The sequence below is a fragment of the Chiloscyllium plagiosum genome, chromosome 20 (genome assembly GCF_004010195.1).
Source record: "Chiloscyllium plagiosum isolate BGI_BamShark_2017 chromosome 20, ASM401019v2, whole genome shotgun sequence".
Classification (NCBI taxonomy): Eukaryota; Metazoa; Chordata; class Chondrichthyes; order Orectolobiformes; family Hemiscylliidae; genus Chiloscyllium; species Chiloscyllium plagiosum.
In genome coordinates this window covers 25,795,247-25,867,335 of record NC_057729.1, presented here as the reverse complement: position 1 = coordinate 25,867,335, position 72,089 = coordinate 25,795,247, and the positions used below count along the sequence as shown (strand labels likewise).

At 39.7% G+C, this 72,089-nt stretch overlaps 1 protein-coding gene across 1 annotated transcript; it reads left to right on the top strand.

Moving 5' to 3' along the window:
* Positions 1-38,161: 38,161 nt before the first annotated feature.
* On the top strand, positions 38,162-63,508 carry LOC122560089 (CCN family member 3-like). The gene is made up of 5 exons (XM_043710315.1): positions 38,162-38,620; positions 39,165-39,381; positions 49,004-49,252; positions 55,866-56,080; positions 62,375-63,508. Exons 1-5 carry the CDS (start codon positions 38,561-38,563, stop codon positions 62,624-62,626), a joined length of 993 nt encoding a protein of 330 aa, XP_043566250.1. The 5' UTR covers positions 38,162-38,560; the 3' UTR covers positions 62,627-63,508.
* Positions 63,509-72,089: the final 8,581 nt, after the last annotated feature.

The window sequence follows — 72,089 nt, the reverse complement described above, 5'->3', positions numbered from 1 at the left end:
AATAATCACAGGAGACCTTAAAAGTGTCACCTGCAGACCACAGTTCACAAAGACATTCCAAGATCTCACAGGCTGTACAATGGTACAGGACTCATTTCATTTCACCTGAACTATACATGTTCACCAAATGCTCTTACATATAGGTGCTGGGATTAGGAGAATAAGATTTCAGTAATCTGGCAGCCCTCACATGACTCCATTACTCAAGCCCCTGATTGACACTGAGCATGTATACAATATGGTCCATTGTCAACCACTTCTGACAAGGAATGAATGACAGGTCCCCTGCTGATGAATCCCTGATGCTTGGATTGGTTGATGGGGCATTGCAGCACAATCTATATGCAGTGTGCTGCACAATCCTAGCATGCTGTCCTCTGCACAACTGGAGCAGGCAAAGAGGGGATGTGATGGATGCTGATGATCTGGGAGAGTGGGAGCAGTCATCTGAGGAGGAAGATGAGGACTCTGAGCAGAACGAACATCATCTTCTGCCTGATACAGTGCTGCAGGATTGAGCACAACATGCCAAAGAGGACTTAATTGATATCTGGATCGAATAGATGCATGCAGGGTGTTGTCATCACTCACTGACTGTAACTTTGTTGCTGCTCGAAAGGCAAACGACTCCTGTCTATTTCCAGAAATAAATGCAGCTTTTGCTTGTTTCTCTTTCACTTTTCTTGTTGCTGAAGTGAAGCCTTTCCTGTATATAGGCGAAAATGAGTACTGCAGATTCTGGGGATCAGAGTTAAGATTAGAGTGGTGCTTTTGTCCGAAACGTCGATTTTCTTGCTCCTCAGATGCTGCCTTTCCTGTGTATGATGCTCCCACATTGAACAATGAGAAGACATCAGTCTACACTGAGCACTGAGCAACCCATGTGACTTATTTCTTTAAAAGCAATATATTTAAAACCATGCATGGTATTTAAAATTAACGTGCAGCCATTACACCTTTATGCCCGAGAAGCATTTCTTTTTATCCCCCTCCTATGACGGGCACGGTGGGGGGCAACTCCTGGCTGGCAGGGCTTGACCTGGTGCATATCTAGACTTTAATAAATATACCTTGGCAGGAATCCCAGGAGGTCTTGGCAGTGCTGTATACTTCAGGAGTGACATAGGATCAGGATGACCGTGGATCGATAGAAGTGTAGTGCACAGATAAAGAGGTGAATTGTGATGTATAGTGTAAGATAACTCATTGGGGCTTACAGACAGAACTATGAAACTCATTGACACTAAGATGATGCCTGGTAAAATTCAGCCCATTGTCTTTATAAATGACAGCATAAACCAGAACTCTTCAGGGAAGCAATGGGCTTACTCTCTCAGCTGAAAGGTTGGGAGTGAGGCCACTTCCACTGGTCCAGTTACTTACAGTGACATAAGGCCATTGACTTAAGGCAATACTTGCACCCTGATCTGGGAGGAGCTCCTGCCTCAGAATGTTGCCAGGCAAGAAATGGCCAAGAGCTCTTAAGTCCCAGTATGATGCATAACTGCTGCTGGACCTATAGACTGCTTCCAAGCAGCTATGGAACAGAATTTCATGTTAATCCAGTGTTTCAATCCAGGCCAGCTTGTGTATCCAAACAGGATGGGCCCCATTTCTACAGGCTGCTGAACAGAGTGTGCACATATCTACCACTTGTAAAATGCAGCCATCGTGAGAAGAAGCCTTTGAGTGGCTATTATTGGCCAGTTAATGGCCTCAAGTGGCCCAAGGGTGGATAGACGACCTGATTCATCCTTGGCTGCTGGTAGGATACTAGCAAACATGAGTGGGTGACATGGATAGCTCAACTGCCATGGTGCCCAATTCAACAACCTCTTATCTCCAAATATACAGCTAGAGGAGCATAAAATTTGATCCAAGGAAATAGAACATCGGTGAAAGGAATGGAATAGATATTTGAGAAGAAAAATACAAATTAGTGGAACAATAGTGAATGGCCTCACAGGAAATAGCATCAACACAGGCACCTGGGACTAAATTAAAGACAAAACAAAATGCAGAGGCTGGAATCCAGGGTAGACAGGCAGGATGCTGGAAGAACACAGCAAGCCAGGCAGCATCAGGAGGTGGAAAAGTCAATGTTTCAGGTGTAACCCTTTTCAGGACTGGGGGTGGATATAAGGGGAACTGCAGATAAAGGGGTGGGGGAGGATTTTAGTTGGAGAGAGGGGCAGTGCAGTGAGCTGGGGATAGGTGAGTGCAGGTAGAAGGTATCACCTGGTTGGAGGTATGAATCTGGTTGGAAGGATCAAAAAGTGTGGTGCTGAAAAAGCACAGTAGGTCAGGCAGCATCCAAGGAGCAGGAAAATCTATGTTTTGGGCATTAGCCCTTCATCAGGAAAACACCAATGCAGAGAGGACCACATAGTCTTCCCTACATTGGTAAGACCAAATGTAAACTTAGGGAATGTTTTGCCGAGCATCTCAGTCTGGTCCCTATTCCCTTTCCAGCCCCTCCTCCCCATCCCCATTCTTCTGACCAACCCTTCGTTCCAGCTACCAACCAGAATCAGTCCTCCTATTGACCAACCAGGTCGTACCCTCTACCTGTGTTCACCTATCCTAACTCACTGCTATGCTCCTCTCACCCCCCAAAACCTTCCCTCACACCACCATTTATCTGCAGCTCCCCTTACAACCATCCCCAGTCCTGAAGAAGGGTTACACGCAAAATGTTGACTTCTCCACCTCGTGATGCTGCCTGCCTTGCTGTGTTCTTCCAGTCACCCGCTTGTCTACCTGGGACTAAATGACTTCCTCTTGTGCTTAGTTTCTGTCTTTCCATGAAAAATCTACTGTGTCAAGTTCAGGTCCAGGTGACGGTTTGGAAATGTTGATGCTCAGTGATTAGCCTTGTGAAAAATGATCAATCAATGAACTTGCTGAGCATTGTGCAATCTCTCTGTTTATTTTGTGTGACAGTAATAGTTGTACAATAAAGCAATAGAGTCTATTCTGCAGTTTGATACAGGTTCATTTTCCTCACACTGCTGAACCACTGATCTCAAGTACAACTTGGTGCTGAGGTGTTGAGTGGAAGCATTAACGAATACAAATGGGCAAGAAACTTAGTAGATGCTCTCTCGCAGGTCTGGACATGTAGTTCAATGAGGCATGGGCACAGACCCAAGAACAAGTCATCCATGTTCTCATAAATGTAATTCGTTCATAGACTGAGGAAGCCCCAGGAAAAGGAGGAGAAGTAACAATTGTTTCATACTAATCTTGATGTATCAAATGTTCCAAGATTTGAATCCATGAATGGTTAACTTTGTTGTACATGGGAAGATTTCCCCAAGTGTATCTTCAGTCACTTTTTCCAACAACAGAGTTAACATATTTTATGCATCAAGCCAGGTGATTCTGGATTTTTGGAAATGTTTTGATTTTGAGTTTGTTGCCAAGCTGTGTGTGACTATGGAAAATATGATAAGGTTGTTGAAGTGGAATAGATGGTGCTAGCTTACTAGCATCTGAAATTCCTCTTGCCCATTTACTTTTTCTCAATCACCACTTTCTCCCTCCAAGCAGCAAAAAATTTATTAAAGTAAATAAGAACTTATCCATTCCTCTCTCAATTGTGGAGTATGATAATTGAGTTTCAGAAGGTATGTATTTTCCTGTGTTAGTCATTTACCAAAACAGAGTTCATCACGAGGTTTCTACTTTTTATCATTTTATTCTATAATCCAATCACCAACAGCCATTTTGTAGCATCATGCACAGTTTTCCTCAGTACTAATTTGTTAGCGTAGGTTAATTGTGCAAGTCTCTAAAGAGTTTGAAGCCACCAATTTTTAATTCAGTGGTGAGTTCTACCATTGAAGCATGGCAGATATCCTTAATTTCCTTGATGATAAAGACTAAGAAAAAAGCTATTGCAAACAACATTAATTAAAAATGACTTGACACATATATATTTCAATCTAATTTTACTCTTAAGAATATTTGCCAAAAGACAAAATTTGAATATTACATTAAACTTGGAAATATTTGTACTAAGAGGTAAATAGTACTCTACTTCAAGGGAAAGCAGAGTACATGGTGAAATGAATAAACACTTGGCAGATGGAATGTAATGAAGAATAAGGAAAGGCAATACAAATGAAAGAATACAATTCTAAAGGGGTTGCAGAAGATGGGGGAACCTGGTGGTATATGTGCACAAATCACATGAAATGATAGCACCAGCAAGTGCTTAATAAGGTATGTGGGATCCTAGGCTTCAGCCAATTCGATTGACTACATATGATATTAAGAAATGGCTAAAGGTGCTGGATACTGTAAGAGCTACTGGCCCTAACAAGATTCTGGCAATAGTACTGAAGATCTGTGCTTCAGAACAAGTTGTGGCCCTAGCTAAGATGATCTACCACAGCTACAATATTGATATTCATCTGATAATGTGGAGAATTGTCCAGATATGTCTGATTTGAAAAACTGGCCAATCCAAATGGGCCAGTTACTGCCCCGTCAGTTTGCTATCAGTCGTCAGTGAAGTGATGGAAGGGGTCATCAACCATGCCTTCAAGCAGCACTTGCTCAGTTATAACCTGCTCACTGGCATTCAATTTAGATTCCACCAGGGCCACTCAGCTCCTGACCTCTTTACATCCTTGGTTCAGACATGGGCAAAAGCGCTGAATTCTAAAGTTGAGGTGAGAGAGGGAGAGTGACTGCCTTTGATATCAAGGCCAAATTTGACATTAAGGAACCCTAGCAAAACTGTAGTCTATGGGAATCAGGGGGAAAACTCTCCACTGGTTGAATTCACATCTTGTACAAAGTATAGTTATGGTTCTTAGAGGCCAGCCATCTCAGCTCCAGAAAATTCCTGCAGGAGTTCCTTAGTATAGCACCCTAGGTTTAACCATCTTCAGCTGCTTCACTGATGATCTTCCCTTCATCATAAAATCAAAACTAAGGATATTTACAGATGATTTCACAACAAATGCTCATCCAGCTTGTGTTGTCCCCAGCCTTATTGAATGTTTAAACAAAAAGCTATTGCTGTTGCACTCGGGTGAGTTACTTACAAACATTTTATCTACAAAAAGTTGTTGAGGTTCCGTTCTCACTCCATCCTGCTTCTGACCTCTCTGTTGAATAGCTAGTGGCAATGGGTATCTCCCTCATGAAGACAAGATTGCATAGCATGTGCCTGATTATGATAAATTTGGACTGTTGCTTTGCTGATTACTGCAGGGCTTGTCTAGAATGCTCCAGCAAGTAGAAGCAATCATGGGTGAAATTTTAATTGTGTAGACACCAGGCATTGACCTACATGATTCCATTATTTCTCATTGAGGTTCAGGAACACAGTTGTTTCATAAACAGCATAAGGATATAAATTCACTTGCCATGAGCCTTTCTGTTCCTCTTCCAGCAGTTCATTCAGCTTTGCATGATCTCTGTTCATTCTGCAGTTGATGCTGCTTTTCAAGGGAATTAACTACCAGTGCACATAAATTTGGGAGAAACTGGTTAGCGCAGAAGCCTTGAAGTCAGTGAGGGATCCTTTATCATCTGCCACACCATTCCTTATAGACACTGAGAGCTTTAAACAATGGCAGGAATTGCTAAATATTTGGACACTTGTAGCAACAGCCAGAAGAAATTAACCAGCAATTAACCCATCAACAGTTGACGATCCTATTGAAGAGCATCAGCAGGGAATGGGACAGCCCTTCTTGCCACACATGCTCAGTTGAGTAAAGTGAAAAAGGGGTATTAGCTGGACCATGACCTCCAAAATGGCATGCCTGACATTGAATTAGTGCAGCATATAATCAAACTGCTCTCCCTATTTCTAGCTTCTACTAATTACTATTTACAGTTACATATTAAAGCCCTCACAAATAGAACATCTGACTTGATTTGCCAAAAGTTTTCACCATGCTACACACCATGGATACTATTTCGCTCCCCGATAGGCATTCCATTGCACCCAAACAATGAGGACTCCCAATTAATGCAAAGACCATTTTTTTGTAAATTCTAATTGAAAACCACTGCATTGCCATCTGTTTGCAAGATTTTCCCAACCAGTTTTAGGTTCACCCATGTTCTATTAGTTATCAATGACCACATTCTGATGGTGTGTTCAAACAGTGTCAAGAATTATTTTGTATACTGATGAGAAAAATTGTTTTAAAACTATCAGTCACAATTTGAACTTAATCGGAAGAAGTGAATTTCCAGGAGGAAAATATCAGTGTTATTCAGGAGCAAACCAATATGGCAGAAGTAATTGTCTTATACATTAAAGAGCACCAGATTCCAGAGACTAAATAATACTGTCAGTGGTTCCTTTATCCAAACAGCTCCTGCACAAATACACTAGTTTCAAATCACTTGAAAAATTAAAGCTAGCATTTCCTGGCAATTTTATCCACAGCAAGTTTCTGATTTTCCCTTTGTTCTTGAAAGTCCAGTGGAGATTGGAAATATGTTCTAACACCGTGGCTACTTGTGCGGTGTGCATGAATATTGCACTAGTGGACTTTCTAAAGACTTTAAATAGTTCTTTGCTAGCCTGCAAATTTTAAGTATCATGATGACCATTGCTTGGAAGACTTTGCTGCAAAGCATTTCAGATGCCAAGCACAACTGATCCCTTCTTAACATCTGCTTAACATAGATGATCAACTCTGTTATTTCTTCTCTCTTTAAACTTAGTTCAAAACACAACAGACCTCTTTGTTTGTCCATGACCATGATTGAATAAATTTTCACAAAATAAGTAAATACACCCTTGCACAATTCTAATGTCTGTCAATAGCATAGGACAACGTAAGTAAGTATTTTTGTGAAATGTACAAAACTCAGATTGAAACCAAGGAAACATTTTACAATGTTTACAGCTATATCACATTTACATTGCTGTCCTGATTTACATACCAAAAGCGCTATTAAAATCCTCTGACATCATTTACCTTTAGAAAATTGGTTCTGATTCTTACACATTTGTTTCTGTCTCCTTAAATTTCTCCTAATATGTCCTTGATTTTTTTTTCAGAATTCCAATGCTGATATGAGTTAAATTAGTGACTTCAATTCTATATCTCATTTTTTAATTAAAGGAGATATAGTCCTTGTCTACCTGCCCTTCTCCAACAAACCTTGAAGTATGGTTCTGTAAGCAGAACCTCAGCTTCCTATGAGTTCTGATATGAGTCCAATTTGGTCGACGTATTTGGTTTACTAATATTTTTAGTCACACACCTCACCAATAATTCAATAATGCTGATTTTATTATGCTGCTGAAAAGAGAGCTGCTGACGTTTGTCATCTTGCATTCATCAGGACAAATGCAAGAATGTCATATGTGAAATAATCACAATAATTTGTACTACAAGAGTGTGAGATATTACATTTTAGGTCCCATCACTAACTCACTCACAAGCACTTTATATTTCCTATTCACAAGCGCTTAATGTTTATTCATTCATAACTCCTTTACCAACCCACTCACTGCAAACACTGCATTCCTATTTCATTCATTCATAATTCCCTATTATAAAATGGTTTCATTCATTCATTCACAAAATAGTGGTTCTGTATTATATTTTACGATCATTAGATAGACCAAATTAAAACAACCTTTTCTAATCAAAACAACCTTTTCAAACCCATTACTGCATTTTCATACCTTATCAGCCCTTGCTACAAGCAGTGTTTAGGCTTATATACCTCTGAATAAGTGTAGCGTATTCAGAACAATACCATCCCCACCACCATGTCTCTACAAAAGATTATAGTATTAATTAGCCCTTACCAACTATCTCTCGGACCTGAAACACCAAACAGTTTCCCCAATTAGTATGTGTTTGTTAAATACATTTTAACTGGGTGTTATCCCTTTAAGAAACTGTCAAAACAGCACTTATGTAAAATGCATGAATGAATGAAACTCTCATTGGCAAATAGTAAACAAATCTCACAACCCAGCTGTGGTAATCAGTTAAATATCCTTTATTCTTTTATTAAGTATAGGCAAAATTTCTAACCTATTCAGAGCATATATGCCTAGTATGTTTACTAACATTTACTAACTTAAAAGACAAAAGGACTGTCACTTCTTAATTATGCAAGCAGACCAGACAGACATTCTTAATCACATCAGAAGTAGCAGCCAGCACTTAGCACATGTTTTGACCCATGTTCTGTCACCCAGCACAGAAACCTTTGCATACTATAAATAAAACAATGTAACACCATAGTAATGGAACTTTAATACAGAATCATAGAGATGTACAGCATGGAAACAGACCCTTCGGTCCAACTCATCCATGCCGACTAGATATCCCAACCCAATCTAGCCCCATCTGCCAGCACCTGGCCCATATCCCTCCAAACCCTTCCTATTCATACACCCATCCAGACATCCTTTAAATATTGCAATTGTACCAGCCTCCACCACTTCCTCTGGTAACTCATTCCGTACACGTACCACCCTCTTTGGGAAAAGGTTGCCGCTTAGGTCTCTTTTATATCTTTCCCTTCTTACCCTAAACCTATGTCCTGTAGTTCTCGACACCCCTACCTCAAGGAAAAGACTTTGTCTATTTATCCTATCCATGTCCCTCATGATTTTATAAACCTCTATAAGGTCACCCCTCAGCCTCCTACGCTCCAGGGAAAACAGTCCCAGCCTATTCAACCTCTCTCTCTCTAGCCCAAATTCTCCAACTCTGGCAACATCATTGTATATCTTTTCTGAACCCTTTCAAGTTTCACAACATCCTTCTGATAGGAAGGAGACCATAATTGCATACAATATTCCATAAGTGGCCTAACCAATTTCCCGTCCAGCTGCAACGTGACCTCCCAACTCCTGTACTCAATGCTCTGACCAATAAAGGAAAGCATACCAAATGCCTTATTCACTATCCTATCTACCTGCAACTCTACTTTCAAGGAGCTATGAACCTCCACTCCATAGTCTCTTTGTTCAGCTAACACTTCCTACGACCTTACCATTAAGTGTATAAGTCCTGCTCTGATTTGCTTTTCCAAAATGCAGCACCTCGCATTTACCTGAATTAAACTCCATCTGCCACTCCTTGACCTATTTGCTCATCTGATCAAGATCCCGTTGTAATCCGACATAACCTTCTTCGCTGTCCTTTACACCTTCAATTTTGGTGTCATCTGCAAACTTACTAACTATACCTCTTAAGCTCACATCCAAATCATTTACATAAATAACAAAAAGTAGTGGACCCAGCACCGATCTTTGTGGCACTCCACTGGTCACAGGTCTCCAATCCGAAAAGACAACCTTCCACCACCTCCCACTGTCTTCTATCTTTGAGCCGTATCAAAATGGCTAGTTCTCCCTGTATTTTATGAGATCTAACCTTGCTAACCAGCCTCCCGTGGGGAACCTTGTCGAACGCCTTACTGAAGTCCATATAGATCACGTCTACCGCTCTGCCCTTATCAATCCTCTTTGTTACTTCTTCAAAAAACTCAATGAAGTTCATGAGACATGACTTCCCATGCAAAAAGCCATGTTGACTATCCCTAATCAGTCCTTGCCTTTCTAAATATAGGTACATCCTGTCCCTCAGGATTCTCTCCAACAACTTGTCCACCACTGACGTCAGGCTCACTGGTCTATAGTTCCCTGGCTTGTCCTTACCACCTTTCTTAAATAGTGGTGTCATGTTAGCCAACCTCCAGTCTATTGTGACTATTGATGATACAAATATCTCAGTAAGAGGATTCACCTTAAACTCTATTTGCCAAAGCTTTAGTCATTCAGCATTCCCTATACTACCAGCCTTTCCTTTCACCCTATAGTGTCTCTCGACTCTCATTATCTCATTTCTGAAGGCTTTACCAACCGTCCCTTTACCTGCGAACATCTGCCCCCAATCAGCTTTTGAAGGTTCTTGCCGAACACTGTCAAAATTGGCCTTTCTCCAATTTAGAATTTCAACTTTTAGATGTGGTCTATATTTTTCCATCACTATGGATTTTGGTCACTGGCCCCAAAGTGCTCCCCCACTGACACCTCAGTCACCTGCCCTTCCTTATTTCCCAAGAGTAGGTCAAGTTTTGCACCTTCTCTAGTCGGTACATCCACATACTGAATCAGAAAAGTTTCTTGTACACACTTAACAAATTCCTCTCCATCTAAACCCTTAACACTATGGCAGTCCCAGTCTATGTTTGGAAAGTTAAAATCCACTACCATAACCACCTTATAATTCTTACAAATAGCTGAGATCTCTTTATAAATTTGTTTCTCAATTTCCCTCTGACTATTAGGGGGTCTATAATACAATTCCAATAAGGTGATCATCCCTTTCTTATTTCTCAGTTCCACCCAAATAACTTCCCTGGATGTATTTCTGGGAATATCCTCCCTCAGCACAGCTGTAATGCTATCCCTTATCAAAAATGCCATTCCCCCTCCTCTCTTGCTTCCCTTTCTGACCTTCCTGCAGCATCTGTATCCTGGAACATTAAGCTGCCAGTCCTGCCCATCCTGAGCCATGTTTCTGTAACTGCTATGATATCCCAGTCCCATGTTCCTAACTATGCCCTGAGATTATCTGTCTTCCCTGTTAGGCCTCTTGCATTGAAATACATTCAGGTTAATTCATCAGTCCTACCTTGTTCTCTGCTTTGTCCCTGCCTTCCCTGACTGTTTGACTCGCTTCTTTTCTCAACTGTACCAATCTCAGATTGATCTCTTTCCTCACTATCTCCCCGGGTCCTCCCATCTTACTAGTTTAAATCCTTCTGACCAGCTTTAGCAAATCTACCTGCCAGTATATTAGTCCCCTTCCGATTCAGGTGCAACCTGTCCTTCTTGTACAGGTCACTTTTACCCCAAAAGAGATTCCAATGATCCAAAAATGTGAATCCTTCTCCCGTACACCAGCTCCTCAGCTATGCATTTATCTGTTCTATCCTTTCATCCCTATGTTCACTAGCTCGTACCACCAGGAGTAGTCCAGATATTACTACTCTCAAGGACCTTCTTTTTAAATTCCTGCCTAATTTTCTGTATTCTCCCTCCAGAATCTCAACCTTTTCCCTTCCTATGTCATTGGTTCCAATGTGTACAATGACCTCCTGCTGGGCCCTCTCCCCCTTAATAACATTCTGCACCCTCTCTGAGACATTGCTGATCCTGGCACCAGGGAAGCAACACACCATTCTGATTTTTCGCTGCTGGTCACAGAAATGTCTGTCTGTGCCTCAGACTAGAGAGTCCCCTAACATAATCAATCTCTTAAAACCCAACATAGCTCTCATTGCATTACAGCCTGTCTCAACATCAGAAACTTGGCTGTTTGTGGTACATTCCCCTCCATTTTCCAAAACAACACACTTGTTTGAAATGAGGATAACCACAGAAGACTTCTGCACTACCTGCCTACCTCTCTTACCTTTCCAAGAGTTAACCCATCTATGTGACTGTATCTGTGACTTTTCTCCCTTCCTGTAACTGCCATCCATCACACCCCCTTGCTCTTGTAAATTCCTCATTGCCTCTAAGTGTCGTTCCAACCATTCCATTCGATCTGATAGGATTCGCAACCAACGGCATTTATTGCAGATATAATCCTCTGTCTCTAACACCTAAAATACCTCAAAAAAAGGAGCAGCCAGTTACAGTCAGAAATATTTTCTGTCCTCCATCTTGGTATGTAAGAACTGTGTTATAAAGTCTACTGTAAAAACTGTATTTCAGGGTGAGAAAGGAAAGATTTAAAAGGGACCTAAGGAGCAACTTTTTTCACACAAAGGGTGGTCGTGTATGGAACGAAGTGCCAGAGGTGGAGGCTGGTAAAATTACAACATTTAACAGGCATCTGGATAGGTACACAAATAGAAGGGTTTTCGAGGGATATGGGCCAAATGCTGGCAAATGGGACTAGATTAGGTTAGGATATCTGGTCGGCATGCATGAGTTGGACCGAAGGATCTGTTCCCATGCTGTACAGCTCTATGACTCAATGACTCTGAGGTTATATTTCTCTCCTATGAAGATGTAGTTAACCATTGTCTATTGCATAAGTAAGGAGCGAGTTATAAGGTTTTCCTGAGTGAAAGAAAGAGCAGTTCTATTATCAACTAATCCTGAGTAAATTAGTAAAGACATGATGCCAACTAACAAAGGTAAAAATTGAGAGTGTTCAGTACAATGTTAAGAAGACGTATGGTATGTTGGCTTTCTTTAGCGGGGGATTGAGTTTAAGAGCCGTGAGATTATGTTGCAGCATTAAAAGCTTTGGTTAGACCACATGTGGAATATTGCGTTCAGTTCTGGTCGCCTCATTATAGGAAGGATTTGGAAGCTTCAGAAAGGATGCAGAGGAGATTTACCAGGAAGCTGCCTGGACTGGAGGGCATGTCTTATGAAGAAAGGTTGTGGAGATAGGGTTTTTCTCATTGGAGCAAAGAAAGATGAGAGGTGACTTGATAGAGGTGTACAACATAATGAGAGGCATTAGAGAGATAGAGTGGATCGCCAGAGACTTTTTCCTAGGGAGGAAATGGTGACCATGAGGGGGCACAATTTTAAGGCAATTGGAGGAAGATTTAGGGGAGATATCAGAGGTAGGTTCTTTACACAGAGTGGTGAGTGTGTGGAATGCACTGCCAGCAGTGGTGATAGAGTCAGATACATTAGGGACATTTAAATGACTGTTGGATAGACACTTGGATGATAGTAAAATTTAGGGTATGTAGGTTAGTTTAATCTTAGACTAGCATAAAAAGTCAGCACAACATCAAGGGCAAAAGGGCCTGCTTTACCGTTCTATGTTCCATGTTCTGAAAAGAAGATAAGAAATGGTCTGGTTGAAGGTCTTTCAGGTGTTGCTGAGATATAAGGGTTAATCTGAGACCATGGTTGTTAAATTGATGTCTTGTATCCTCAAATATTTCAGATGTCTCTTGAATTCACAGTGCTCTGATGTTCTTTCTTGATCTTTTTCTGACACTGGACACGTTTTATTCTTGAGACATCAAGACAGTGCTTCCCCCCAAAAAACAGAAATAGTTGGAAAAGCTCAGCAGGTCTGGCAGCATCTGTGGAGTGAAATCAGATTGAACGTTTCAGGTCGAGTGACCCATCCTCAGCACTTTCTACTTTTGGTTGCACTAAAACTGTTCCTTGACATCCGAACTTGTGTATTTTCTCTGCACAGTGTTATTTTTCGGTTTATTAATTGTAATCAAAGTTCCATCTCCAACACATGATAATTCTGGAGCAGACACAATGACCCAAATGACCTCTTTTTGCACCATGAGACTTCAGTGATTTTATGAGTACACATAAAGTTGTACATTCAAATAGACAACAAGGATTCATTTATTCCTATTGGCTTGACTGGCTTCAGTCTCATTGGATGAAATGCTAAGACAGCTTCAGACTGCCTTTGTTTATCTTATGTCGGTTTCATGGCTGGAGCAACTTATGTCAGGTGATTGCTGTGGCCTTTTTAAGTCAGTGTTTTTCCTTCTTAAAACTATGTAGATGTTCCAGGTATTACAATTAGATGATGCAATTCAAAAATCAATAGTCCAGATTTTATATCTTTCATGACAATACCCCTGTATCTCCACTATATCCCCAACTTTGTACAAGTTGAATGAGTGGGCAAATGGAGGGTAGATGAAGTATAATGTGAAAAGATGAGGTAATGCACCTTGGGAGCAAAATAAAACAGGAAGGCAGATTATTATCTGAATAACGACTGATTGGGAAAGGTAGAGGCATAATGAGACCAGAGTGTCCTTGTGAACCAGTCACTGAAAGTAAACATGTAGGTGCAGCTGGCAGTGCAGAAAGCAAATGGTATGCAGACCTTCGCGGTGAGAGGATTTGAGTACAGGGGTAGGAATATCTTGCCGCAATTGTATAGGACCTTGAGTATTATGTCCAGTTTTAGACTCCTTATCTGAAGAAAGATTAAATTTTTAGATTTAGATTTAGACTTTATCATCATGTGTCCTTGAGTACAAAGGTACAGGAGTCCAGTGAAAAGTTTTCAATGTTGCAATACACGGCACCATCTTAGGTACAAGTAACTAGGTGCAAAAACTTAAGAACAAGATGAAGAGAAATAGAGAACAAAATTAAAAATTTAACATTCAGTCCTTCTTAGTATTAAGTTGAAAAATAAAACAAATGGTCCAATCACTGCAATCTTTCTTAGGTGCTTAGTCATGTTGGGATCACACTTCCTATAAGGCGTTGATCTTCTCCGCTTGGTCCACTTTCCCTATGCTGGCTTAATCTCCTTCGCTCTCGCCATCGCTGCAGATGTCAGGGAGATCCTCCACTACCACGTTGTTTTGGCTATGGAGTCAGTGCAACAAAGTGTTACCAGACGATACCTGGGATGGCAGGACGGATGTATAGTTTAGCACTATATTTACTGAAGTTTAGAAGAATAGGGGTGGGGGATGATCACATGTCCAGCTCTAACAGAGATAGACAAGGTAAACGTGGGAAGGATGTTCTTGATGACTGGAGAGTCCAGAACCAGGAGTCACAATCTGAGGGCATAGGTCGGCCATTTAGCACTGAAATGAGGAGAATTGTTTTCACCTAAAGAGTGGTGAACCTGTGGAATTCTTTGCCACAGAAAACGGTTGAGGTCAAAACATTGAATTTTTTTCAATACTGAGCTAGATATTTATCAGAGCAGGGTCTGATCAGGCAGAGAAAGCTCAAAGGCCCAAACAGATTATTCCAGCTCCTAATTTCTGTGTTTCTATGTTTCTAACCACTGAACCAAAACCTCCCACCTAAATTTCTCATTTATAATTTTGAACAAAGTTTTTAAGCCAATGTTTAACAGATCTTGTGATTAGTGTAGATTAAGTAAATATCTCCAGTTGTCTCCTTGTGTACTGTGGAAATAATTTAGTATGTTTCAAAATGTTAATATACGCCAGCTCTTTTCATGGCCATGTAGTGCTAATAAAATGCACAGAATGTTCCTTTGGCAAATGTACTGTTGTTCAAAGTGCAGTTTTCCACTTGACTGCCTGAAGCTCAATTGAGCAAGACTTGAAGAAAAACATAGCAAATAAAATTTTCCTTTGCTCCTTTAACAAAAACAGAGGAATAATTTTCTAAATGTGGTCAGCATCTATATGAGGAGACAAATACATCTGTGAGTCATGGTGAACCAATGACATTTAGGCATTTCATTTAAAAATATTGACTTGTTCAGAATAAACCAGTGGGAGAGAGCTTTTCAATTTGACGTAGTATGTAAAGAATGTGGAAAAATTGAAAAGAAAATAATAAAAGCTTTTGTTACATATTCTTTTCTGCACACATTTTACATTTACGTTTGTACTGCCCTATTTTTCCTTGAGATACTAATTCCATTTGTTTCATTTTCTACACTTTTGGAATATCCCTTTGGTTTGATTTGCTCTAAACATTGCTGGTTGCAGTAATGGAAAGCTATTTCTGTGAAAAAAGAAATGAAATGCTGACAAAAAGCTTAACATTTTGTATTTGCAATCTTCCTTGTTCCTTACTTAATAGTTAATACACATTTGCAAATTTTTATTTTGGAACTACCAATCCGAATGCTGCTCATTCCTGATATTGTGCATATTTTATATTTTCAAATAGACATTTTTGATCAAATCTTGTTCTCTCCTTTCATCTGGAAAATGCTAATAATGCTCATCAGTCAATGCCCTAAAAAAATCAGGACATAAAATCATGTGTTAAATGAGGAGGGACAACATTACAGCAGTAATCCCGGCAAACAGGGATCTTGAAAATTGAGATTTGGTTAGGATTATTAATGTCTGAATCCATATCCTGAAGCTATAATGAGCATTTTGGATTATTCAAATATGCAAAAAGTGTCATTTTACCTATAGAAACACAACCTGGATTTTCCAATAATAATGAATGCAAATCTGTCAGTGCTCTTCACCATTACTCCTCTGAAACCTGCAGAAACTCCAGAAGTCTGAATGCAGGCAGTGAAACACAGAAATCCAGAAGTTGCTCTCAATTATTTGACACTTCTCAAGAGAATGCACTGTTAAAGAGGCCTATAGATTACAATCAATTGAAAACTTCCACTCTTCTACTCTTAGTCTTGCTGTAAAATCCTTGAAAATTTGCAATTTGCTGAATGCATTGTAACTCGAATCTTACTGATGTAGTATTCATAAGCTGGATTTTCTCAGGAATGGTGATCTCACGCAGATTGCCCCTCTGGCTCTTCTTCTTCACAAATGAAGACAGCTCCACATTTCTCAGGAGAGATTCCTCAGGGCTCTTGAAGCATACTTACTGTTGAATAACTTTACAAACTGAAAGACTAAGTTTGAATGTCAAATTTCTCCATTATGATGAAATAATCTACACTTTTAAAACTATTTTTTAAAAGTTAAGACACTTCAGCTTCTACTGAAACCTACATATATGTCTCAAACATTTACTATTATTATTTGTAAGATTTCGAAATTGTCATGTGAGGTTTCAGTAACTTTTACACAATTGATCGTTATGTGTGAGTATACTGCAATGGGTTTACAATTCTTAGTAATATCACGGTCGCTGGATATGTGGGAATTCTGTTATCTTGGTGCCAGATTCAATTTGATATTGGGAGAGGGGAAATTTGTGCCACAAGGTCTGTGCTGAGTATAATCACTTCACTGCTGCCTGCAAACTTCATTGCTAGAATGTCACTATCGCAAAATGCTTCACAAGCCAAATTCTCTCAGTGAAATTGTGAATTCTTCTCATTTCTAATCAGTTTTATTTATACAAAAGTCTAACTAGATCATGTTTGCCATACAACCTAGAACATAGATGGATCATGTAGTGATTATAAAGAGGTCAGCCAGGTGGACCTCATACAATATGCGCTCCCTGATTGGGGATGTTAACCTGGTCCGATCAGGGAGCCCTGGCTGACAGATATAAATAGGAATGTCAGAAGTTTTGTTCACTCTGAGAGCTGGCTCTGAGGGACCTGTAACAGTATCCAGGACTTCCCATGTGTAAATAAAAGGTGACTTGGTGACAGGATACCAGCCTCTGTGGAGTTATTTCTGATGAGTTGAGGTAGATCTGTGACATTATTCTGTACCTGGGTGATGATTTTCCTGATACTTTTGTTGCATACTTTCTGTGGTAAAATGGCAGCTGCTGGTAATGGCAACTCATTTGAATGGAAGAAATTGAAGCCGTTTCAGTCAATCTTTGTGTCCTGTTTGTGCCCTTCAACATCTTTGGCACACTAGTTGCTAAACAGTTATGAGCAGAATGTTTCCATTTTGTTTAAGTGTGTGAGTGAGCATGTTAGGTAGTGACTATCATGCCACCTGACTGTATCATCAACAAACCGGCATATTAATAGTGAACATGCAGAGCATTGGTGAGGTTCTCATTGAATCATAGGCCCCAACTCTGGCATCCTGAGTTGCCAGGAGCCTATAGGATCTAAAATATAGCAGTTGAGGTCTATTGTTCAAGGGATTCAGAGGAGATAAGGTAAATAATCTGTATGCTCTTCTGATGCAGTGTTGATCACATGGAAAAAGAGTTTGGGGGAGGTCAGATGAAAGGAGACTCTGATTGCCTCCAGATTGATGCAATTGGAGGATACTGCCCTAAAGGTTGCCATGGTTTCCCAGTCAGGAAACTAGCCACTTTTCTCAACCTCTGAAGCAGATGATCTGAGGTGGTGAATTGAGGCCTTTGTGGCCACAAATTGACCACTTATTGTCCTTATTTGGTGATGAGTCAAGAAAGTCATTCATGAACCTTTATACACAGAACTTGATTTGTGGGTTGATGAGAAAGGGGTGAATTTCTCTCAAGGCCAACTTGCCTAATTAAATTACCTTCTCTCCAACTCTCTTGGTCTCTCTTGGAAGGTGAAGATCATGCCAGACGTCTTGAAAGTTGAAGTACATTAGTTCATGAGTAAACCACAGAATTTCCAAATAGATCTTTGTCTGAGTTGAAACATGGATCTGAATTGGGCTGGCAGTTGGACCTTTAAGTCCATACCGTACTATACCATAAGACCTATACCAAACTATCAGGATAAGGAGAGGAGAAAAAAGTAAACCATACATAATTGTCCCTTTTCATCAATCGCAACCCTGCTGGAACTGCACATGTAGGTGCTGAGTGAAGTTTCTTTTTTTATTCATTCATGGAATGTGGGTGTTGCTGGCTGGCCAGCATTAATTGCCCCTTCTTACTTACCCTTAAGAATGTGATGGTGAGCTGCCTTCTTGAATCGCTACAGTCCATTTGCTGTAGGTAGACCCACAATGCTGTTGGGGACAAGATTAGAGTGGTGCTGGAAAAGCACAGCAGGTCAGGCAGCATCCAAGAAGCAGGAAAATCGACGTTTCGGGCAGAAGCCCTTCATCAGGAATCATTTTAGCCACAATGCTGTTAGGGTGGGAGTTCTAGGATTTTGATTTAATGACACTGAGGAATGGTGATATATTTCTAAGTCTGATCAAGTGTGGTTTGGAAGGGAACATTGAGATGGTGGTGTACATTCATGTACTTAGTGCCATTGTCTTAGTTGGTGGTGTTCATGTGTTTGGAAGGTTCTTTGGTCAATTTCTGCAGTGCATTTTGTAGATAGTACATACTGCTGCTATTGAATGTTGTGGGTGAAAGAAGTGGATGTTTGTAGATGTCATACCAATTGAATGGGTTCTTTAGTTCTAGATGTTATTAAGCTTCTTGAATATTGCTGGAGCTGCACAGGCAAGTGTGGAGCATTCCAGCACATCCTTAACTTGTGCTTTGAGGATGATAGACAATTTCTGGAGAGTAAGAACTTAGATTCTTGTGGTAGTAAATTCTTGCTGGAAATTGTCTTTGCCTGGCAAATGTTACTTGCCATTTTCAATTCAAACCTAGATATGGTCCAGGTCTGGCTGTTTTTGGGGCATTGTGAATAGTGCTGAACATCTGTGAATGTTTCCACTTCTAACCTTATGTTGGAAAGAAGGTCATTGATGAAAAAAAGTTCCTTCAATTGATATTACTTATTCTGGATTTGTAATTGTCATTCTCCACCATCATCCTGAGCCTTATGATATTAAAAGTTTCTCTCATTGATACTTGATCAACTTGGCCCACCTCATTTCTAAGAACCAGGTCTAAAAGTACATCCATTCTTGTTGCACAGGACACATGCTGCAATTGGAAATTCTCCTAAATACAATCTAGGGAAACTTACCCCACACTAGTCTCTTATATTTTTAGTGGACAGTTATTAGTCTATATTTATGTAATTAAAGTCTCCCATTATGAATACTTTATAAAGTTGGCATATCTCTTCAACCTCTCTGTAGATTTTTTCCTCTATATCCTTTCCACTAGTTGGTGTTCTTTAAACCACACTTAACACTATAGTTCCATCTTTTTTGTTCCTTAGCTCAGTACAACAAACTAATTAAAATTGTCTTTAGACACTCAAAATTTGATACACTTTTATTTATATGGTTTAGGCATTAGTTTTATTAATAACAGTCAATATCTTCTCAGAAAGAAGTCATTTGCAGATGAGATGTAATTAATCTTATTTTATAGCAGGTAGCCATGTTATTTTCATTAACTTGTGCAATCTACATGCAATGATTTTTGAAACTACATACAATGTTTTACCACAATGCAGCTAGTCAAATGGCGTAAGTGAGAAATGATTTGTTGATCCAGCCATAAAGTTCAGAAATTCAAGTGAATACGTAGCATGCTTTAAACTGACAGGTCCTCATCGTCAACATTCTTATGGCATAAATTGCATTCTTTGGATCAGGGAGATAGTCTGGGAAGTTACTCCTGCAAATGAAAATTCATGGATCAGCTTAATTCAAGGTATTAATTTTAGGTTGGTCTGCATTGTGCAAAAGAAGCATTTGAACTTGTAAAAGAGAGATATTAGATAGAAAGAAACACTTTTTCACATTGCTTTTATCTAGCAATTGCTCATCCACTTGCCTCTATTTCTTTTAAACTTTGCCTTTAGAGGTAACTAATCATGACTTATTGCAGGAAAACTGGGACTGTATAGTTTCCAAGATAATAAGTTTCTACAAGTATAAATCTCATTGTATTTTTTAATATAGGATTAGTGAGAATAATGGTACTCACAAAAGAGAAAATGTGTTCAGCTCTTACATGTCAAAAAAATTGGCACCAAATATTTATTTTTCATTCCCTTTTGTTTGAAAGTACTGGCAGTTCAGGGAAAGAATCTGGACTATGGTGTTAGTTTTTTGTACCTTGAGTGAAATTCCTTGTGGTTATTAAACATCTGGGAAGCTTTCGCTTCCTGCCAGAATCTAATTTGTTCAAGGTTATTCCAGCACACAACAATGTTCATTCACACTTTTATCAACAATGTCAGAAGTGTCCTTGTATTTGAAGCTATTGCATTCCTTGTAATCTGTATCTGGATTAGTTACAGACCATTTAGGAATGCATTTTTATTCTTGCGTAACATTGAGTTTTTCTGGCTACCACCTTCTGAATAAATGTGTGGCCCCTAATCCATTTAGAGCCATTTGGATTATGTAGCTTCTAAAATCTTTGAACTGCAGTTCATTCCCAGTGAAGGGAGTCCATCTACTTTCACAAAATGATGAATTACCCTCTATGGAAAAGTACCTTAGAGAAGAATTATGTTCATAATTGGATCAACTTCTGCTGCAGAACATATCAAATTAAAATATCTTTAACTGAAAGTACTGTGAATAACAATTGAAAATTACAAGCATGTCAATCTACATACACCTGAAGTGGATAATTTGAATGCATTAAAATTTTAATTGCTTTTTTTCCCTCAATTTTCTTTTCTGACAGATTTTCTCTTTCTGCTGTTCAATGTGTTAATACCTTGTGAAAATAAAGTTCCATGGTTCCAGCTGACCTCCAGTATTTCTCTCAGTGAAACATTATTTATGTGTGATCCTTAACAATTAGTGCCATTGATTTTCACTGAGAAAAAAGAAACATGCTGTTGAAGCTTTTCATCCTGTACTCATCAGGACAGACACATGAATGCCAATTTTCAAAGGAAACAGCGTTTAGAGTCAAGGCATTGCCAAAGAGATTGCACGAGGGAACTGCTGTCCTCTATGTAATTCAAAAAAAGGCACAATATTTGGACATGATCATTTTCCCTACAGAGGCCAAATTCTAGCATAAGACTATATCTATTCTAGAGCCAATAGGCTCTTTCATAATGAATGCATCATCAATGAGTTTAATTCTGTGTTCAACTAGCAGCATAAATTTTCTTGCAACTTTCCCTTCCTTAACCTAATAAACTGAGAAATACACTTGTGCCATTGAGTACTCCAGCTAAGATTGGTGTTTGCTAACAAAGTGGTTGTCTCTTTAGAAAGCCTACATTCTACCAGCTTTACAGTCTAGATTAAGCCTTTCTTAACACTTCTCAGTTATATGTGATATTGCAAACTATCATAGATCTTACTATTGCTACTGGATTATTAAATAGAACTGCTCACATTTCAAAAATCCTACTATAACCCAGAGGTCTCTGCAAGCGGGTCCATCTCCCTATGGTAAACCAAAGAACTACAGATGCTGAACACTGAAACAAAAAAAACTGTTGTGGAAACTCAATAGGTCTGGCAGCATCTGTGAAGACAAAGCAACATTAATGTTTTGAGTCCATTGACTGTTCTTCAGAACTGTTTCTGTTGTTGTTTCATCTCCTAATGACATGTCTTTAACATTAGTTGCCTAGTAATTACCAGGTATACCCAAAGTTACATCCTAATCAAGAAGGCAATAGGGCTCATATATGCTTGTCTTAATATAGTTGTGCTAAGGAGTGCAAAGAGAAACTATGATTCCCCTCATCCAACTTTTACTGTCAAGTGCTATTGTATGAATACTGGATACAGACAATTAGGTTTGTCCATAAGCCTTGCATGCACTAATACTTTGCAAACATTAGCAGTCTGGACATGCAAAAAAGGATACATCAAGCCAGAAGAGTTATATCCTGTCATGAGCCAGTATCTTCTCATAGAAGAGTTATGGAATCAATCAAGTGGATATCCAGATATGATTTTTGGAAATACAATGCAGAATATGATTTACATATTAAATAGCATATGTGCATTTAATAAGTACATGACCTAAGTAGATTGTGAAAGTTATTACTTTGGAGCAGTGATGTCCAAAAAGTACAACTTGACATCTCCCTAAAATGCTGATGTATATATCTAAATGGTCATTTTACTTTCTTGCTAGTGAAATTACATAGATCCATTCATAAAATAAACATTTTCCTGGATAGCAGAATAACATTCACAAAATTCTACTTTAATTTAAAACTATGTACATTCTGAAAATAATGGAAGTTATCTTAAATTCTACAAAGGTTCGGGGACCATTGTCCTTTTTTCTTCAATTGAATCAGAAAATACTACAGGTAAAACATTGAAGCCAATTCTTTCTCAAAATGCTTCATGCAATACAATTTTTATTTTTTGGTGAAACCTCACCATGTCTTCACTAAATTTTGATGTCTTGTGGAATCGGATTTGATGAATATCTACTGCCATCCCTAGCTATTGTGATAGAGATATTGGAGATTGTTCCATTAGTTCTGCTATTTTTATTTATCTCATCAATAGCTGTTCTTCACACATGAGCTGTCAGCTCATGTGATAAATGTGCACCTGCACTTGCACTATAGTTATAAACTCTTATACAAAAGTAAGCTATTTAGTCCTCATGTCTACACCAGTTAACAAAGATCTGACCACTAACCTCAGGATAAAGGTCTTTTGTACAAACCCCTGAAAACAACAAAGGCAGGATTATTGAACACTTCTGAGGCAGAGGTAGATAGATTTTGATGAACAAAGGAGTGTGTGGTTATCAGTGATAGGCAGGAATTAGAGTTGAAGCCACAACTAGATCAGCCATGTCCCTGCCCAAATGGGTGGCACGGTGGCTCAGTGGTTAGCACTGCTGCCTCATAGCACCGGGGACCTAGACTCAATTCCAGCCTTGGGCGACTATCTGTGTGAAGTTTGCACATTCTCCCCGTGTCTGCAGGGGTTTCCTCTAGGTGCTCCAGTTTTCTCCCACAGTCTAAAGATGTGCAGGCTAGGTGAATTGGCCATGCTAAATTGCCCATAGTGTTCAGGGATGTGGAGGTTAGGTGCATCAGTCAAGGGTAAATGTGGAGTAATAGGGTAAGGTAATTGGTCTGGGTGGGTTACTCTTTGGAGAGTCAGTGTGGCCTTGTTGTGCCAAATGGCCTGTTTCCATTCTGTAGGGATTTTATCATTCAATGTTCCAAATGAATGGTGGAACAGGCTGCAGGTACTTAATATTGTATGTACCTAATTTTTCCTTCCAGAAACTGAAAGACGTGAAGCCAATTCTGCTTCCACTATTCAAACTGAACTTGGCTACCTGAGATTGGACGCAGAGGGTCGTACGAGTATGGAATGAGCTGCCAGAGGAAGTGGTGGAGACTGGTACAATTGCAACATTTAAGAGGCATTTGGATGGATATATGAATAGGAAGGGTTTGGAGGGATATGGGCCATGTGCTGGCAGGTGGGACTAGATTGGGTTGGGATATCTGGTCGGCATGGACGGGTTGGACCGAAGGGTCTGTTTCCATGCTGTAGATCTCTATGACTCTATGACTAATAGAAAGTACAGAATAAGGAATAGCTAATCAATCTATCATGTCACTTATTTTATGAAGTACATAACATCTACCCTATTACTGACTTTATAATTGTAAGCTACAAAACTGGAAAAAAGTTAACAACTTAAAATGACGCTGATGCTACCTCTGTTTCTTTCAATTAAAAAAAATCCAACTTGTTCCAGCTAATCTTCCTACTAATAATAATGGAGTGTTATCTCAGCCACTGCTGAGCAAAAACTTGGACATTCATGACTTTTATCTTTTTCCATTTAGTGCTAACCTGACACCCTACTCCTAATGAGCTATTTCCTTGGAAACTTTTCATGGTGGCCTATTTGGGCAGATGACAGTATTGTTTCTTTTCTGCTTTTAGAAAAGTTTGAAAAGTTGCTTCAAGCCATTCCAAGTTCTTGATGCTTGGCATCATCTACACTTTTATTCAACTTGCTGATATATGGCAAGAGGACATTTGTGAGGAGAAAGTGAGGACTGCAGATGCTGGAGATCAGAGCTGCAAAATGTGTTGCTGGAAAAGCGCAGCAGGTCAGGCAGCATCCAAGGAGGAGAATTGACGTTTCAGGCATAAGCCCTTCTTCAGGACATTTGTGGCAATTATGTACGTCACAAAGACCTGTTGGACTGAAGAGCTCATTTCTAGGCTATAAAATTTTACTTCTATGTAATATGGTGCATGTTGAAAGCATTTTATTAAATTTTAATTTAGACTTACTCTCATAAGTCTTCCTCATTGAATTCAATGCCATTGAGCTACCACATTGCTTTACAATATATTGACCCTGGAAGGGATTTAATCCATGGGCACCTTTATAACAAAGCAGCATTTTGTAACTCATCCTGTAGCACCTAATGTGTTTTTCACTTACTTTCTGCTATGCACATTAGGAAACTAAATATTTCTTGTAATAATAATGTTTTTCACAGTGAGTTCGAGAATGAAGTAGCAAGCCGATAACGTATTCAATAATTCTCTTTGCCACTCAGTTTGGAACTTTATATGGATTTAAAAGAGAACCAGACTTTGTATTCATTATACCACCATATGTCACACATTTCTCCCATCACAAATTTTTCTACTTTTCTAATTTATCAATGATCAAGGCTACTATCCAGTCAGGCCCACACTGAAGCTTCAAATATGCCATCTTACACATTGAATTCCTTTCCACACTTCAACCGTATTAACAACAAAGTGCCTATTTCCTGTTTGAGTGTTTCTGGCAGGAAGTAATATTTGTCGGGAGAATGAAACTCTAAAATGCAGGCATGCCCAGTATTTGCCATTTACTTGAAGAGCACCTCAACTCCCTGTACACCATTCATTTTAAATCCTGTCTTTCTTTCAGTTTTAAACTTTTTAAACCAAAGTTTGTTGTAATCAGATTAAATTCTGATTTATCTAATTCTTTCACACTTTTCAGCTTTGGCAGTGTTCTGTAATTATATTCTTTGCTTTATCAATTTAAAATAAGTTCCAAATTTGAAATTAACATGTGCAGAGAATAAAAATAAAGATTTGGCAGTGCACAATTCTTTAAAAAAACAAGATTCACAAAACTGTAACTTGAATTGCTTCAGCAAAAGGCAGATCTTATAAGCCTTGTGTCAAGATTGACGGCTTGTTCAATTTTCATACTCTGTCTTACTGCCATTAATCAGAAAATAATAAAGAAGAGAAGACATAGCATTAATGTAATGCCTTTAACATCGAGAAACACCCCAATTAAGGCATTTCACAGGATAGTTAGCAAACAAATTTTAGGGAAGCTGAGTTGCTTTTAGAGAACTATTTGAAAAAGCTCATTGACACCTTTTTTTAAAGTTTAAATAAAGGAGGTTGCCTCCACTGTGGTGACGTGACAGCTGAATCTCGTTGTTAATATGCCTTTATCAAAGTTGGAAAGAGGATAGCTCCTTTTTGAAAGCATCCTGTCTTTTACATTCCACCAAAAACCTCAGTTTATCCTATGCTGGAAGGCTCGTTAAGATCCCACGTGAATAACAATCAGCTCCTGATTCCTAGAGGTAAAATTCAGTTTCAAGTATAAGCACACAGCATGTAGATAATGAGTGATGGGGCATTTCAAGATGAAAGGTAAATAGCTCCATTGGAAACAATGGTCAGCACGTTGATGCAAGGAACAGAAGTACTTAGGAATCATGATTCTTTCTGAGCACTCTAGTGAGGTGTGGCCTTTTCCGTTTTGCCTTTACTGATCTGAGTAGATAATGAAACTTTTTCTGATACTGACTGGCCACCCAAGTGGTCTTTACTGTCCTTGCCTAAAGGAGAAAGTGAGGACTGCAGATGGTGGAGATCAGAGTTGAGAGTGTGGTGCAGGAAAAGCACAGCCGGTCAGGCAGCATCTGAGGAGCAGGAGAATCGACCTTTCAGGCTGATGAAGGGCTGAAACATCAGTTCTCCTGCTTCTTGAATGCTGCCTGACCTGCCGTGCTTTTCCAGCACCACACTCTCAATTCTGTCCTTGCCTAAACGTTAACATATTGAAACTCAGCTAAATCCAGAAGGTCCATTGTAGTTGGTGCTGATCCAGTCAAAAGATCCAACCCAGCACAATTCTGCTGGTAACACACAGCAGAGAAAAATCTCAGCCTGATATCTACAACCATCAAACTGAAATGAAAAGTGGGATACAAAAATCTTAAGGCTATCTATGAATTATTGAATGAAAATGTTTGTTAACTGGAATAATGCTGCTCTGTCAATCAACATGGATTCGCTGTATTCACAGTATTTATCATGAAAAACAAAAGTTTTATGGGGATCAATTCAGGCAATCATTGTTACTGTGTGTCCGTGCACTTGCCCTGCAGTTACCTCAGCGTGTGGACATAGAATTGAGGACATCAGAGAATGCATTTCCTTGGACACTTTTCAAGTATTACATGAAGAGAGATTGATGTGGACAATGTTTTGCTCATCAGCAATTCAACCTACAAGTCCAAAATTTCAGTTCTGGAAAAATATATTTAAATACTAACCACAAAGTAGGAATTCTGGAGTCAAAAGCCAAAACGGAGCTGCAATGTATCTCCAATGTTTTCATAACATAGTTAAACTGCGTGCATCACCGCAGCCTGTGAAACCGCCTTGTGTACTTTACAAGAATATGATCCTTTGAAACACATACCTTGGAGCGCAGGTATCATTTCCTTCTTTTGCTTCAAACATTTAGTTGGTTATTGGTTTTCTGCCTTTTGGATAAAAGCCAATGCAAGTTCTGAGCATCTGGTGGCCAGCTGTTCAAACACATTCATTTGTTTTATAAAGAAGGAAGAACGAAACACAACAATCTAAGAAGAAAATTAAAAGATCTTCGCAACTGGAAATATTATATGTAACAAGAGCTTGGATACATCAAAGAATCCAATTTTTACAGTTTCCTTTCGGGAAGTTAACATTTTACAAATGCAGATATCATAAGAAAGCAACTGTCATATTACATTATTAATTTTCATAAATTTTAGTGCAGCAAATTTCATCTAATTAAATCTACTGCACTCAGAACTGTAATTCTGATCATATTTCATAACAGATTGCCCCAGAATTTGTTTTCAAATGAAACAATGTCAGAACAATCCAAAGTTAAACAAAAAACAGAACTCAAATTTTAATTTGATAGCAATCCATTTAAAATTGCAGCAATTTATTCAAGTTCTACTGCATTTATAGAATGGCATTCCTTTCATTTTATTCATTTTAAATTTCTGAACATGTTGCACCTCATAAATATGTCGACAAAAATGTTGTTATTTTTCTTTTATATACATTATGTACAAAAGGTCACCAGTTCTTGAGATGCTGGTTGCTAAGCACAGTTTAGGAATTTTTTTAAGAAGATTTCCCCAGTGAATTTGTGAAATATGACATATTCCCTCATGTTGAACCTAGAATATTCATATGTCACATTTCACAAATTCACTGGGAAATCTTATAAAAAACTTCCTAAATTGTGCTTAGCGACCCCAGCATCTCAAGAACTTGTGATCGTTTGTGAAATAGCAGCATGCACGTACATAATTTTTATATTAAAAAAACCCAACATTTTTGTCAACATATTTATAGGGTTCGACATGTTCAGGAATTTAAAATGAATAAAAATGAAAGGAATGCCATTGTATAAATGCAGTAGAACTTGAACAGATTGCTGAACTTGAATAGAATATAAAAATACTTGAGTTCTCTGTAACGCATATCAGTGGAAAACGACTTGAGCTGGAATCTAAATGAGCTTCAGCAATGAGGGCTATGGCAAGAAATGAGGTAAAATTGCACAAGAAGTGCAAGGAGGTCTATATCATCACCAGAAACAAGTCACTGCATCTTTTAACTATGTTCTGGACATCGAGGCAAAATTCTCACTAGGGAGCTGTGAGTTATCTATTTGGGGGATTATTGTTTGTTAATTACCTCATTAACTGTAAATTTTGCTTAATTAATCTTCAGCTTTCTGTCTTACCATCTGCTGAGAGTAAGCCAGATGCTCAGAATTCTCGACATGGAAGTCAAAACAGGTACCTCATAGATTCATATCTCCTTGAAAGTGGAGTCGCAGGTAGATAGGGTAGTGAAGAAGGAGTTTGGTATGCTTTCTTTTATTGGTCAGAGTATTGAGTACAGGAGTTGGGAGGTCATGTTGCGGCTGTACAGGACATTGGTTAGGCCACTGTTGGAATATTGCGTGCAATTCTGGTCTCCTTCCTATCAGAAAGATGTTGTGAAACTTGAAAGGCTAAGGGGCAACGTTTTCACACAGAGGGTGGTACGTGTATGGAATGAGCTGCCAGAGGGAGTGGTGGAGGTTGGTACAATTGCAACATTTAAAAGACATTTGGATGGGTATATGGATGGGAAAGGTTTGGAGGGATATGGGCCGGGTGCGGGCAGGTGGGACTAGATTTAGTTGGGATATCTGGTCGGCATGGACAGGTTGGACCGAAGGGTCTGTTTCCATGCTGCACATCTCTATGACTCTAAGTACCTGGCATGTTTAGCTTGGCATTTGCTCCAAAAGACCTTCATGTTAAAATCACTAGGTACCAACACCTCAGGACACACTCCATGGACACCCCACATCTACTGACACTGGCATCTAACATGTACCAACCTTTAGGAACTGTTATAGAACATCTCTGATCCAATTTAGTGCACTTCTGTATTTCAACATCTTAGTTCAGGGTGCAACAGCAACTGTCATTGTAATGTGCTGCAGTAAGGACACCTGGCAATCTGGGACCTACGTCCAACTCAATGACTGGACCAAGCAACATGTCCAGGCTGATCAATTGCTGTCATGGTGCTCACTCACCCTGACTCTATCTGGATGCTGACAGCATGTCTGTCTTATTTTTTTGCAGATTGCCCCATCAGCCAGAGATATCAGCCTCACAGTACTGCTGTATTGCTATACCATTCAGCACAGGCACAAAGCCAAAATACTTGTCCTGCTAGTCAGCGATCTTCAGTCAAGTAAAACAAAATAGCTTTTGTCAGGGATCCAGTTGCGTAGGACAGCCTCCAAAACCAGTCTGAGGGTTTGGACAAGTTCAATCAGTTGCTTGAAATGGTCAGAGTCAGGATCTTCTCTTCATTGGGGTTAAGGAGCCAAATATCAGGCAGCCCACCATCTGGCTTGACTCTTATTACCCATTTGGGCTTTTCTTTTCTCCTGGAATGAGAGAGATGCAGGTATTAAGGAAGGTAAACGTAGGTGGCACAACTTTTAATTGTAGTGTAGGTGGGAAGATGTCCCAAGCGAGTGAGTAGGTAATGGAGAGAACATGCCAGGATTTTATGATGTTGGAGGTTGGGCTGGGTGACAGCGAGTGAGGAAAGGTGGTGCAGGCAATAATGAGAGTGATAGAGCATGAGCCTTGGTGGGAGCTGGATGCAGTAGCAGAGTTAGACTGAGTATGGTCTGTCAGAGAAAAGGTGGTGACACTTATGTTGGGGGAGTGGAGAAGGTCAATGACCTTCTTCCTAAATGGCTGTACATTCCTCCAGATGACTGTGACTGCACTGACCTGGAAAAAACCTTGAATCAAGCCGGCATGGTCTCGTGTAGTGAACTCCTCAGATGTACCTTTTGGGGAGAAAGTGATCTCATCTGTGCACTACCCCATCAATGAAGACCTCCAGGTCGCTGTCCATAAACTGAGGTGTCAATTTTCCCTACTCCACCATGTCTGAGGTAAATATCAAGAAATATGAGAGTAGCTCCAAAATGACAGTCCTTGTTCAGGTGCGCAAAAGAGACAGTGCCCAAAGACAGAGCCAGTGCCAGAAATGCCAGTTAATTCCTGGATATTTCCATAGTGGTGGGTTGTTACAGATACAGCAAATAGAATGGATTAGAATAGAGTGAGTGGGCATTGTCAAGACAGGGTAGGTAGTGAAAGAGATGAGTTTAGTAAGGTAATGAACACAGTGAATGAACTTGCTAGGCCTCACAGAGAGAAACCCTCCATGGAACACTCCATGAAACACAATAAAACTCACACTTAGCTAGTGAAACATAAGATTCAGCCCTTGACATTTACTACATGTTCCTCCTGGATATCATTGTGAATAAATCGGATGCAGCTTTTCATGGGTTATTAATCTCTGGAACAGTTTTTAAAGTGTACACAATTCTCTGATGTTTCTTCAACTGGTCAGTGTAGCTTGGAAATTACAAGTGGTAATATTTATGGGCTAATATGAAAGACAATTATCGAGCATTCTTTACAGTTTCAACAGAACCATTAATCTGTTAAAACAAACAGATTAGTGCCTTCATTAAATTAGCAGTGAATACATAGCCACACAAATGCTTTCAACATTTGTCTCTTGAGTAACCCAATGGCTTATAAATCTGTTAGATTTACAGGCTTTAGCTGAGGCGATGGTTTACTGGCATTATCACTGGAATGTTAATCCAGAGACCCAGGTCATGCTCTGGGGACCCAGATTTGAATTCGACCACAGCAGATGGTGGATTTCAATTCAATAAAAATAATCTGAAATTAATGATGACTGTGAATCCATTGTCAATAGTCAGAAAATCCCCACTGGTTCACTAATGTGCTTTAAGGATGGAAACTACCAACCTTATCTAGTCTGGCCTACATGCAACTCCAGACCCAGCAATATGGTTGATTCTTAACTACCCTCTGGGCAATAAATGCTGGTCTTGCCAGTGATGCCCTCATCCTGTGAGTGAAGTTTTAAGAAGTCTACTTTCTAATAATTGCATGTGTGAAAGTAAACTGTCAATTTATCAAAATCCAAGCCGGTGTCCAACGTTATTGCTCATTTTAAGCAGTTTTATACAGATCTCAAAAAAACCCCATCATGTTCACCTAAATATTATCGTAATGAGCTGCACACGATATGAATGGCTCAGACAAACCCTTTTTTGCCTCAGTTCCTTTATTTGTTGTTTTATTGGTAAAGGCTTCATTACTCTTGAAAAATGACTTCATTTTCTTCACTTGTGATTTTGAAAATGTACAGATCTCTTGTCAAAGGGCTGGCTGCTAAGTACATGTTAATTCTCAAATGGGGGTGGAGCTATACACATTAAATACAATAGGTCTTGCCCAATGAAAATGATTAAACTTAATCCAATTTACCGATGAGCATTATATTTCTGACATGAAATCTTTTTTATTGCATAGTTTGGCACCAAGCTACGTGTTTAGATTTGAGAAACAGGTTGATGAAAAGACAAATTCAACAACAGTTTTCAGGCTTGGACTTCAAAGTAACACTACAAATTATATTTTCACACTAATTGATGCTTTACACGGCAATCATAAAGTCCTCATTCTCTGGTCTTATAATTGCATTAGGTAAGAAGCAATCTATCATATTTGTATGTTCCTTTCCATCTGCTCTTTGTATTCTAGTGTTCTAGTTCCAGTCTATTGTAACTCCGCCCATGCTGCACTATTTATGCTCAGTGAGGTGTAGCTCCAGGACATTACCATAAGGTTGTTCTTGGTTCCTGAAGCTCTTAAACAACAAAGCCACCTTATGAGAAAACCTACATGAAGGAAGGCTGTGATATGCCAGTGCAGAATACACATGAGCTGCACTATATTACTCAGATTCTTACCAAATTAATGTCAGTTTAACCAGGAATAAAAGAAAAGACTTGCTTTTATATAGGTGTATCAGGACATCGCAAAGACAATTAAGTACTTTTAACTTATAATCACTAATATTGGAAATATGATAGGCAATTTGGTTTATTTATTTATTTAGCTGATGAAAATTCCCAGAGTCAAACATACCCTCCTACTTTACTAAGCTTAAGATAGTTAGTCTGCCACTTAACCTGCAGACGGATAATCTTTGGTAATATGCAGTTTTCTTTGTATCTTCCCACAAGTGCAAGAAGGGGTTTGTATTGAAGCCACAGAGGTTGAGCAGGGCTGTGCAGGAGAATCAGCCTGGCCTGAACCTGTTTAGCAAGGACCACTCTCAGTAACTTGATAATGATCCAATAATTTTTTTTGTTGTAATAAATAGTAATCAAGGCACTGGGGATAACTCCCCATCAAAGTAGCACTGCACAATTTTTTACATCAATATGAAAGAGCAGACGGATTTTTATATTTCATTGAAAAGGCATTTAGGTTGGTCCCTGGGTGGAATCCACAAAACTAGATGCGAGAGGAAGTGTCAGAATGAGAAGCTTTTGTGGACACCTTTCCTGGAAAGACTGAGGATGGTCACAATGAATCTGTGGCATACACTGAAGTAGCACCTGAAGAATCACTATTTGGAGGTTGGTACTTGGAACAGCTGTAGCAGATGTACGGATATGTGGTCGAATTCCCACAGGCAATGAAAGCCCTTGATCTGCAATTGTTAGAGGCCATGATGTACGTGAGCACATTCGTGTCTTGGTTTGCGAACTCTTTCCAGGAGCAACGGTCAACCTCACGGAGTTCCCTCTTTGCCAGTACCTAGAGTGCATGTATGAGCAACATAACATTCTGTTCAGGGTATTAGGAGCACTGAGGAGCCTGGACCAGCTTATTTATAATCCAAGCACTTATCCCAAGCACAAGGAGCTGTGTACCCAAATCAGCAGGTTGGCAGTACAATGATGGCTGGAAAGGTTAGCAGTTGTGTTTCAGCAAGGTAAAAACAATGACTGCAGATGCTGGAAACCAGATTCTGGATTAGTGGTACTGGAAGAGCACAGCAGTTCAGGCAGCATCCCAGGAGCAGCGAAATCAACGTTTCGGGCAAAATCCCTTCGCAGCTGAGTCCCTCCAGGCCATCTGAAAGCATGAGTGGAGCTGATGAAGTTGGGGAGGAGATTGAGGATCCCAAACAGTTTTTATACCCAGGGCCCTTCTGTCAGTCAGCAACTGTGATATTGGTCCCTGCCATCACAGCTAGCACCCCCAGAGATGCAGGGAGCATGGTGCAAACAGGTTTCCTACAGGTCCCAGTATATTTCCTGTCTCTGCAGGCCTTGTGTCTGGGGATGCCTGTGTGGAATAAAGTTAACTATACCCTTACTCTAAAAACAGCTACTGAACATGTGTTTAAGGATGCTTTTCTAATTGCACTGTGTCTCCTTCACATCGCTGGCAACCCTGCATAGCCAGTAATGCTGAACAGTAGGCACACTACAAGGTAGGCCATTTCTGCTGACTGCCAAAATAACAATAACGATATGACTGGTTGCATTAAGCAAGCTTCAAAACAGCCTGCTATACTTTGTAATTATCCAAGAAATATGTGCTACCAAGAATGAAGTTACGTTCTTCTTGACAAAAGTAATATTTGAATCATGGTAAACAGTAAATAATGATATATTCAGGGTAAAGGACATAATTATTACAAAGTGGGCAATATCAATATTCAACGCTTAAGAATTCTTAGTCTACAAAACAGCTAAGTTAAGTCTTCAATGGAGTCCAATCGACAATCTACGAAAATGCTTCATAGCTTCTAGATATAGATTACCCAACAAGACTTAAATTTCAGGAGCTCAAACAAATCAAAGTGAAACAACAATTGTAATAGTCTAGCTGCTTCAAAGACACTGCTGATCTAAAAGACCAGTTGTTAAGAGCCACACTATGAAGTAGAGCATTGGAGACTGAAAAATAACAGATTAAAGAAGATTTCTAAAAATTCTATGCAGAGGTGGCTAATGTTCTCATGTAATTGACACAAGAGACAGACAGATAAAGAAAAAGTAACTCTTTCATGGAACTATTCAAAGTGCCAATGTATTGTCAAAGGGAATGTGTAAGTGATGATCTTGTATTTTAAAAATGAGCTATGGAGAGAAAGAGAGAACAAAATTCTTCATTTAACTTCTCAGAGGACTATCATAGAGGGACAAGTGTTTGTTAACAATTGAGATGATTTGCAGAATGAGGATGGTTCTTGGAAAAAGACGAAGAAATGCAAAATGACGTATGCTAATTTAGTACATAGCCTGTGGTCAACAGTGTTATACAAAAATTTTGTATAGTTCCAGGTTTAAAAAGACAAGTCTCATCATCAATGCTGATACTCTTCTACATTTTGATGAAATTCAGGAATATTCCAGTCTGCAGAGAACTTGCTATCGACTGCAACCCTATGCTCACCTTCCTAGACAGTGATAGGTTAGCACACCTATACTATTTGTTCCTCAGTAGTGATGAGATCATGTTGGAGATTAATGTCACAAGTAGAAGAGACTTTTTTGAAAAAAGTAATTCATGGGATCCGGACATCATTGGCTGAACCAAAATCTATTGCCCATAGAGCAGTTAAGAGTCAACAAATTAGTGTGGGTCTGGAATCACTGTTAGACACTTAACTCCAGATGTTTTCAATGAATTCAAATTCAACCATCTACTACAGCAGGATCCAAATACAGGCATCCATAACATCACTGATCATACCACTAGGCCAACCTCCACACATGGGGGTGAGGGGAAATGAAGTAAAAAGGTAAATATTCATGGTTAAAGGTGGATGGTTAATAGGTGCAATATAAAAAAAATTTGGGTGGAGGGAATGTGGAGTAAAGGATTAACTATAATTTTAGTCTGAAAATAGCTACTGAGCTTGTGTGCAAGGGGTGGTGTCCAAGTGATATCAGATCACCTGGAATTGGAGTCTGGATATGTAGGATTCTGGAAGATGTTCTCTCTTAACATCTCTTGAATGTAGCTCTGCTTAATGTTCACTTACAAGAATGTGGAGCTGAGCTTACTACAGCCTCTACAGGTTGATGGAATGAATCTAGGGGCTAGTGACCAGTGAGTGTTTGTATCTTGCAGTTTGTGTTAATTGTATGAGACTCAGGAGGGTCACACAGCCTTGGCTGTAGTCTCATTCATGATTCAATGACTGATTCTCCCCACTCACCTCAACTCTCTCCCAAGATCTGCCAAACCACCTCTCATCTACTCTGGCTCCTCAGGTCTCCTTGGTGATCCCATGATGAAGTGTTCTGGTTTTTGACCAGATTTGGTCACCCTGAATGGCAGACACTGAAGGAAACATCTCATATCTGAATAATGTTATATTCCACTGAGATGAAAGGATGCTACACGAAGGATGCACCACCTGTGGCTAAGGAAGTAAGTTAAGGATGCTATCAAATTGAAAGAATAGATATACAAGGCTGCAAAAATAACTGACAGCACAGAAGATTGGAAAGACTTCAGAAACTGACTAACGATGAGTTTACAATGTCAGTAGAGACGAGATTTATTTTTCAGAAAAAGAAATCTTAAATTCCAGTTGAAAGAATGAAACCACCAACTTGCATGCTTAAAACTGGAGTATTTTCTATGCAAGTCAAAGTTAACTTACATAATGCCCTACATGTTAACAGCCAGAATCAATATAAATTAAATATGAATTAAGAAGCAAATTGCCATCAATTATAAACCATAAATTTGATGCTGATGCATCTGTCCATGATAGTATTGGTAAGAGTGACCAATGTACAGACCTTATTGGGACAAATTCCTGACCATATTGAAAATATCCTCCTTCCTGTTGTGTTGCACTATCACTTTGCTAAATGGGATAGATTTCGAACAGATTCAGCAACTCAAGACTGGGCATCCATGATGCGCTGAGAGCGACCAACAGCAGCAGGAGTATACTCCAACATGATCTGCATAAGCCCCACTCAACCATTACCATGAAGCCTAAGGAATCAACGCTGGTTAAATGAAGGGCGCGGCAGAAGCAGCACCAGGAGTACCTAAAAATGAGGTATCAAACAGGACTGCTTGCTTGCCAAACAGCATAAACAGTGTTGGACAGAGCTAAACAATTCCACAACCAATGATCAGATCTAAGCACTGCAATCCTGCCACATCCAGTCATGAAAGGTGGTGGACAATTAAACAACTCACTGGAGGAGGAGGCTCCATAAGTGCCCCACCCTCAATGATGGAAGAGCCTAAGACTTAAGTGAAAAAGAAAATACTGAAGCTTTCTCAGCAATCTCCAGCCAGAAGTGCTGATTGGATGATCCATCTCTGCCTCCCGCAATGGTCCCCAGCATTACAGATACCTTTACTAATGTGAAATGGCCCAAAGCACTTCACAGCCAAAAAATGATATTGAACTAAAGAAGGTGACATTTGAACAGGTAACAAAAAGCTTTGCCACTGTGTTAAGTTTTCGGCAGCATTTTGCAGGAGTTGTTTTGGGAAGCAAGTCCAGATCCAGAGCCTGGACAGTGAAGGCAATGGTGAAACAAAGGAAGGGAAATATGAGGCTAGACTTGGAGGAAACAGAATTCTGGAAGATTATAAGGCTGGAGGAGTTTAAATAGATAGAAGGGAGTAAGAACATGGAGAGATTTGAATACATGGAAGAGAATTTTCAGTTTAAACCTGGTGAATCAGGACACTTACCAAATCAACATTCATGAAATAATGACTGAATGGAATTTGGTGCAAGTTAAGATAACAACTACAAAGTTTTGGATGAGCTTAATTTTACAATGTATTATGATCACCACAGAGATGGATAACTTTGAAAATTCAAGCTTCCAGTTAATTGCTGCAAAATTACCATTATATTTCACATTTTAAAAATCTTAATGCCTACAAAACATTGACTGTGAACTCTACGTTTTCAGGCAACTTATAATGTAAATACAATTTTACAAACTACACCCAATTTATATTAAAGAAAGGAACTTGTTTGCACTCTCCACAGAATTACTGTCTGTAAAGCAAACAGTCCACATTTGTTTCCCAACTTCTAATAGTTTCACATTACCCCCTTCTACTAAGTAGTAAAGTCAAGTGGCCACCTCAGGCACTTCTGTTTTTTTTTGTAGAGTTACCTAAATCTACTACCAGTTGTAAGGGCTGCACTGATGATTAGTTCCCTCTGTTCATTGCCAGGATGAACCTTTTGAAATCAATAGATGGTTGAGGGATGCATTTCTTCTACTGGAGATCATTTCCCCCCTGCATCCAACTGTAATAGCTGTTCTTTCTATGGACCCCAGTAAACTTCTGCTGGATATTCATCGACTTGTAGGGTTAAATGGATCTCAACAATGCTTTCCCCTGTACTCTTTCCTGTGGCAAAGTGGAACACATTAGGCTAACATTCAGGTAGAAATGCTGATTAACCATTTTTGACCCCAACTCGCTTTCATCTTAAAAGTAGATAGACAATTTACACCACAGCTGCTTACAACCCAACACTTCCAACAACTTTCTAGGATTTTGGGAGGCATAAAGTTACCAGTTATGAATTCAGAGATTGCTGCCATTATCACCAACCTTGAATACCATAATTTCAGTAGCACAATCACAGTCTCCCTTTGACCTTTAATTGCTTTAGGTTTGCTGGCCTGCTGCTTCTTCTTTGAGCTTTTGTCCGATCTGTACCAAGACTGATGGCATCTCCTCTGGACGCTGATCCATGCACGCTGGCTGGCTCTTTCAAGTCACACGTCAAGGTTGAATACGCCCCATGGGAGGGTCACTGTGGTTGATGCCACTCTTCGCTGTCTAGTCCTTGTCCAGGTGGCAGTGGGGTGTGATATAGGGTGTCTACCAGCATACTGCGAGTGTGCATACTGCAGGGTGTAGATCTGGGACACCTGAATCTTAGATATCTCATTTAGTTTTGGTGAAATTGGATTTGTGACTGAACTATTGTATTTAGATGACAACAACCAATGCTGCTCTGATGAAGGGTCATCCAAACTCGAAGCATTAGCTTGCACTCTCTCCACGGATGCTGTTGTGATCTTCAGCATTGGTTGTTTCCAATACAGATTCCAACATTTGCTGTAATTTTCTCCTACATGTTGTATTAAGATGCATATCCTGTATAGACGGGGATGCTTGCAGAATTGTTCTTCTGTTAATGGTCAAACAAACGTAGGCAATCATCGTTGCTGTGGTCCTATTCAGCAAATGTAATTCATTCTGGGGAAGGTTTATCAATCGGTTTGCAGTCAAGTACAATTTGTAAGTGATAGCCAGTCAAAACGCTGTGTTTTTCAACAGCCAGGAGACCCGGCGGTGTAGGATAACAACGCCACTTTCTGTTTGGCTCTTTAACTGTTATTCAATAACTAACTGGACCTTATGTTGGCGGATGTCAAAATGTCAGAAGGCATCCGGAATTAGGACAAAGTTGGTGGTGTTCCCGAGTTGTCTCTGTTTGCCGTCCAGTCTGCGAAGAACGTCACTGCTGCCTATAAATACCGCGGCGCCCCAACTCGCCAGAGTCTGTAAAGTTTAAAACCAGCAGCTTTGCAGCAATCTCCACATCTCTGCGCCGAACAGACAGAAACACCATGAGGAATCTTTGGGTCGATAGCACAGTCACATTTTATGTCCTGTGCATTGCATCTAAGGTGAGAGAAATTTTGTGCTCCTATTTTGCATGTTTGTACACACATAAGCAGGTACATTATTAGACGATGTGAGTTAGACTATTGTCCCATTTCAACAGTGAAGGAAATGCAAAAGGTTAACCTCGAGTAGATGGCAAAAGTTTGAATTTTTTCTGTGCTGGGGGCAATTCCACTGTAATGCATTTTTACAATAATATTGTAAGTGACTTCTCATGCAGCAGATATTTCTCTCTGGTTTACTGAATTGGTTTTAATTTAAAATGTTTATTTTCTTTTTGCTTGTGATTTACATCATCATTCATAATTATTCACGAGCAACACAATTTCCGGGATTGTGGAGGGAATAAGTTGTCTCCCCCCTCCCCCCCACCCCCCGTTCTCCCAACTCTCACTTTGAGATTAAGCACCAGAATGGTAGTTTACTCACCTCACAAAGTGCAACATTGGCTCCAGTTGTTTTCCCCCACAGCTCTGTTCCTTTCAGTGGCCAAGCCACCTGCCTCCTCACCGATAACATTTTGATGGCTGCCATCTTCTCTTGCAGGTTGCTGCCCAGCTGTGCCCCTACCCCTGCCATTGTCCCCCGACTCTACCCCTCTGTGCCCCAGGAGTCCCTCTTGTTGTGGATGTTTGTGGTTGCTGCCGGGTTTGTGCCAAGCAGTTGGGAGAATATTGCACAGGGGTGGACGTGTGTGATCCTCATCAGCATCTGTTCTGTGATCAGACCATCAGCCTCTCTGGGACCAGAGGGATATGTACCTGTAAGTTTATTTATCAATGAATGGCCATCCTTAATTGTGCATACATTGGAAAGAACCACAAGATTTTATAAGAAGGCTTTCAGCCATCCAGAATTCTGTGGTCATTGCATTACCTTGTCCACTGTTTCTTATAACAGCTAGGTGTTAAAGCAAGAATACCATGTTAAGTTTTTCATGCTAAAACATTTCAAAAGCCTGTGACATTTTTATTTGGGTCAGATGTTTTCATGGTGGTATTAGCTGTTTAAGATCCACTATCAAACACAGTTTAGCCTTTTTAAATCATCCATTAAATTGATTTGGGCTACAAGTGATTATCTTCGTGGAGGAGGTCAGTCTCTTTGAATCAAAACAGCTCCAAGAGGACATTCCTGGCAATGGAAGATCAGAAACTGGCCAACTCTCTCTGACTGATTCGGTAATCTAATATTATGGGTGGAGGGGCAGGCAGCTGATGGATGGGTTGGAATGGGAAAGGCAGTCAGTGAAGAGGTTCAGTTCACTTTATGTTTTACTGGTGAGGTATAGAGTGCCTATTTAGGTAGAATAGGCATTGAAATAATGGGTCAGGGCTGTGTGGAGGTGGGGTTGGAGTTGATGGCTCTGGAAAACAGCAGAGAACTATGGCAGGGCAGCTCCCAGAAACATTGACAGAGTGCTTTACAGTGGGGAACATCCCATACCAAAGAGGATGAGCCAATTCTGTAGGTTAAGAGCCCAAACTGGGGCATTTCTCAAAGGAAAGGGATTTCCCTGTTGGAAATGGAGTGGAGCTATGACTCTAGTTACATTTAGTGAGGAGTGGGATCTGGGTAGGTGTGCAGGGGACTTGGCAGGCAAAGCTACCATGTTGCCCTAAATACATCAATGCATATATAGACCGTCAGCCCACATTTGTACACTGACAGGTGATGGTCATATATCTTCTAAGCTACAACTTCCTAAATTGAGCAGAACTTGGCTCCCTGGAGGTTAGGACTCTGTTACAGCCAGTGAACATCTCAGCATTCACTGCTATTGAGCCTATCAGATCCAGGCCTTGTCGATAAGCCTCTAGGCAACACACGGGTTTTGTGACCTTTCGTGCAACACTGTGACTCTGAATGGCTTCTGCCTGTGCAGCAATGGATACAATGGTCTCCAGATGCTGTATCACAGCTGGCTCCACAAGTGGTCAGAGGATTGGCCATCACATTCACACTGGAAAGGATGGGCTTCAAGCTGCATGTGATGCGTTGTCCTATAGTGAAATTGGGCACTTCTTGAGCATCTTACTTTGTGTGTACAAAGTTAAAAATCACACAACGCCAGGTTATAGTCCAACAGGTTTTTTTTGGAAGCACTAGCTTTTGGAGCGCCGCTCCTTCATCAGGTGGTTGTGGAGGACACAATTGTAAGGCACAGAATTTATAGCAAACATTTACAGTGTGATGTAACTGAAATTATACATGGAAAAATACCTTGATTGTCTGTTGAGTCTGTCATCTGTTCGAATACCACAATAGTTTCACTTCTTTCATGTATAAATCACAAAAGCTTTTTTTAAAAGTTGCATTCTCAGGTTGGCTGTAACAATTGGTGTAAGCTAGACAAGGTGTTGAAGGTGTTAGCCCCCTGTGTTCTCTGTCTATGCCATGATGTTTAGATTGATTCTAATCTAAAAAGTGAGATAACAGAGTTTTACATGAATTCATGCAGTTTTTGAGCAAAGTACAATGTAACTCTGCAAGTACAAATTCACCCCACAAAATATATGTGTGCATGTGAGTCTTTGTGTCCGTTTGTGTGTATGTCTGTCTGGGTGCATAGACAGAGAACACAGGGGGCTAAGACCTTCAACATATTGTCTAGCTAACTCCAATTGTTACAGCTAACCTGACAATGCAACTTATAAAAAAGGTTTTGTGATTTACACATGAAAGAAGTGAAACTATCATGGTATTCGAACAGATGACAGACTCAACAGACAATCAAGGTACTTTTCAATGTATAATTTCAGTTCTGTCACATTGTAAATTTTTACTATAAATTCTGTGTCTTACAATTGTGTCCTCCACAATCACCTGATGAAGGAGTGGCGCTCCAAAAGCTAGTATGCTTCCAATTAAACCTGTTGGACTATAACCTGGTGTTTGTGATTTTTAATTTTGTACACCCCAGTCCAACATCGGCATCTCCAAATCAGGATTACTTTGTGTGCTCATCCATTTTCCTCTGTATGCCACTCCATCATGGGCTTTATCTGAGTTCTATGCAACAGAGTTCATCTGCTCCCTTGCCCTCCAAGGAGATGGCAGAGGAGTCTCCATTAGCCACCTGGCTTCAGCCAACTTGTAACTTCTGACACAAGCTCTTTACTAGCCTCTCATGTAATTCTTCTATCTGAGCTGGTGGATGTAATATAAGCAAAGATCAACTCATATGTTTAGTGCAGTTGTTAGTCCTCCTCCTGGGGCTGCTGTGATTAGCCAGGCAGCAACTCCTGTACATCCAAAAGCATAAAATCATACAGAGGGTTGGAATGAGGGGAGTGAGAGGTCCTTGGTCATACCAGCTGCTGCTGAAAAGTCATGCCATTATAGAAGAATGTGAGTGAGATAGGAGTGGAGGTGACGCATAAAACAACAACATAGCACCATTCTGAATGCTTTTGGGCTTTTCACACTGGTTAGAAAAAGGGCAGCAAATTGTTGGATGACCTTAAGTTTATAGAAGATAAAGAAAGAAAGCCTTGCATAAAAAATATATATATAGAGAGAGAGAGGTTCAAGACTAGTGGGTGTCTCAAAGTCCATGAAACACTTTTGAGTGTAGTCACTGTTGTTATGTAGGAACTCTGGCAGCCAATGAGTAATTAGATTCCCTACAGAATGGAAACAGGCCATTTGGCACTCCACACTGACCCTTCAAAGAGTAATCCACCCAGACCCATTCCCCTACCCTATATTTGCCCAACTAAAGCACCTAACACTATGGGCAATTTAGCATGGCCAATTCACCTGACCTGCACATCTTTGGATTGTGGGAGGAAACCCACACAGACAAGGGGAAAATGTGTAAACTCCACACAGACAGTCGCCCAGGGCAGGAATTGAACCCAGGTCCCAGGCACTGTGAGGTAGCAGTGCTAACCACTGAGCCACGGTACCATCCTAATGTGTTAAGGACCAGATAATCTGATTTTGGGATATTTGATTTCAGGATAAATATGGACAAGACTCTTGAGATATCTTTTCAAAATAATGCTGTGGATATTTCATGTCCAACTAAGAGGCCAGAATGGGTCTTAGTTTTGCTGTCTTATCAGGAAATGGCACAGCACTTCTACCCTTACAGCACTCCCTTGTTCCTGTAACAGCCTTGATGTTTCTGCTCAAGTCCTCCAGTGGTTCTTGGACCCACAACCTTCAAAGTCAGTGTATACTCAGATACCACTGACAGAGGGTAATATATAGATCAGCCCGCACTAGTGCATTGGAATAGTCTATTGTGGAGGTTTCATGAATAGGTGAGGTGGGACAGAGAGTAGTTGGGCAATGTTAGATACAAAATTATAGCTTTTGTGATGATATGGATATGTGATTACAATCTCATCTCTGAGGTTAAATGTGACACAATGTTGCAAATAGCCTGACTTAGGTCCAATCAGTTGTTATGATTGGATCAGCACAACTACTGCTCCACATGTGTGAAACTCAAGGGATGAAGACATGCTTGGCCACCATTTGTTCCTTGTCTGCTCCCTTGCATTTGATGCCATCTTGTCCTGAAAGAGTGAGGGAAGAATATCAGTGATTGAGGTAATTGTTAGAAAGCTGTAGGTATTTGGAAGCAGTGAGATTTAGATGAGGCTGATACCATTAAAAGGTTTATAAGTTATAGTAACTATTGTCAAGTTTCGATCCTGAGTTGGAGAGACTGTTGATGGGCGACTGGATGCTATGATACATTGAGCAGAATGAGAGATTGATACAATGGCACGTAGGAGACGCTATGAGAAAACATATTAATTTATCTTGACAATTCACATTAGCTCATTGAGCTTGCTCTGGCACTGCTGCCACATTCTCAATGCCAGATATTTTGCATTGACCTCTCTAATCACTTACTCATATTTCTTCATAGGGCAGCATTGAGGGTCTTTTGGCTCCCTGTGAAAATGTAACATAACTCCTCCAGGACTAAGGCCTTTGGTGATGCTTATATGAACTCTGTCTCTTCACCAGTGTTTGATTTCCTTTCCCTCCAGTTGCAATTGTGCCAACCAGCAGCAGCATCTTTTATTTAATGCAGCTTTCCTTTAAAAGAGACAAATTGCTTTTAGGCGCTGGAGGCTAGTTGGCATTGTGTGCATGTTTGGAATTCTGCAAGGCTATTCTGTTGTGCTTGCGGCAGCCACCAGCAAAAACAAATACGGTGAAAGTGAGGTGGCAGCTGCTGCAACAGAAACAAATATGGGCCGATTTCAAACTGTGACCAGTCCCCTTTCACAGCATGAAAATGAACCTGAATGAACTTTTTTTTAGATTAGATCATATTCCTTACGGTGTGGAAACAGGCCGTTCAGCCCGACTAGTCCACACCGACCCTCCGAAGAGTAACCCACCTAGTCCCATTTCCCTCTGACTAATGCACCTAACACTATGGGCAATTTAGCATGGCAATTCCCCTAACCTGCACATCTTTGCATTGTGGGAGGAAACCAGAGCACCCGGAGGAAACCCACGCAGACCCGGGGAGAACATGCAAACTCCACACGGATAGTTGTCCGAGAATGGAATTGAACCTGGGACCCTGGTGCTGTGAGGCAGCAGTGTTAACCACTGAGCCACCGTGCCACCCATAAACTAGATTTCAACTCTTTATGTATTTGTTTAATTTTGGATTATTGTCATATGTTCTGTTTTGTGACTTAATCCACCACAATCTTCACTGTATCTCCTGTCTGACTCAGCTGAACATAAACATTTATGAGTTCACATGCAATTTAATCCAATGCTAGATTTTGCATTGTCCAACATCAGCCTCCAGACTCTCTCTAGTGATTAATTTTTATCAGTCTTTTATTTCATTTAGAAGCATACTTAATTAAATTATTGTGATCTGTATTCTCAAAGAATCTTGGTGTTTATTTTTGAAGCAGCAGACCACATGTCAAGGTTTATTTTTTTTTGTTCGTATTGGTATTTCATCTGGAATTTCCATTATCACCATGAATATTGGAATACTACAACTTTTATTCATAAATTTAAGAGGAATTGTTTGTTGTTTCATTGTCAGTAAACTTCTTTTAGCTGGCTTCTTCACAGTAATCCAACACAATGCTTTTGTGTTCTCTAATACACAGCAACATAGTTCAAAATATCAACAGAACACTATTAATTTATTTGCTACAATTTTTAATCAAATACATCAACACATGACAACACTTTATAAAAGTAACTTAGAGTCATAGAGTCATAGAAACATACAACATGGAAACAGACCCGTTGTTCCAACTCGCCCACGCCGACAGCTACCCCAATCCAATCTAGTTCCACCTGCCAGCACCCTGTCCATATCCCTCCAAACCCTTCCTATTCATATATCCACCCAGATGCTTTTTAAATGTTGCAATTTTACCAGCCTCCACCACATCCTCTGGCAGCTCATTCCATGCACACACTACCTTCTGTGTGAAAAAGTTGCCCCTTAGGTCCCTTTTATATCTTTCCCCTCTCACCCTAAACCTATGCCCTCTAGTTTGGACTCCCCAACCCCAGGAAAAAGACGTTGTCTATTTATCCTGTCTATGCCCCTCATGATTTTATAAATCTCTATAAGGTCACCCCTCAGCCTCCGACGGTCCAGGGAAAACAGCCACAACCAATTCAGCCTCTCCCTATACCTCAAATCCTCCAACCCTGGAAACATCCTTGTAAATTTTTCTGAACCCTTTCAAGTTTCACATCTTTCTGATAGGAAGGAGGCCAGAATTGCACGCAATATTCAAAATGTCACCTAACCAATGTCCTGTACAGCCGCAACATGACCTCCCAACTCCTGTACTCAATATGACCAATAAAGGAAAGCATACCAAACGCCTTCTTCACTATCTTATCTACCTGCGAATCTACTTTCAAGGAGCTCTGAACCTGCACTTCAAGGTCTCTTTGTTCAGCAACACTCCCTAAGACCTTACCATTATGTGTACAAGTCCTGCTAGGATTTATTTTCCCAAAATGCAGCACCTTGCATTTATTTAAATTAAACTCCATCTGCCACTTCTTAGCCCATTGGCCCATCTGACCAAGATCCCATTGCAATCAGAGGTAATCTTCTTTGCTGTCCACTACACCTCCAATTTTGGTGTCATCTGCAAATTTACTAACTGTACCTTTTATCCAAATAATTTATATAAATGACAAAAAGTAGTGGACCCAGCACCAATCCTTGTGGTATTTCACTGGTCACAAGTCTCTAGTCTGAAAATCAACCCTCCATCACCACCCTCTGTCTTCAACCTTTGAGCCAGTTCTGTATCCAAATGGCTGGTTCTCCATGAGATCTAACCTTGCTAACCATTCTCCCATGGGGAACTTAGTTGAATGCCTTACTGAAGTCCATTAAGATTATGTCCACCGCTCTGCTGTCGTGAATTCTCTTTGTTACTTCTTCAAAAAACTCAATAAGTTTATGAGACATCATTTCCCACACAAAGCCATGTTGACTATCCCTAAACAATCCTTGCCTTTCCAAATACATGTACATCCTGTCTCTCAGGATTCCCTCCAACAATCTGTCTCTAAGGATTCCCTCCAACACCACAGACATCAGACTCACTGGTTTAAAGTTCCCTGGCTTGTCCTTACTGCCCTTCTTAAAACAGTGGCACCACGTTGGCCAACCTCCAGTCTTCTGGCACCTCACCTGTGACTATCAATGATACTAATATCTCAGCAAGGGGCCCAGCAATCACTTCCCTAGCTTCCGATAGAGTTCCAGGGTACACCTGATCTAGTCCTGGGAATTTATCCACTTTTTTGTGTTTCAAGACATCCAGCACTTCTTCCTCTGTAATATGGACATTTTTCAAGATGTCACCATCTATTTCCCTACATTCTGTATCCTTTTCCACAGTAAACTTTGCTGCAAAATACCCAATTAATATCTCTCCATCTCCTGCGGCTCCACCCAAAGGCCGCCTTGCTGATCTTTGAGGGGCCCTTTGCTCTCCCTAGTTACCCTTTTGTCCTTAACGTATCTGTAAACATCCTTTGGATTCTCCTTAACCCTATTTGCCAAAACTATCTCATGAACCCTTTTTGCCCTCCTGATTTCCCTCTTAAGTATACTCCTACTGCCTTTATACTCTTGTAAGGATTCACTCGATCTATCCTGTGTATACCTGACATTTGCTTCCTTCTTTTTCTTAACCAAACCCTCAATTTCTTGGATTTACCTTGTGTCTTTAAGTTAGTGAAACATCCCATGGCACTTGTTTGTTTATCAATCAAATTTTACACCAAACTATGTATTTTAAGGTAGATATCCAAAGTATTTGTCAAAAGGTAAGTTTAAAGGAGCATCTTTGAGGAAGAAGGGAGGATGAGAGAATGACAATGGTAATCTAAGAAAGAAAGGGGGATGAGAGAATGACAATGGTAATCTAAGGGACCATCACCCATGCTTGTTAAGTAGGTTGAAATTCCCAGGAATACTGAAAAGTGCTATCAAAATGCAAACTATATCTGTGTGGTACAAAAGCATTATGATTATGCACAATGTTGAATTATCTGTGTGTACTTCTCCACCCAAATCTACAGGCATTCAAGTGATAAATAAGGATTTTGGTGTTGGAATTGCTTGTGGTCAATGGAAGACAAATGATTTGCTTCTTTTAGAAAGCTTACAGCTGTCCAGAGAATCTTTGTGTACTTTTGAGCAGCAATTTACAGTCATAACGACAAAGCACATAGTGCCCTCTACAGGAGATGTGGGCCTGTAAACAAGGCATCCATAGCATCTTCTCAGCCAAACAAATTAAAAGATCCTCACTCTGATATACAGTGCTGAAAATGTGTTGCTGGAAAAGCGCAGCAGGTCAGGCAGCATCCAGGGAACAGGAGAATCGACGTTTCGGGCATAAGCCCTTCTTCAGGAAGAAGGGCTTATGCCCGAAACGTCAATTCTCCTGTTCCCTGGATGCTGCCTGACCTGCTGCGCTTTTCCAGCAACACATTTTCAGCTCTGATCTTCAGCATCTGCAGACCTCACTTTCTCCTCCTGACATACAGTGACCAATTTTAATTTATTCAAAATCACCTACTTGTAAATTGATGATGTTGGACTTTGAGTTTAAACCAGGACATATAGGTTAGAATATTTAATTAATGTAAAATAATCCAAAGAAAGCATACTTAAGAGTGAGAAAGGTAGGATTGCGAGAGAGATAAAAAGACAGATGGAAGAAGTAAACTGAACTGTTAAGCTTGTCTATTCCTCTAAAATCTCCAAAATTAATTAAGATTTAAAGGAATAAGATTCCACACTTCTCAAAATAAAATTTCAACACTATAAAGGTTTTGTTCATAATTACTTAGCAGATTGCTAAAAAATGTGCACTTTGATAAAGAAGCCATGCCTTCTTCTGTACCCATACTTAACTAATGACTGCTTAGTAAATACTGCAGATGTCCCTTGTATTATTTTAATGCTATTTGTTGGAAAGGTAACATTATATGAATCTTCTGGAGGAGCAGGGAAAACCAGACACCAATTTCCAGATTTTTGCATTTCATTGCACATGTGCAGGTGTTTATTTACTCTGAAATACCTTGGGAATACTAACAGCCTCTTGTGTTGCAAATTTCAATCCAAATTTTGTAAACAAATGGCAAGACATAGGAGAGCCCTGATTTCTGCAGTAAAAAAAACTTTTGACTGTATCAATGCCCAGCATTTTCAAAGATTAAATTTCCAGCAAACACATTAAAAGAAGTTACTGTCTGAGTTGGTCTGTTCCTCCAGAGGATGCATGTTAATTGTACTTCACCGGGAGGTCTGCTGGAATGCTCTGCATTAGGTACCCATGGGATCCTCACCAGATTCTGAATACAAGACATGTTTTTGCTCATTGAGTGTAAATTAAAAGTTAATGACATGACAAACAACCTCCAAGGCATTCAAATCCAAATTCCATAAAATGTTTTCTTTCAACTTTTTCCAGAATCGTTTTCTTTCACTTGCAATCCAATTATTTCACTTTCAGTGTATGGTTTGACAATTGATCAAAAATTCTGGCATTCACTTACTGTTTTAGCCTCTTGCATTGAACTATGGTCTATTGAGTATTTGGCAATCTGGATGATAAGCTACTCAGTGTTTGTTTTCGTCACACAACTTGGTGGTTTTCAGTTGGGAGCACTGTTTTGACTTCCCAATCTAAAAATCTCTTCAAGTTTTGTTGACAAGTTTAAGTGTTGTGAACATCATTAGTAACCACAAATTCCTTGCAGTTATTATAATTTAAATTAATGAAATGACATAGACTATATGGTATTGTATTTTTTAATATATTAAACTATATTATGGTTATGTATAAATGTGATTTGAATTACGAGCATTTTTAAATTGTGTCTAGCACTTGAAGCTGGAACATGTGAATTCAATGGGGTGATCTATAAGGATGGTGATGTATTCCAGCCCAGCTGTAAATATCACTGTTGGTGCTCGGATGGAGGAATTGGTTGCATCCCACGCTGTAGTGAAGACGTTCGTCTGCAGGGTCCAGACTGCCTTTACCCAAAACGTGTTGAAATCCCAGGGGAATGCTGTCCTCGTTGGATATGTGAGAAACAAGACAATGGTATCTTTGGCGATGCTTTGGCAGGTAATTATTTGGGATTCTTTGGCAACAAATATCTTTGGATTTTGCACCAATTATTAGGAACTGTGGAAGCTAGTTATACAGATTGATTTGGTTGGCAGATCAAATGATCAGTATAGGTATTCTTGATGTACTTGATGCTGCTTAGTACTCATCAGTGCAGCAAGCTAAATTTAGCTAGTTCGGTATGTCACATAAACATCTCTATAACATTAAATAATTAGATTGTTATGACACAGGGACGGTTCATCAAATTAAATTGACCTCACTATCATTGGATTCACAACGTAATGAAATTAAGGTATTCATTGGCCCTCAAAATTGCACCATTATTCCTACACCGACTTTAAGAAGAACAGATTGCAGATACATATAACTTATACAGAAATTACCAATTTATTATTCGTAATGTGACTTTAGCATGGCAAAGCTAAACAACAAAGTAATCTACTTAATGTCTATGATTTAATCTACTTTATCTATGTGTGTGAGTGGGGGTTACAATCAAACAGACACAGTTAAGGGATAAATTTAAAAGAAAACAATTAAGAGCTGTAACTGGCCAGTTTGACAACCATTTCAACGATGGGTATGAAGCCTTTAATTCAGGCACATCAGATTGTATTTTGCTTGAATTCCAATGTCACTATTTAATGTAAACAGCCACCCGAATGCTTCAAGGAAAATTGACTTATTTCTTATAAAGTGAGATTCTTTTTACAGAAAATTGAATAATTCTTTAACTGAATATAAAACTAGAGAGATAGTAAAACTCAAACACAGCTTCCCAATCCAGCAGCTTCCACTCAGCCTTTTCCCCAAAACACCCAGTCAAAACCAATTCAATGATTGGTTTATCTTTCCTTTTGTAACTTTTGCATTGATTTATCAGCCCTCTCTGATTAATCAATGCAACATCCAACATGCTGCCAGTCTTTGAATATAACACATCCTGGTATTGCAATGATTGCCTTGCTCTTAGAACAATAATTAACCTGGAATTATCTTTCCAGGCCAGTTCCCATATACACACATCAGTTTGCTTGTTCTTTCTTTTTTTTTCACAAAAAGCTGCTGTTCAAAATTCAAAGTTCTAATTCTTAACTTCAGCTGACAGTTCCAAATCAAAAATAAGAGAAAAAAAAGGTGATGGTCTCAGCAAAATGTATACTCTTGGATGACAGGCATTTATCCTTACTGTGTTGGTTGACTGAATTATCTGTAATAATCTATGTAATTTAACAATGTGGCTGGAAAGGCAAATGCCCATGTATACTTACAATGAAAATGTTAGCTGTTTCTTTGGTTATTCAATATTTAATTGATGACCCCTCCATATAGTACAAACACTATAAAAACAACCTTCACTTCTTAGGCCAAAAAGAAATAAACAATGTGGGCAGTTTCACATTTAGATAAAAATCAGGATTAAAGTCAAGGAGGAAGTATTCGGAAGTGTGCACTAACACTTAGTTAATGTTTTTAAAGGAGAAATTGGAAGAGCAGATGCTGAGGTATAGTGATTTAAAGAAACAAATTGGAGTATTCAGTCTCCAAACAAGCAAAGAGGGAACTAATGCATTGAGAAACACAATGTTTTAGAGGAAGAATTGGGGTTGGGGAATGGGAATGTAAGGCAGGAACAAGTTACAGAAATAAATAAGTAGGCAGATGATTTCACCTTGAAGCAGCATGTTAATATGGAAGATGAGAGCATAGAGGACAAATTCCTTGAGGATTTGAGGCAATGATTCAAGGGCAGGAAAAGAAGCCATTGCTAGGGATGGACAGGCTATGATCAGATAAGTGGAACTGAGAAATTAGCAGTACTTTGGGAAATCAAAACCATGTGTTGAAACCAATGGATACCAAATAGCTTGTAAAACAGAAGTCTTGATAATTAATCAAAGCTTTTGAAGTTGGTGACACAGACTTCTGTTTACAAACCCTATCAGTAGCATCCCCAGAGGTAACCATATATGCTAGGTCCGACAGCAGATTGCTCTCCATGCTGGAATGGAACTGTTGAACTGTCTTGGAAATGCTCCCGTGACTGTTGGCAGGCCCTCCTATAATGTTGACAACTCCTAATTCAGGTCAAGGAGTACTCTTCAGTAGGATGATCCTCTGGATTTGGCAACTTGATCGTCTTCACCGGGGACCTGCCTTGGCCTCTGCAAAATGAGGCCCTGAGCTGCTCTTTCAAGTGTCTCCTGAAAAAGCATTTGATAAAATGCACATTACAGACTTGTGAGCAAATTTAGAGGTCCTGAATAAAAGGAACAGCAGCAACATAGATATGAAATTTGCTGTATGATAGATAACCAGAAGTGGCTGATTAATGGTTGTTTATGGAGCTAGATGAAGGATTATAGTGGAGTTAGGTTTTAGGGCCGTTGCTCTTTTTGCTATATGTATTAATGCTCTGGAATTTGGTGAATAGGACACAGCTTCAAAGTTTGCAGAAAGCATGCAATTTGGAAGTATTGTGAACTGCGAAGTGGATAATATTTAATTTCAAAGGATGTAGCCTAGTGGAAAGGACAGAGAAGTGGCAAATGAAATTTAATGTAGAGAAGTATGAAATGGTTCATTTTAAGAAAACAGAGGCAATATAAAATAAAAGTATAATTCTAAAAGCGTTGCAAGAGCAGAGGTACCTGGTGTATCTTGAACATAAATCATTAAAGGTGGAGAGAGTGATTAGTAAAGCACACAACATCTGGACTTTATCAATTGAACTTTGAACACAAAAGCAGGAATTTTTGTTAAACCTGTAAAAAAAATATTGGTTTGGCTGCAGTTGGAGTATTATGTCCAGGACAAAAGTGAAGGCATTCGGGAAGTTGCAGAAAGATTCATGAAAATGAGGATGAGGAACTTTGGTTACATAGATTGACTGGAGAGGCTGTTCAGTATGGAGAAGAAGACTGTGAGGGAATTTTAAAAATATATTTGTAAATGGGTGTCAACAGCATTTATTGAGATAAACATTGGTGGAAGGATTGAGAACAGAGGGTACAGATAATTGGTAATTGGCAAAGAAGGAATGGCACCATCAGGAAAAGATTTTTCACACAGCAAGTAGTTAGGATTAGGAATGCACTGGCTGAGAATATGGTTCAAACAGGTTCATTGAAGGTATTCAAAAAGGAATTTTATTATAACCTGAAAAGAAAGAATGTGTAGTGCTATGTAGAGAAGGTAGGGCAGTGGCTCAAGTGAATTATTCTTTCAGGAAGATAGGACAGGCATGACGACCTTCTTTTGTGCTGTAGCCATTCTAACATTTAATTACCATTATATGTAAATCATCCTGTGCATCCACTGGGTACTCCTCAATCCCAATTGAAATGTCAATCTCTGAGTAGATGTATGAGAGATTTGAGACAGTGCTTCTTTAAGAGGCACTTCCTCTGCCAATCTGCAGCTTCTTGTTGATAGAATGAAGGGCTAATTGAGACAGGGAGAACAACAAGGGTTTCTGTGGGTTTAATAGTTCCCAAAGTTGTTGAGAATGTTCGGTATTGAAGTGCCACACAGTTTACATTCAGGATTGTGTGAGAAAAGCAAGTGATAGTATTAGGAAAGGCAGATTTCTTTGTTGACTTGCCTCCATCAATATTTTCAGCAACTCACTTGCCCAATTCCATGGGGTGTATCTTTGCATCTTACTTAGTATGTGCCCAGATGCAGATGATCCTTTCTCAAATTTTATTCATCACACATGTGCTTTTGCAAAGAGTTGAAGAACATTTTTTTAACTTGCTATTCAGCTATTTAGGGCTTTTTATCTTTTATTCTGAGAGTGAATAGGAAGGCAGAAAAACTGATTTGTAAACTTTAAGCAAATAGCTACAGTAAGAAATTATAACATGAATTGATAGCCTTCAAGTTATGAATTCAGGAATGCTCGTCATAACTGCTGTAAGGACATATGCAGAAGGTAAATGACACTTATAAGGATGCAGCTGGAGTCTTGAGCTGCTGTGATTGGAGGAACATTAGTCAGAGTGAAGGGAGGGAAAAGCAGTCAATGTATGTGAAGAGGGATGAATAAATGGGTAGGTTAGGATGGCCAAACATAAAGCATGACACTCCATCAGCTGAGACTGGTGTTAGAGGGAAACAATTGAATTATAGATTATTTAATATAACATTTGTTGTCGGGAAATTGCTAGAATCTATAATTAACCACAGGGTAACCTGAACATCTTAAAATGTTTCAGCTAATTGGACACAATGGATTTTTGAAGGATAGTCCATCCCTGAAAATTCCTGGCTAAAGTAGTGGACAGACAAGAAAGATTTTATCCCTTCTTGAGGTTTGGCCATCAATGGCAAGGCAAGCATTTGCTACCTATTCCTAATTTTCCTTGTGAACATGATGGCAGTGGTTTAGCAGCACGATTTGCAGGCTGCTCAGCTCAGGTGCCTGGTGCTCATCTACCCCAATCATTTTTTACTTTCTTTTTCTTTCTCTGCATTTTCTTAATGTTTACATTTAATATCTTACCTTTTTTAACTTCTTCGGATGAAGGCATCTTCTCCCGGTATGAGCCCAGTGAAGAGGAGCCTTCCAGTCCCAGAGGGACTGTCTCGGCCTGGTTTGGCAAGTCTAGTCCTGGCATGGTCATCTCTTTGGCAGCAGCTTCTGGGTATTCCTACATTCATCATCTTAATCGACTTTTCCTGAAGTGAAATTGACCTGAGATGAACTGTCTTAACATTTTGCTTATTTTCTATGACTTCTGTCATTAATACAGGTGATGTGGTTTGGTGACTTACAAAACTTTTTACGGGAGTGAGTAAGTTGCTTGATCAACACCCCATCCATCTCACAGTGAATGTTTAACCATTAAACATTCACTGTGTCCCATCTTGATAACAGCAACTCATCAAATGCACCTTCGACAGCACCTTTCAATCTTTCATGCTCTGTAAGTGCTCGAGAACTCTACCGCCTAAGAATTTTACCCCACCTCCACACACCTCCCCACACCCGCGGAGTTATACAGCAGGCTGACTTGGAAATATCAGGGTCACTGGAATCAAAACGTCAACTCTGCTTTCTCTCTAAGTGCTGCTAGACCTACCAAATTTTTCCAGCAAAATCTGTTTTTGTTTCAAGTTTCCAGCATCCACAGTTCTTTGTTTTATTTTACTGTTTCTTTTTCGTTGTTGTGCTAAAGTCCCAGAACTGTCTCCCTAACATTCATTACAATGCAGTAGTTCAAAAAAAGCAGTGTGCTGTTGCCTTCCCAAGTGCAATTAGGGATGCATACAAAGAAGAACAAAGAACAATACAGTGCAGGAACAGGTCCTTTGGCCTCCAAGCTTGTACTGTCACATTTTGCCCTTCCATTCTAAAGCAGGATCCATATCCCTCTATTCCCATCCTATTTGTGTATTTGTCAAGGTGTATTTTGAATGCTGCTATTGTATCTGCCCCCACCACCTCCTCTGGCAGCACGTTCCACGCACTCACCACCCTTTGTGTGAAAAACTTGCCTCTTAATCGCTTTTAAACTCCTCCCACACCTTGAATCTGTGTTACCTAGTAATTGATCCCTCCACCTTTGAAAAAAGCCTCATACTTCCCATTCTACTCATTGTCAATCACAATCATTTAAACTTGTATCAGATTCCCCCTCAACCTCGTGTTCCAGTGAAAACAAACCCAGTCTATCTAACCTTTCTTCTTAGCTAAAATCCCCCATACCAGGAACATCCTGGTAAACCTTTTCTGTATCCTCACCAATGCATCCACATCTTTCTGGTAGTGTGGTGAACAGAACTGTAAGCAATATTCCAAATGTGTCCTAACTAAAGTTCTGTAAAGCAGGAGCATAACATGGCTATCATTATACTTAACATTCCAATGAAGGTAAGCATGCCACAGACCTTTGTTACTACCTTATCTACCTGTGCTGCCACCTTCAGTGATCTGTGGACCTGCATACCCAGATCCCTCTGCATATCAATACTCCTAAGAATTCTGCCATTCACTGTATAATTTCCACCTATACTTGACCTTCCAAAATGCATCATGTTACATTTGTCCGATTAAACACCATCTGCTGTTTTTCTGCCCATGCCCCCAACTGATCTATATTCTGCTATATTCTCTGGCAATCCTCCTCACTATCCGCAACTCCACCAAGCTTTGTATTATCCACAACGTTACTAATTAGACCATGCACGTTTTTCTCCATATCATTTAACCAGATCACAAACAGCACTGATCCCTGTGGAACACTACTAGTCACAATCCTCCATTCCGAAAAGCATCCTTCCACCACTACCCTCTGTCTCCTATGACTAAGCTAGTTCTGTATCCATCTTGCCAACTCACCCCGATGCCATGTGACATTACCTGATAATAAATGATGACCACCAACCATGAATGAATTATTTTAAGAATTCCTAATGTTAAGATTTCCCAACTGCATTTGTTGATTTATTTCCTACAATGGTAACATAATTGCTTTATAAAGAATTAGACCTAAATATGCAATATTCTTATTTTTGACAGCCTATGTAAACATATGAGTTGTCAGTTCATTTTTATGACTAACTTTGAAATAAATAAGACTATTGCTTATTTTATCTTCAGCATACAGATCGGAGGTATTGTATGGAAGATATGTTTCCAATGTACCTTACAACTGCCCAGAGCAAAGCAGTGAGTGGAGTGCTTGTTCCAGGAGCTGTGGGATAGGAGTGTCTACCCGAATTTCCAACAAGAATGACCGTTGTATTTTGGAGACACAAAGCCAGCTTTGTATTGTGAGACCATGCCAACATGACTATGCAAATGAAGCTCACATGGTGAATAATAGTTTTTTTTAAAACCAGTTAGTAACAATGTTATTCATAAAGCTCATTGTTATAATATTATGGACAGGGATGAGAACCAGATGGGACTTATTTATTGTCCTCTTCTCTCTGCAAGAAGAACATTAATTTTAAATAGGTTACAATTTTAAAAATTGTAGCAAATTGTCTTAAGTATAAATCAGGAGGATTATTATACACAAACACTTGCATACAACACACACATGCACTCACACTTGAAAGGAAATAGCAAAGATAAAGAGCTTTGTAACTAGAAATAAACTAAAAGCAAAAGCTATTAATTATTGTGAATCTGAGTCTATTGAGGGTTCCTTCATTCAGGTGTAAAGTTGAGGCATGCCCAGATGGCGGAAGGCAGAATGTTGCAAAATTCCTTTAAAAGTTAGAGATGATGCAACAGATTGAAGTAACAGGGTTTGTCTATGGTTTGTAGACCATCCTCTTTTAAGTGAATACAAAGATTTTCCAGGAGAACCTAGCCCAGAGGCTGGCTTAGCTACCAGTCCAGAGAGCTGTTTGCTGTTTCAGATCCGATATTAAAAGCAGACTAAGCCAAGTGTCCAGAAAAAAACAGCTATAAAGCTTTTCAAAGAAAAGTTTTGGTCACATGATATGGTCCATGAATGAGTCAGTTTGTCGAACAAATCAAAATTCTTTATCTTTGGTCAAATCCATTGTTCACTTTCAAAGTGAGATGAAGCTGTTGGCATTTTTGCAGATATGAGTGTTGTGAGTCTAAGCTTGCTTTGTCTCACTATGTCTACAGGATCCATGCAATTAATAGGTGAGAAATTACACCAAGGATGTGTAATGATGGTTTCAAGTTTCTAAGGCTGTAACCAACTTGAAAGTAATATGATCTGTGGTGACCATTTAAGTCTAACTAAGTCCACTTTTAAAAATAATGAGAAATATACTTTATAGTCATTTGGTAATTTAAAACTTGAGTGCTTCTGCAAAGTGATACATTTTTCACTTCGCAAGAATACCAATTCAAAAGAATAATCAAAGTTGATACTATGTGAGAGAAGAGTGCTAATTGGTTCCAAGTGGTTTGCTATGAAAAGTATACCAATTAATGACGATTAACTGTTAACTGTTAGGCTCTGTTTAAATTTTAAACCAGGTGGCTTCACTCTGGTAAGGACATTGTTCTGCAAAATGAATGATCAAATGGCTTATTTTACTGAGAGAGAACAGTTACAATATGTTTACACGTTCTTTCCAAAGCCCTGTGATTAATATATGTAGCTTCCAGTACGCAGAAGAGCACGACAATACAAGTCCAACTGATGATCCTAAATTAGTTTTCATAAGAAGTTCTGGCACACTCAGGATCATCCAACAAATATTGTCAAATTGAAAAATCATATATATTTTGGATACCAATTTCACAAGTGCAGATTGGTACGGTCAGTATCTTACTTTTTGAATACAGTTGAAGGGATATTCATTGATACATTCTCCCAGTCTTTGGAATATATGGTCTACATATCTGGCAACACACTGGTATTGCAGATATGCAGCATATCACTTCAGTTGTGTGAGCATGAAAAGCATTGAGTCATCTCTGATAGCCCTGTTTCCAATTGCAGACCTTAAAGCCAATGGCCTGAATTTTACATCAAAAATAATGGTGAGGTTATCAGAGCTTGGAAACTGGACACTTAAATTTAGGAATCAGGAACTTGTTGTCTGAGTTGCTTTACTCTACCAGAAGCAATGCTGTTACAGCATCTGGCTGTGAAACTTGACATGGAAATACCTGGGAGGCCACAGAATTGGGATATTTATATCATGGATATGCTTAAAATGCCAAAGAAATCAATTGAAGTTCAAGAGAATTTTTAGGGATACGATAGATTTTAATTGATGACAAATAATCTCTCATGAATTGAGGATAAATTTTTACAAGTGCAAAGTTTAGTTTTTAATTTTTTAATCATTAACTTCAAAAAAGTTTTCTTTTGTCTCTTTTATGTCTATCTCAATTTGATGTTCTACTCCTTTTTATTATTTCCCATTCTACACCTGATTTGATATTGAATTGATTATTCTGATGTGCACTCCCCAGTTATGACTCAGTAAAGATTCTTCAGTCTGATTAATTAAGGACCTATTTTGTTGCTTGGTCTCATTGCAGGAGTAGCAGATCCTCTGTAGAGGCTATGTGTTGTTTTGGATCTCTAATACTTGCAGGTTCCTGCAGTGACAGACATTTTTTTTAATATGACATCTATGAAGTAATGAAACAGCCCAACACATTTCAAAAAGCAATAAAAAGCAAAATTAGACACTGATCCCTGTATGGTGACAAGATACCCAAAAGCTTGGTCAAAGAAGCAAGATTTAAGGAGCATCCTAAAGGAAGAAAGATAAAGAATGAATCAGGCAGGGTAAGGAAGGGCATTCCAGAGCCCAGGATCTAAGTGGCTAAAGACACAACCACCAAAATCTGGGATAGTGAAGAGGTTGGCATTAGCTGAGTGTGGATTTCTCAGACAGTTATGGGACTAGAAAAAGAATTATAAAGATAGTGAGGTGCAGGACCATGGATGGATTTAAAAACATGAATGAAAATTTAAAAATTGAACCATTATTAATTTGGGAACCAATGGAGCTCAGCGAGTTTAGGGGTGATGGGAACAAGGTTTTAGAAGGTATAAAGTTTCCAGAGGGTAGAATGTAGGAGATCCTACAGACATTTATTTGATTTGTTACTATTGGTAACAAAGGGATGAATGAGAATTTCAGCAGCAGATAAGCTGATGCTGACACTAAGTCAGGCAGTGTTACCATGATAGAAATAGATGGCCTTAGAAATAGTGTGTGAACCTGAAAGTTAAGTAGGAAAATAAGGTTAGAAACAGATGCCAGAGAGGACAACGAAGAAAGAAATAAGGAGGGAGAATATTAAAAATGAGGGTAAGCCAGCCAGTAATATGAGGAAAGAATGCAAGAGTTTCAATAGATATATAAAGGGCAGAAAAGAGGCAAAAGTGGACATTGGGCCACTGGAAAATGATGCTGGAGAAGGAGTAATGGGGAACAAAGAAATGGCTGAGGAGCTGAATAAGTACTTCGCGTCTGTCTTCATGGTGGAAGGCATGAGTAATATCCTAAAAATTCAAGCGAGTGAGGGGGCAGAGATGAGTATGGTGGCCATCACCAAGCAGAAGGTGCTAGAAAAACTAAAAAGGTCTGAAAGTGGATAAATCACCTAGAATAGATAGGCTACACCCCAGAGTTCTGAAGGAGATAGCTGAAGAGATAGTGAAGGATTTAGTAGTGATCTTTCAGGTATCACTAGATTCAGGGAGGATCCTGGAGGACTGGAAAATTGCTAATGTAACCCCCGTTTAAGAAGGGAGCAAGGCAAAAGACAGGAAATTATAGGCCGATTAGCCTGATCTCAGTCATTGGTAAGATTCTGGAATCCATTGTGAAGGATGGAATCTCTGACTACTTAGAAATACATCGTAAATTAGAGCAAAGTCAGCATTGTTTCATCAAGGCGAGGTCATGCCTGACAAATCTGTAAGAATTCTTTGAGGAGGTAATGAGCAGGTTAGACCAATGATAGCCAATGGATGTTATCTATCTGGACTTCCAGAAGGCCTTTGATAAGGTGCCACACAGGAGACTGCTGAGACTGCTCATGGTGTTAGAGGCAAGGTACTAGCGTGGATTGAAGATTGGCTGTCTGGCAGAAGGCAGAGAATGGGGACAAAAGGGTCCTTCTCAGGATGGAAGCCAGTGACTAGTTATGTTCCACAAGGGTCAGTGTTGGGACCACAACTTTTCATTTTATACATTGGAGGTATAATAGACAAAATTGGAGGTGTAGTGGACAGTGAAGTAGGTTACCTCAGAGTGCAACGGGATCTTGATCAAATGGGACAATAGGCTGAGGAGTCACAGATGGAGTTTAATTTCGATAAATGTGAGGTGCTGCATTTTGGAAAGGCAAATCAGGTTAGGACTTATACACTTAATGGTGAGGACTTGTGGAGTGTTGCTAAACAAAGAGACCTTGGAGTGCAGGTTCATACTTCCATGAAAATGGAGTCGCAGGTAGATCGGATAGTGAAGAAGGCATTGGTATGCTTTCCTTTATTGGGAGGATATTGGTTAGGCCACTTTTGGATTATTGTATGTAATTCTGGTCTCCCTCCTATAGGAAGGATATTGTGAAACTTGAAAGGGTTCAGAAAAGATTTATAAAGATGTTGCCAGGGTTGAAGAGTTTGAACAATAAGGAGAGGCTGAATAAGCTGGGGCTGCTTTCCCCTGGAGCATCAGAGGCTGAGGGGAGAACTTATAGAAGTTTGTAAAACCATGAGGGACATGGATAGGATAAACAGACAAGGTCTATTCCTTGGGTGAGGGTGCCCAGAACCAGAGGCACTGGTTTAGGATGAGAGGGGAAAGATTTAAAAGGGACCTAAGGGGCAACTTTTTCATGCAAAGGGTGAAATGAGCTGCCAGAGTAAGTGGTAGAGACTGGGACAATGACAACATTTAAAAAGGCATCTGGATGGGTGTAAGAATAGGAAAGTTTTAGAAGGATATGGGCCAAGTACTGGCAAATGGGATGAGATTATTTTAGGATATCTAGTTGGCATGGATGAGTTGGACTTAAGGGTCTGTTTCTATGCTGCACACCTCTATGACTCCACGACTCTATTGAGGAGGCAGAGAGGCTGCAGAAAGATTTAGACAGGTTAGGACAACGGGCAAAGAAGTGGCAGATGAAATACAATGTGGGAAAATATGAGCTTATGCACTTTGGCAGGAAGAATAGAGGCATGGACTATTTTCTAAATGGGGAGAAAATTCAGAAATCTGAAGTGCAAAGGGACTTGGGAGTCTTAGTCAAGGTTTCTCATAAGGTAAACTTGCAGGTTGAGTCAGTAGTTAGGAAGACTATTGTTGTCATTCATCTTAAGACGACCAGAACACAAAAGCAGGGATATACTTCTGAGGCTTTTTAAGGCTCTGGTCAGACCACATTTAGAGTATTGTGAGCAATTTTGGGTCCCATATCTCAGGAGGGATGTATTGGTCCTGGAGCGGGTCCAGAAAGGTTCACGAGAATGATCCCAGGAATGAAAGGCTTAACATATGAGGAACGTTTAAGGACTCTGGGACTATACTCGATGGAGTTTAGAAGGATGGGGGGGGGATCTGATTGAAATTTACAGAATACAGACCGGCCTGGACAGAGTGGAAGTTGGGAAGATGTTTCCATTGACAGGAGAGATGCGAACTTGAGGGCACAGCCGAAGAGTAAAGGGAAAAATCTTTAGAACAAAGATAAGGAGATACTGGTTTAGCCAGAGAGTGGTGAATCTATGGAATTCATTGCCACAGAAGGCTGTGGAAGCCAGGTCATTGAGTGTATTTAAAAAAAGATAGGTAAGTTCTTGATTGCCGGGGGGAAATCAAAGGTTACGGGTAGTAAATGGGAAAATGGGGTTGAGAAAAGCTATCATCCATGATTGAATGGCAGAGGAGACTCGATGGGCCAAATAGCCTAATTTCTACTCCTATGCCTTATGGTCTTATAAATCCTCCGACTATTGTCATGGAGTGGAATGCAGATGTTAGGTAGGGAACAGAGCTTGATTATATTTAATTGGAGGCAATTACTGCTCAGCCAGCACTGAATGTGTGGTAAGCAGTGTGATAATTTAACAATAATGCAGATGTTGAGAGAGGTAGTGGTGAAGTAGGATTGGGTATGGTTATTGTATATGTGAAAACTAATGCTCTGCCTTTAGTTACTGTTGCCGAGAGGTAAGATACAAAAGTACAGCCCAGTATAGATCCTTGGGGACAATTGAGACTGTACCATAAGAAAAGGAAACAAAGCCATTACAAGAGATACTCTGCAGTTAGATTGATAACATTGAAAGTGGAAGTTCCATTGCAAACCTCCAGAAAATCAGTAAATGTAATGAATCACTCTGTAATGCCTTTCATTTGTTGCTGACCATAAAATCAAGATCTGTAAAGCAGTCGGACTGTTTTTGTAAAGCTTTGGATTGTCTTTTCCGATGCTTCGCCTTGTAGAATGTGCTGTCATGTATGAAGATGAAGGAGTAAGGTCAATTATAGTGATAATTTTATTCTATTGCCATTGCAAAAATTACTTATTTTGCACAGTATAATTTAGCAACAAATCACAATTCAGATATATTTTCTAGCTGCATCATTGCTTATTGTTGTATTCAGTTTATATAATACAACATATCTTTATTTCAGAGAAGGAAGATTTGCAGGCCAACAACAAGGGCACCTCATCCAATTCAATTTGAATACAACAATTGTATAAGTGTTAAGGCTTACAGACCCAGATACTGTGGCTTATGCTCTGACAGACGTTGCTGCACTCCACATAAAACTAGAACAGAGCTGCTGGAGTTCAGATGCAATCATGGGAGGATTGTAAAACAGCAAATGATGTTCATTATTTCCTGTGTTTGTCATTATAACTGCTCCCATGCTTACAACTAAAGTGTAACTCACTAGAATACTGCAACAATGAGAGCAGATTATTTCCATACAAGATTTTCCTGTGTAAAATAAAGTGTTGCTATATTGAAGAGTTAAAACATTTAGAAGAGACCTTTGGCTATTGAATTACTTCTGTTTAAGAATATTCTGTGCATTCCTTTAATATTGAGTTTCCAGCACTAGTTAACATAATCTCACAGTAAAATAAAAATGGATAAAGTGAACATTTTCACTTACCACACATCAGCCACTAATTGCTTTGCAGAAATATTTAATTTTTTTGCCACTATATTTTGAGGCTGAACTGCTTAACATTGCAGTAATGCATGGAGAACCTTCATGAAAATGTTGGATGTTCAACTGACAACCTTAATAAGACCTGTTGAGGATGGTTAAGTCCTCACCCTAATATTCACTTGTTGGGCTATAAGCGTCCTCGACAGGATGACACTGGGCTGCACTGATTGCACAATGTAGGAGATTGCAGGAACACTGCTCATACCTTTCATTTAGCAGAATGCAGGTGTAAGCACTACGAAGCATGATAATAAGAGTAAGACACATCTGCTGCAGCATAATTGAAGATTAGACTATTTATCTCAACTTAATCAACAGCAATACAATAGTTTGTTACAGTTTTAATTAAAAATGAATACCACTTGCATGACTGTATACCAGAGGTGTAAGAGGATATATACTCTAAGCATTTGTGCTCGGGAGATGTATATTTTTATTGTAAATTTCTGTATATAACAGGACATGTTATCATCAAATACTTTTCTATAGTAATTAATGAAGTAACTAGCCATTGTAACAATGTACCTAACAAATGGTATGGAATGATTATGTCTGTGAATAAAGTGATGTGTAATCATTTATCTACTTAATTTCATCATTTTGCATAGAATCATTCTGAGTAACCAGTTCTAAATTTTCTTAACTTCCATCACTTCCAAATGAGTATTTATTTCTTTAATTTTTCTCAATGATTGGTAAATGTCTAATGATCTTCTCCAATTCCTGGACTTTACAAGACTGCATACTGACTTTTGACATCCACATATTAATTGTTAAACAGAGATATCAAGAAGTTGCTGTCAAAATTGGCTTGCCGTCATAGTGGCTGGTCAAAAGACATGGCATTGAAATACATGGAAGAGCAAAACTGTGAGATAGTTATGTGACAAATACGCACTAAACTAGAGAAAGTTATGGTTTTCCATTCAAATGCAATTTTTTTATTTTAACAACGGGATAATTCTTAATTACTGGGGCTGAACAGTTTCTTCTAAGCAAGTCTCAGTAAATATCCTTCAATATGATTGTCTGAGGACACACACAGCAGCTCGGTCTGTTTCCACTCATTCTCCATCTCCTGTAAAGGTTCTCAAAATGTTTTGATTCTAATTGAATGATAGAATCATAGAAACCTTACAGCACAGAGGAAAGCCATTCAGCCTATCAAGACTGGACTGGTTCTGTTACTGAGTGCCAATCTTTTGCATTTTTATTCATATCCCTGCACTTAATTTCTACCCAAATAATTATCCATTACCCTCTTGAGCGTCTCAATTGAACCTGCCTCCACCATATTTCCAGGCAGTGCATTCCATACCCTAACTCCTCTCTGAGTAAAAACGTTTTTTCTCAAATTAACCTTACTCGTTTGCAGATCACTTTAAATCTATACAGTATTATTCTTTTTCCTTTACGGGCAGGCACAGCTTCTCCCTATCCACTCTATCCAACTACACATTACTTTGAAAAGCCCTATCAAATCTCCTCTCCACCTTCTTTCCAAGGAGAACAGTCGCAACCTTTTCAATCTATCCTCATAACTGAAGTTTCTCATTCATCAAACCATTCTTGTAAATCACTTCTGTAGTGTCTCCAATGCTATTCACATCTTTCCTATAATGTGGTACCCACAACTATACATGGTTCTCCAGTTGGGTTATTGCAAAAGTTCAACATCACACTCTTCCTTTTACACTCTATGCCCCTATTAATAACGCATAGATAACTGCCTCCTCCACCTATCTTGCCAACGTCAATGACCTTTAGAATTATAACCTTATTTTGTATTGTCTTTCAGTGTTCTGCTAAGAAAGTGCATCACCTCACACTTCTTTGCATTCAATCTCATCAAAATTTTCTGCCTTCACCCTGTCTTCCACAATGGTCAGTTCAATAGAGTTTAGGTCCATGCACATACCCTGCAGACACTTAATATTCTAGACTTGGGTTTCCATGATGATTACTGTTGATTGGAATGAAGGCCAGATGGATCGCATGTATTATGAGATCCTTGATTGGGGTTATTAACCTGTTAATCAGGGAACCTTGGGGGACAGATATAAACAAGAGATTACAAATGAGACATTTTTCCTGCCTAGACTTTAGTTTCCCATGTAGGAAAAAACTCAAATCAATTTTTTTGCAGTTGTATTCTACTTTGCAAATGTGTTATATTGGAAGGAAAAATATAAACAGGAGATTCTGAGAGTCTCCTTATTCTGGGGACTGGCTCTGAGCAAGCTAGTCAGAGTCCATGTCCTGTACACGTGTAAATAAAAGTGACTTGGTGATGAAATACCTGCCTCCTTGGAATTATTTAAATTGCCAGCTGGAGGCAGCCAGTCTTTGTGTGCTGGAGCAACTATGGTGCTGATAATGTTGGTGGACTCCTCCATCCTTTGATCCAGTTTCCAGAATGCCTCTGACAAAGCTGCCTGTTGTTCCTGTTCCTATCTTCATTTTAATGAAGTTATGAATGACCATGACCATGAGACCACCTTCTGAGAAGGTGACTGGTCTCTGGCAGTTTTCTGAGTGCCAATGACCTGGGACATTTCTTCCTTGACAGCTAAGGCAATAAGTTGATAGTACTTATCAGATTGTTCCTGAGTCTAATCTAGTTAGAGAATCCCTGTCATAAACACACTTTTTCTTTCTAATGTCAATTTAAATCTCCTCTGTCATAGTGCACTCTGAATTTGTTCGTCCTACCTCTTTCAATTAGAGGGAATACTATATATCTTGACTCTAATCCAAACTATCTACTTGTTGGTGGTGGCACATTTTTCAGTTATTGTTTTTCCTGCCAATCTCTTTTTGAATCAATTCCCTAATTAGAGTAATAAAGTTTGCCAATTAACTTTCTTACTCTGCATTGTTGCATGTCATTCTCGAACAATATCCTCAACCTTATGATACATTGATCGCTGTTTCCTACATGTTTCCCCAATGACAACTGATCCAGATGGCCCACCTCATTTCAAAGGACACAGTCCAAAATCCATCCTTCCTTTTTGGACTGGACAGATACTGCTATAGGAAACTATCCCTAACACATCCAGGAATACTTGCCTCTTGCTGCCCCTTACACTTAACTACCACAGGATTCAGCGTAAAAGCCTACAAAAACTTTGTGGAACCGCAATGAAGGCTGAACAGAGTTTATTTCCCCATGACTGCAACAACTAGGACATATTGATGCTGGTGTCAGTTGTCCCAGTAATTGTCCTGAGTTCTTTTTCCTATCAATCATATTAGAGAGGTCATCTTAACCTTGCATCCCACAATTTTACCTTCTATTTATTTGAATGGTGAGGAGAGAGAGCGTAATAACTCAGGATGCCTGACTGGAGAAGAACATTGTTTATTATTGAACACCAAAACCTCTCATGGCATACATAGATTGGTTACAGCTCAGGACAGACAGTTGTGCAGACCCATCCCATGGGTCTGCTTTATATTATCCACAGCACTTGGCTTCCATTTCACTTTCCCACAATCATTTGGCTGAGATTGGTATTTTTAATCCAGCTGTTCAGAGGGTTACAGCACACACCTGGAGCAGGTGGGACTTGAAGCTGGGCTTCCTACTCAGAGGTATGGACAAGAGCCCATGGCTAAGATTGATTTTTATTTTCTAATCAACCTGTTCAGAGATGTTATAACATATCTCTGGAGCAGGTGGGATTTAAAACTCAGGCCTCTTGGTCTCAAAGGTAGGGACATTACCACTATGCCACAAGAGCCCTCTGGGGTCTGCTGTTTTTTTAAACTTAGAATCCCTACAGTGTGGAAAGAGGCCATTCAGCCAGCACCAATCCTTCAAAGAGCATTCCACACAGACCCTTCACCATATTCCCATAACACTGCATTTACCATAGCTAACCCACCTAACCTGTACAATTTTTCCTTGCCCAATCCACAAATCCTTGGACTCTGGGAGGAAACTAGAGCACCCAGAGGGAACCTACTCAGATATTGGGAAAATTTGCAAACTCCACAAGACAGCCACCCAGGGCTGGAATTGAACCCAGGTCCCTGGTACTGTGAGGCAGCAGTGCTAACCATTAAGCCACCATATATCTGCTTTATTTTTTTTCCTATCCAGAAGTATTATCACACAAATGAGCAACCTTCCCACCACAAAATCACCAAGACATTTTTTTAACTATTATTCACCACCATTAAAAGCACCTGTGTAGCCTATTTAATATTTACACGCAAAGCCCATTTGGGTCTGCTTTATACCTATTTTTCGAATCAACCTATGTAGAGATGCTATTACACATCTCTGGAGCAGGTGGGACTTGAACCAGTGCCTCTTGGTTCAGGGATAAGGCCATCGGCTCAGTGATGTGTTCCAGCTGGGGAGGCCATTGCCTGTAACCAAGGACAATTAAATATGATACGGAGATTAATTAATGATTCCTCATGGGTCTTGTACGAGTTTTCACAGAGAGGCTGTGCACAATGGATGGTTGGTTTAATGTTGCTAAAATTATTCTCCAGGAGTTCTTGATCTGAAATGTATAGAAGTTTTGAAAATGATGTGTGAAGAGAGAAAAAATACTTCAGTCAGAGTGTGACAGATATTGGGACATATTCTTGAAAGCACGGGCTGTTGGAGCATTGTGAATGAAATCATTGCTGCAGAAATCAAAACATATTTTAAAGGAAGTGTAGGTACTTGTGTAAAACAAAAGTGCCAGACTGTGGTGAGCAGGGCAGGTAGATTTGTTTTACTATAAAATTATTCCTTTTTAATCAATCTTCGCTTATAAAGAATCCTCAATATAATTTCAGAAAAAAAATCACTTTGCTGTAAGTTTTTATAACAAATAACAAAATACTGTCTGGCTATTAATAACTAATGATAATGTTATCAGCACAATCTGAACTCATTGAATAGTTCGACCTATGAGAATTATGAGGCTGGTCAGAAGAGGCAATGGTTTGTATATTTATTTGACTTTTCTGAACTTCCTTGTGTGTTTGTGTGGAGAAACAGGAAATAGGATCCCTTGAGTGGAATGTTGGCCTTTATTTCAAAGAGGGTATGAAAACAATAGCATAGATGTGAGCTTCAAATGCATAGGACTTTGCTCAGATCTTAGCCAGAGTACTACATTTGGAAAGTTACCTCAGGAAAGTTAAATTGGTCTTTATTGATGAGGGGACTAATCAAAAGGATGCATTTATATAGCACCTTTTAAAAACGCAAATACAAATGCAACTACTTTGCACTTAACAAAGTAGTTTTGAAGTGTATTCATTAATATGATATAGGAAACAAAGCTGATAGTGTGTGTACAGTAAGCTTTCACAATAGTGAACGTAATAGGGCCATCGGTGGCTCAGTGATGTGTTCCAGCTGGGGAGGCCATTGCCTGTTACCAAGGGCAATTAAATATGATACGGATATAGTGATAGTGTCCAGATAATCCGTTTTAGTGATTATAATGAGGAATTAATTTTGATCGGTTCACCCCAACATTTCGTCAAAATAGTGACATAGAATCTTCTACATCCATTCAAGAGGGAAAAGATCTCAACTAAAAGATCTCAACTGGCACTTCCACAGTGGAGCACTTCCTCGGTGTTGCACAGGATCACAGAATCATAGCATCATAGAATTCCTACAGTGCAGAAGCAGGCCATTTGGCCCATCAAGTCCACACTGCCCATCCAAAGAGACCCTGCCCTCTACCCAATCCCTGTAATCCTGCATTTCTATGGCTAATTCACCTAGCCTGCACATTCTTGCACACGTGGGCAATTTAGCAAGGCTAACCCACCTAATCAGCACATCTTTGGACTATGGGAGGAAACTCACACAGACGTGTAGACAATGTACAAATTCCACACAGAGGCTGTAATCGAACCCAGGTCCCGAGTAAATAACCTTTAATTCTGTGGATGACCAGCAGTAGCCAAAGATAATTTTTTTGTAATGTGGTGTTTGCTGAAATGAATAACAACATAAAATGTAACAGAAATCAGAAGTCAAGGTACAGCAATCTTTAAATAGAGATAATGTTATCACAAGGATCCTTACTACAAGAGTCAAATGCATTTTTAAAACCCAGCCCTAATCTACAATGGAAAATACCGCACCCTACAGGCATGAGTGCTATACTTTAGCATTAAATATTAAAAGTGGAGATAATTTTTATCTAAAAATCAAAGTCAAATTGGTATGATATTGACATTAGATAGAACCAGTACTAAAGATCTTGAATAGCCAATATCACATAGTTAGTAACAACATTAGTTCTCACGCAGTGTTACGTCACCTTTAAGCTAGATCAACACATAAACTTTCAGTTTCATTTTTTTGTATGATCACCATAAAGATTAATTACTTTAAAGAGAAATTATAATGGTGGAATTCCTTCCTTCCTTCCACTGCTTGGTAATGGCAAGAGAATGTATAATGAAAATGAAAAATCAGAACCTCAATGACAAAGGAATTCTAATTTTCTCCTTAATATTTAAACAGCAAGTTCAGAGTTTCACTAACCTCCTTTTCAATGCATTCCAACTTGCCTCATTTCTATGCAGTTCCCAATTTCCTTTCCCTGAGAAACTAGATGGTGTAAATCCCTGGCATGCAAGTCAGAGCAGGGATCTGGTGGCAAATTCTCTGGGTTATCAGACAACTCTGTTTTTATCAAAATGTCCTTCATGCCCACCATACTCTGCCAAACTTTGTCCACACAAGTGGGTATCAGAAAACTGCCAGCCTCCTCATATTGTTGTGCCTGCTCTTGGACCAACTCATACAGCACCTTAGCCTTTCAGGACTATACTTTGGCACTCGGAGACATTTATAATTTGCATGCTTCTGCTAGGTTGCCTTATAGCCAGGTACACACAAGTATCTCATGCATCTACACAGGATGCATCTTATTTCTCTTAGCTGACTTTCTTAGCAACACAAATTTTGTGGTAACCTGGAGGCTGCTACCCTCTGTGGGTTTGCATTGTTTATAAGCATAAAAACTTGTAGCATTAACTCATACATTGTCAACCTAACTGGCTTATAATATATTTTTGCAAACAAGCTGTTCAATGTTACGCTGTCAGCTTCTGTGGTTTGAGTTTCATGTTAGTTTGGAAAGAAAGACAGGCAGCATGTCATGGTTCAATGTGCTAAACAGTCAAGGTGTTGGACATACTGTCAACATATCAAGTTAATATCACAACTGGAGTAACTGCAGGCAGATTACATGGCAAACTCTGCACTTCTTCAAGCACATGGCCATGCCTGAAAATCAAATGGATCCAGGCCATTGTGGGAAAGATGGAGACTGATAGTCACACAGGGGTTCCTACCACTATCAGTCAAGGGACTCAACTGAGTTGAGTCCAGGGGATTGGTAATCGCCAATCAGGCACTTAGGCCAACCAGAGTCCAGGGAACTGTAAATAAGCAAAGAACATCAGCTGTGATGTATAGCTTTACAGGGAGGTGGGAGGGCCATCACAATGGGTTTGTGCCAGAATTTCACCCCCCCAATGTAAACACCTTTTGATTCTGTAACATTCACCTGGATAAGGTTATGTGCAGCCGAGCTCCTACTGAGGCATAATATTTGCCTCCTTCTTAACTGCCTTGGCGCACTCTATTATGATATAACATGACACATCATTATGATTAATATAAGGCTCAGGACTACCATTCCTGGAAAGCAGTTGTTTTTCCATAATTCCCCACTATCGTCTCATGCACATGGTACAGACATGGCATTTGCTGGATTTCTTGTGGGTTTGCTTCAACGACAATGACAACATTGAAGGAGAGCATGATTATTATAACGCTGTCAGCAAATTCAACAAGAACAGTAACCTCCAGCAGCTGCCACACAGCCTGCAGAGGAAGAATCTGTAATTGAAGATGAAACAAGGAGCCAGAGTGACTGGATCATGGCTGTAGACCCTGCTGTCATTTCCTACAGCTCTCAGAAACTCAGCATAGACACAGACTAAGGATGTCCCAAGCCACCATCACCAAAATGTATCAATACTGGAGGTGAAGTTGTACTTGCAAGAAAGAGTGGTCTTCCCAACAGTGACCATGAATTTTTATGCTAGCTGCCTTGAATTTTTATGCTAGCAGCTCACTTCAAAGAGCAATTGGAGACCTGTGTGGCACCTCTTAATCCTCGAAGCACAACTCAGTCCTAATTTGGTTGTCACTGATGCCACTTCCTCCAAATTACATGCGTTTGAAGATACGTCCCTTGATAATGAGAGTCAAACAGCTGGGGCAGTTGGCTTTTCCACCATTACTGGCCTCTCCCGGGTGCAGGGTACTATAAACCTAACCTGAGTTGCTTTGTGAAGGATGTAGCACTAACTGACAGAAAAGATTCTATCAATTTGCAAATATGATGTGATGATGCTGGTGTTGGACTGGATGGACAAAGTCAAAAATCACATGACACTGGGTTAGTTGAAAACCCAAGCTTTTGGAGCCTCGTTCCTCTTCAGATGCTAGTGAGAGAGGATATATCAGACACACGGTTGTGCAGCGATGCACAGATCGAATCACATCATCAGGTTCACTGATTATACAATTGTAGTGGGACTCATCAGCAAAATGACAAGTGAGCATACAGAGAGGAGGCACAGCAGCTAACAGACTAGTGCAAAGCCAACAACCTGTCTCTGAATGTGGACAAGACGAAGGAGTTAGTTGTTGACTTCAGGAGGAAATGGAGCAACCACTCTCTGCTGAATATCAATGGCTCCCCCATGGAGATTGTGAAGAGCACCAAATTTCTTGGCGTACACCTGGCAGAGAATTTCACCTGGAACCTCAACACCAGCTCCATTGCCAAGAAAGCCCAGCAACATCTGTACTTTCTGCATAGGCTGAGGAAAGCCCACCTCCTACCCACCCTCCCCACCACATCCTGACCACATTCCACAGAGGGTTCATTCAGAATACCCTGAGCTGCTGCATCACTGCCTCATTCAGGAATTGCACTGTCTTGGATCGTAAGACTCTACAATGGATTGTGAGGACAGCTGAGATCATCGGGGTCTTTCCCTTCCCTCCATTACAGACATTTACACCACACGCTGCATCTGAAAGGCTAAGAGCATTGTGGAAGACCCCACACACCCCTCACTCAACCACTTCTCCCTCCTGTCATCTGGT

What these genes read in the sequence shown, in the direction of transcription:
- LOC122560089 (XM_043710315.1), top strand. Translation starts at nt 38,561, where the DNA reads ATGAGGAATCTTTGGGTCGATAGCACAGTCACATTTTATGTCCTGTGC. An exon ending in GACCAGAGGGATATGTACCT is followed by an intron (nt 39,382 to 49,003) that starts GTAAGTTTATTT and finishes AATTGTGTCTAG; the next exon opens with CACTTGAAGCTGGAACATGT. An exon ending in CTTTGGCGATGCTTTGGCAG is followed by an intron (nt 49,253 to 55,865) that starts GTAATTATTTGG and finishes TTTTATCTTCAG; the next exon opens with CATACAGATCGGAGGTATTG.